The sequence below is a fragment of the Genypterus blacodes genome, unplaced genomic scaffold (genome assembly GCF_046128005.1).
Source record: "Genypterus blacodes isolate CSIRO-AG114 ecotype Tasmania unplaced genomic scaffold, CSIRO-AGI_Gbla_v1 ptg000005l_1, whole genome shotgun sequence".
Classification (NCBI taxonomy): domain Eukaryota; kingdom Metazoa; phylum Chordata; class Actinopteri; order Ophidiiformes; family Ophidiidae; genus Genypterus; species Genypterus blacodes.
The window spans coordinates 3774125-3840000 of record NW_027466819.1 but is presented as its reverse complement, the minus strand read 5'-3'; the positions used below and the strand labels follow the sequence as shown (position 1 = coordinate 3840000).

General features: G+C 45.5%; 10 protein-coding genes and 1 pseudogene across 13 annotated transcripts in view; all 11 read right to left on the bottom strand.

The window, feature by feature from the left end:
* The window catches only part of zmynd11 (zinc finger, MYND-type containing 11), a 21595-nt gene extending 19131 nt beyond the window's left edge, over positions 1-2464 (bottom strand). For 3 of the 4 annotated variants that reach the window (XM_076149281.1, XM_076149283.1, XM_076149284.1), the window contains exon 1: positions 2281-2464. The gene's annotated coding sequence lies outside the window, so the exon portion shown is untranslated. Of the gene's footprint in view, positions 1-1980; positions 2188-2280 lie in introns of those variants that run through there. The other variant, XM_076149282.1, reaches the window with a different exon arrangement.
* Positions 2465-7212: 4748 nt separating this feature from the next.
* LOC142999661 (tripartite motif-containing protein 16-like) lies at positions 7213-10433 on the bottom strand. The gene has a single exon (XM_076149279.1). It carries the CDS (start codon positions 9600-9602, stop codon positions 7824-7826), a length of 1779 nt encoding a protein of 592 aa, XP_076005394.1. The 5' UTR covers positions 9603-10433; the 3' UTR covers positions 7213-7823.
* A 244-nt stretch (positions 10434-10677) lies between these two features.
* LOC142999677 (E3 ubiquitin/ISG15 ligase TRIM25-like) lies at positions 10678-12992 on the bottom strand. The gene has a single exon (XM_076149280.1). The coding sequence runs from the start codon at positions 12956-12958 to the stop codon at positions 11300-11302; it is 1659 nt and encodes a 552-aa protein (XP_076005395.1). The 5' UTR covers positions 12959-12992; the 3' UTR covers positions 10678-11299.
* A 703-nt stretch (positions 12993-13695) lies between these two features.
* On the bottom strand, positions 13696-15167 carry LOC142996282 (general transcription factor II-I repeat domain-containing protein 2B-like; annotated as a pseudogene).
* Positions 15168-15745: 578 nt separating this feature from the next.
* Positions 15746-18580, bottom strand: LOC142999649 (tripartite motif-containing protein 16-like). The gene has a single exon (XM_076149274.1). It carries the CDS (start codon positions 18179-18181, stop codon positions 16145-16147), a length of 2037 nt encoding a protein of 678 aa, XP_076005389.1. The 5' UTR covers positions 18182-18580; the 3' UTR covers positions 15746-16144.
* Positions 18581-18755: 175 nt separating this feature from the next.
* On the bottom strand, positions 18756-26592 carry LOC142999640 (E3 ubiquitin/ISG15 ligase TRIM25-like). The gene is made up of 2 exons (XM_076149264.1): positions 25860-26592; positions 18756-21788 (listed from the first exon to the last, which is right to left on the bottom strand). The coding sequence occupies exon 2, from the start codon at positions 21716-21718 to the stop codon at positions 20057-20059; it is 1662 nt and encodes a 553-aa protein (XP_076005379.1). The 5' UTR covers positions 21719-21788; positions 25860-26592; the 3' UTR covers positions 18756-20056.
* Positions 23516-32011, bottom strand: LOC142996275 (E3 ubiquitin/ISG15 ligase TRIM25-like). Its single transcript, XM_076147216.1, has 2 exons — positions 30001-32011; positions 23516-25187 (listed from the first exon to the last, which is right to left on the bottom strand). The coding sequence occupies exons 1-2, from the start codon at positions 31776-31778 to the stop codon at positions 23912-23914; spliced, it is 3054 nt and encodes a 1017-aa protein (XP_076003331.1). The 5' UTR covers positions 31779-32011; the 3' UTR covers positions 23516-23911.
* Positions 32012-32762: 751 nt separating this feature from the next.
* On the bottom strand, positions 32763-35579 carry LOC142996508 (tripartite motif-containing protein 16-like). Its single transcript, XM_076147459.1, has one exon. The coding sequence runs from the start codon at positions 35479-35481 to the stop codon at positions 33823-33825; it is 1659 nt and encodes a 552-aa protein (XP_076003574.1). The 5' UTR covers positions 35482-35579; the 3' UTR covers positions 32763-33822.
* Positions 35580-37016: 1437 nt separating this feature from the next.
* LOC142996265 (uncharacterized) lies at positions 37017-44801 on the bottom strand. The gene is made up of 2 exons (XM_076147205.1): positions 42756-44801; positions 37017-40027 (listed from the first exon to the last, which is right to left on the bottom strand). Exons 1-2 carry the CDS (start codon positions 44530-44532, stop codon positions 38214-38216), a joined length of 3591 nt encoding a protein of 1196 aa, XP_076003320.1. The 5' UTR covers positions 44533-44801; the 3' UTR covers positions 37017-38213.
* Positions 44802-45964: 1163 nt separating this feature from the next.
* Positions 45965-49421, bottom strand: LOC142996459 (E3 ubiquitin/ISG15 ligase TRIM25-like). Its single transcript, XM_076147456.1, has one exon. It carries the CDS (start codon positions 48918-48920, stop codon positions 47238-47240), a length of 1683 nt encoding a protein of 560 aa, XP_076003571.1. The 5' UTR covers positions 48921-49421; the 3' UTR covers positions 45965-47237.
* A 6748-nt stretch (positions 49422-56169) lies between these two features.
* On the bottom strand, positions 56170-63140 carry vipr2 (vasoactive intestinal peptide receptor 2). Its single transcript, XM_076147265.1, has 11 exons — positions 62777-63140; positions 62025-62119; positions 59885-59982; positions 59525-59657; positions 59031-59181; positions 58866-58926; positions 58479-58548; positions 58221-58312; positions 57152-57281; positions 57011-57052; positions 56170-56654 (listed from the first exon to the last, which is right to left on the bottom strand). Exons 1-11 carry the CDS (start codon positions 62952-62954, stop codon positions 56484-56486), a joined length of 1221 nt encoding a protein of 406 aa, XP_076003380.1. The 5' UTR covers positions 62955-63140; the 3' UTR covers positions 56170-56483.
* Between the last annotated feature and the right edge of the window lie 2736 nt (positions 63141-65876).

Genomic DNA, 65876 nt, shown 5'->3' with positions numbered 1-65876 from the left:
TGCTCATTTATGTGCAGTGATGCGTTCAACCAGTGTGTTTACAAGCGTGACCCGCTCCGTTTTGGGGGATGAAGAGCAGTGGAGAGAGGAAACGGGGGTCAGCGGGTGCGACAGGTGGAGACCAAACACCCGGACTGAGCTGGGAGGTCACGTGACTCCTCTCTCTAACGCCTCGGACTCCATGAACGAGACAAACGCCTTCACAAGCTGCTGACATCGATTTCACAGATGAGCTGAATATTCCCGTCAAGAGAATTCACAAAATACACATGCGAGCCTAATCGGTTCAATGTAAGTCGTTTAAAGGACTTTGACACGTAAACACTCCATAGAAACTCAGTAAGGGCCGGATGGAATTTGACGAGGAAAGCTCTCAAAGATCTTCACGGGTCTGGACTCATCCCGGCCCGCCTCTCTGCTGTGGTCCAGACCAGGCTGAGGTCTTCTTCTTCTTCTTCTTCTTCACCGTCCATGTAACCCGAGGTGTCACTTGAATAAACTGCCGCCAAAAGCTGAGCATAGTGACGACGCCTGCATTCTTACAGTGTGGAAGAACGTTCGGCTTCAGCACATTTGTGGTTCAGAGACGATGGATGCTCACCTTCACTCTTCTTTCCAACAAGGTGGGTGAGAGACGGCCGAGGGTGAGGAGTGAGGAGTGAGCAGGGGAGATCAAAAGTGACACATCTGGGGTTGACTGCAAGTACGTTCATCGCTTCAAGTACAAACTGAATTAAAACAAACCCAAAACACGCAGCTATTCCCCGACTAGAGCCTAATCCTGCTATCTGGAAAAGCAGACGGTAGCACGGCTCATCATGGTCACACCTGCTGGTTTCTGACCTGTAGAGAAGGAGGACCACCAGTAAGCTAACCTCCTTAAAGCACAGATATGTTAGACTCTGTTCTGATGTAAACATTATCTTACATAGCCCATCCTCAGTCTGATCTGCACATTGTTGAAGCAGGAGCGTTTCATTCAAGAGCTTTCTTCACACAAGGCAATGATTTAACTTGTGCATGAGACAAATGTGTGTCATTACAAGACTGAAGGTGGGAATATTCTTCATCTGATCATGACTTTGATCAGCCCAAGGCTCTGACCTGAGAGAGAGTAACTCAGGCAGCTTCTCCACCTGAGACTGGAGTGAGGGGGAGAGGGAGAGGCAGCAGGGAGCCGCCTGGACTCACGGGGGCCTGCTGAGCTCTGCGGGCCCGGGAGGCGTGAACGCGGGCAACCTGGGCCACGATGCCACAGCAGCAGGGTCACACGACACACCGACCCCCTGTCTGTCTGTCTGTCTGCGGGGGGTCCACAGCCTCAGCGCGCCGCCGTGCCCCGCAATCAATTAGGCGACGTGCGCGGCTGGAGGCCAATTAGGACCTCCAACAAAGACAGGGACGGGGTCCGGAGGGTCCCAGGTAAACAAAGGCGGTGCGTGGTGGCGTCCCCTCCCTCTGATGCACCTTCACGCAGCGTCCCGACACGCGTTCACACGGATTGAACCCCGATTGACGCGTGGAGGAGGCTGCGGGGAAGATTCCGACACGACTTTGTGCCATTCAGCCCCAGCTAACTAACAGCGGCAAGACCGACACCGATGGCGCTAAACGAGCCAGCAGGGGACCGGGCGGCCGTGATGTCGCGCTGTAAACCCGCTGAGCAGTGAAACACGCACCGAACGGAACACAAATCACAACTCGTACATTTAGGCAACAAAGGGCGAGACTGTGAAGGCCACGGATGCAGCTGCCATGGAGGGAGCTTCACTTAGCAACCAGCTAACATCCAACATCAGCTTACAAACACAAAACCATTCTATTTACTTAGGAATATCTGTTATCAACACACGGGCGCTGTGAATACAACACCCGCCATCAAACACACAAACACGGACCTCACTGGAACACCGTGCTGCGGGCAAACTAGCGTAGCGACTTGGTTAGTTAGCGATGCTAAGTAGCTAAAGTGATACGTACCTTACGGTAGCTGGCAGACTGGCGAACCGAGCCAGGGTGCCAGTAAGCCCGGGTAGTCCTCACAAAGGGGACGGGAAAATGGTAATATGTCGAGTAAATATGAGGTCAATCCACACTCATAAAAGCGAAACAATGTCAGCTAGCGAGCGTTTGTTTTGGAGGGCGCCATGTTCGGTCCTCTGTCATGGGATAGGAGAGCCAGGCTCGGCTAAGCTAACTCCGATAGCGCCGATGCTAGCTGGCTAAGAGCTGCTGTGACTGAAGCGGAGCCATTTTCACTGAAACATTCTCCAAACTTACCTCTGCTTCAGTGTCGCTCACACACGGCGCTGCAGAAAATCCGCGAAGGGTTGAATGCGAAGCCGTTTACATTTGTATTTCCGGGCTGGTTGAAGCAGTGGATGGTGGTGTGAGTCCAGCTGGCCGCTGTACAGCAGCGCCGGGCTGGAGGTAAACACACACGGCGCCACGGAGAGCGGCTCAGAGGCGGACGAAGGGGGACCTCTAGTGGAGAGACGGGGTTACTGCAGAGGATTAAAGCGTCCACGTTGAAGAAGAGTTCAGTGTGCTGAGAGAAACCAAAGCTGCAGGAACAACGAACACTTCGATTATTCGATTATATATTCATAAATATCTGTCAGCTAAAGACCAACTAATAAGTTCAGCACTAAAATAATAACAAGCAAATAGTTTGAGGAATTTAATTCACATACACAAAAAAGATGACGATATGGAACTTTAGAGACAGGAATTTACTAAATAAAGCTAAGGGCTCATGCAAAGGCAGAGTGAAGTAATGACTGAAGTTCAACATTTGTCTAAAATGCAAAGTTTAGAGATAACAACAGAAAAGTCCTTTAACGTTTCATCTTCTCTTATATCTTCAGTTCATTCCCTTTTAAAGATGAGTTCCTCTCTTTATTCTGTATTTTCCCAATATTGACTGAACTCTGTGTAATGAGCATGGAAGTAAAACAGCGATCCGGCTTTGAAATAGTTTTTATTTTTATTGATTGATGCATTTCCTTGGTTCCATCCATTAGTTTGAGTCTGCTGAAGCATTCTCATTCAGTGTTTACATGTACAGAAGATATTCACCTCATCATGGGTTTGTCAGCATCCTGATTAGATTGACTGTTACATTTATATGGAACTCTTACTAAATATCTATGGTCATTATAACAAAAACATCTTATCAAGTATTCAGATCAAATAACAGAGAGCAGAAGTTTGTACAGCAGCAATAAAGGGGAATGGAAAATATACACACACTCCAAAATGTGCAACAAGACATTCAAATACTCATGTTTCCTTTTTTCTGGTCTCATTTTAAGGACAACAGCGTCTCTAAAGGCCCTCAAATACAAAACAACACTGACATTCCAGTTATTGGAGGACAAAGTGGATCAATCATGGAGATTTCCATTGCATTAAAGGAAAAGAGAAGAATACATTTGAATGTTCCTTATAGCTGATTATATAATAAAACAATGATTGAGTTCAGAACAACCAATCAGACGACTGATCAGCAACAAAGATGGAGACGTAAAGTAGCTGAGTTATCTTTAATCACTCCTGTCTACAAGTCTCATCTTTTCTAGAGGAAACATGTTGAGAGCAGCAGGAAGGGTTTGATTAGAGTCAGGTCCTCTCTGTGTGGAGGACATGTTCTCCCCGTGTGTGTGTGTGTGTGTGTGTGTGTGTGTGTGTACCCTGCCTCTTAACCAGTGAGCGCTGGGTCAGACTCCAGCACCCCTGTAACCCTACACAGCTATGGAGAATGAATGAAAAGCAATGTTCACTTCATCACCAGTAGAGACAGATGGAGAAAAGAGTGCCACCTACTGACAAAACAGAGAAACAGTAACACTCACACTGTTTAACTGAAAGGTGAACTAAGTGCAGAGCAGGAACAGCACAGTGCCGAGCACGGGGCAACAAAGACACACACTACATTCATTTAAGAAGGAAAACACACAATCTCACCCATTCACTCTGTGATGACTCCTGTCTACTGACTGAACTCAGCTGTGGCTCCATGATGATAAAGCCCAATTCCAGCATAGAGCGGCTGAGTGAATGTGGTCTGGACTCTGTGGAGGAGAGTCATGGTGTTAGAGACGCTGTAGAAGGACAGAAGACCTGCAGGCTGATCCAGGTACACTCCTACTCTGGAGGAGGGAGAGACTGAGAGAGGAGTGATGATTCTGTCATGTCTGAAAAAACAACTGTTGTTGGAATGATATAATGACCAAGACTTTTCATTCTTTCCAAATCCACTTCCACCCCCTCCTCTTTTAATATCCTTGTATGTCACTGCTACTACAAATCCTTCTCCGCTCCACTCCACCTCCCAGTAACAACGTCCAGTCAGACTCTCTGTACTCAGGACCTGAGGATAGCCAGTGAATCTGTCTGGATGAGCAGAATATGACTGAGGTTTATTCATATATGTTACTTTTCTGTTCCTCTCAGATAATAACAGATGTGTGTGTGCTGTGTTTGGAGCCATTGTGATTTCCTGTGAATATCTTAAGAATCCAGCTCTGGTCTTGGGCTCTGCTGGTGACAGTGAAACATCCAGATCAGTCAGTGTCAGTGAGATCTTGGTCCATCCCTCACTCAGCATGTTCTGTAGTTGATCTCTGACCTTTGACACAGCCGCCGTCACCTCCTCAAAGCGTCTCAGAGGACGGATATTGATGCTGGTTGAGTGTGTAGATTCACTGAGATGTGGCAGTGAGGGGTAATTGTGTAGAAACTGGATGTGATCCTCTGTGTGTGACAGCTGCTGCAGCTCAGCGTCTTTCCTCCTCAGCTCAGTGATCTCCTGCTCCAGCTTCTCCTGAAGCTCTTCAGCTCCACTCACTCCAGTTTTCTGCTGGGATCTGATCTGCTGCTTCACATCAGAGCTTCTTTTCTTCATGAGACGGATCAGCTGGCTGAAGATCTCCTCACTGTCCCTCACTGCTTTATCAGCAGACTGATTGATGTCCTTCACCTCCTGCTGAAGCACCTTCACGTCTTTCTGTCTGTCCTGGATTCTCTGCTGGACTTGTTGTCGACTCTCCCCGAGCTCTCTCTGCCTCTCCTTCCTCTCTGCTGCAGCTGAGACTGTGAGGTGACCTTTATGTTCATCCACAGAGCAGAGATAACAGATACACTGCTGATCAGTGCGGCAGAACATCTCCATCACCTCATCGTGAAGAGAGCAGATGTTCTCCTGAAGCTTGTTGGAGGGGTCGACCAGCTTGTGTTTCTTGAATGGAGCTACATCATAGTGAGGCTGGAGGTGTTGCTCACAGTAAGAGACCACACACTGCAGACAGGAGTTGATGGCTTTCCGTTTTCTCCCAGTGCAGAAATCACAACCAACATCTGCAGGTCCAGCATAGCAGTGATCAGCAGGAGCAGCTTGGAGTTCTGTCTTCTTCAGCTCCTCCACTAAATCTGCTAACATGGTGTTTCTCACCAGGACAGGCCTCGGTGTGAAGGTCTGCCTGCACTGAGGGCAGCTGGGGATTTTCTCCTCCTCCTCTTCATCCCAGCGGTTGTTAATACATCTCCTGCAGTAGCTGTGTCCACAGGGAATAGTCACCGGCTCCTTCAGCAGATCCAGACAGATTGAACAGGAAAACTTTTCTTGATCCATCTGAATTCCTTGCTGCGCCATTTCACCTCTCAGTGACAGTGAACAGGTGAGTTTCACTTCCTCTGAACTCAGAGCTGTTTGTTCTCTGATCCTAACCCAAACTCCTCCTTTCCTGTTTCCTCTCTCTGATCTACAGTGCATGTGGCTTATCAACTCCTGCTCAGCACTTGTTGGTCACACTCGTCTGTAGAGTGCAGATCTGTGAAGGGGAGGAACCAGGAAGTCTGAGCCCAGGGTGGAGCTGAGCAGGAGGAGGAGCGAGGACACGTCAGGCCTGTGACTCATTCCAGGAAGAGAAGCAGTTTCCTTGTTAGGTTGATGGCAGAATATTGAAGCAGATGTTGTTGTTTCATTCTTGTCTTCATTGTGTTTGATTGTTCTCAGGTTCATAAATGTACATTGTTCCAGTGGTTCTGTTGGTTGATGGTTGCTTTGATGGCTGCTTTTCTAAACAGTTGAAGCTCTTTTACAAATGAAATCCCCTCACTAAGGCCATACGTCTGATTGAAGGAGGGGAGGAGGGCCAAATGAAGTAAAAACAAAAGGAAGATAGAGAACATATTTAGATTGACATATTTCCTCTGGGTGCTCCGGTTCCTTAGGTTAGCGCAGGTGGTTGTGAGTGTGTGTGTGTGTGTGTGTATATGTGTGTGTGTGTGTGTGTGTGACTGAGTTTTCCATAAGTGTGTGTGACTGTGTGCGTGTGTGTGAGTGTGTGTGTGTGTGTGTGTGTGTGTGTGTGTGTGTGTGTGTGTGTGTGTTTTCATAAATATTTGGTTGCATCGGGGTTTTAAGCAGGAGTTCATATTTTCACCTGGTACATTACTTACAAGCACCAACCAGGAAATAGAATTCATCTTTATTCTGTCTGTCAGCTAAAGACCAACTAATAAGTTCAGCACTAAAATAATAACAAGCAAATAGTTTGAGGAATTTAATTCACATATACACAAAAAAGAAGACAATGTAGAACTTTAGAGACACAAATTTACTAAACAAAGCTAAGGGCTCATGCAAAGGCAGAGGGAAGTAATGACTGAAGTTCAACATTTGTCAAAAATGCAAAGTTTAAAGATGACAACAGAAATGTCCTTTAACGTTTCATCTTCTCTTAAATCTTCAGTTCATTCCCTTTTAAAGATGAGTTCCTCTCTTTGTTCTGTATTTTCCCAATATTGACTGAACTCTGTGTAATGAGCATGGAAGTAAAACAGCGATCTGGCTTTGAAACAGTTTGTTTTTTTATTGATTGATGCATTTCCTTGGTTCCATCCATGAGTTTGAGTCTGCTGAAGCATTCTCATTCAGTGTTTACATGTACAGAAGATATTCACCTCATCATGGGTTTGTAAGCATCCTGATTAGATTGACTGTTACATTTATATGGAACTCTTACTAAATATCTATGGTCATTATAACAAAAACATCTTATCAAGTATTCAGATCAAATAACAGAGAGCAGAAGTTTGTACAGCAGCAATAAAGGGGAATGGAAAATATACACACACTCCAAAATGTGCAACAAGACATTCAAATACTCATGTTTCCTTTTTACTGGTCTCATTTTAAGGACAACAGCGTCTCTAAAGGCCCTCAAATACAAAACAACACTGACATTCCAGTTATTGATTATTATAAAGGAAAAGAGAAGAATACATTTGAATGTTCCTTATAGCTGATTATATAATAAAACAATGATTGAGTTCAGAACAACCAATCAGACGACAGATCAGCAACAAAGATGGAGACGTAAAGTAGCTGAGTTATCTTTAATCACTCCTGTCTACAAGTCTCATCTTTTCTAGAGGAAACATGTTGAGAGCAGCAGGAAGGGTTTGATTAGAGTCAGGTCCTCTCTGTGTGGAGGAGTGTGTGTGTGTGTGTGTGTGTACCCTGCCTCTTAACCAGTGAGCGCTGGGTCAGACTCCAGCACCCCTGTAACCCTACACAACTATGGAGAATGAATAAAAAGCAATGTTCACTTCATCACCAGTAGAGAGAGACGGAGAGAAGAGCGCCACCTACTGACAAAACAGAGAAACAGTAACACTCACACTGTTTGACTGAAAGGTGAACTAAGTGCAGAGCAGGAACAGCACAGTGACGAGCACGGAGCAACAAAGACACACACTACATTCATTTAAGAAGGAAAACGCACAATCTCACCCATTCACTCTGTGATGACTCCTGTCTACTGACTGAACTCAGCTGTGGCTCCGGGAAAACAAAGCCTAATTCCAGCATAGAGCGGCAGAGTGAATGTGGTCTGGACTCTGTGGAGGAGAGTCATGGTGTCAGAGACGCTGTAGAAGGACAGAAGACCTGCAGGCTGATCCAGGTACACTCCTACTCTGGAGGAGGGAGGGACTGAGAGAGGAGTGTCGATACTGTTATGTCTGAAAGAACAACTGTTGTTGTAATGATATAATGACCAAGACTTTTCATTGAATCCAAATCTACTTTCAGCCCCTCCTCTTTTAATATGCTTGTATGTCACTGCTACTCCAACTCCTCCTCCGCTCCACTCCACCTCCCAGTAACAACGTCCAGTCAGACTCTCTGTACTCAGGACCTGAGACCTGTCAGTGAATCTGTCTGGATGATCAGAATATGACTGAGGTTTATTCATCTTTGTTACTTTTCTGTTCCCCTCAGATAATAACAGATGTGTGTGTGCTATGTTTGGATCCATTGTGATTTCCTGTGAATATCTTAAGAATCCAGCTCTGGTCTTGGGCTCTGCTGGTGACAGTGAAACATCCAGATCAGTCAGTGTCAGTGAGATCTTGGTCCATCCCTCACTCAGCATATTCTGTAGTTGATCTCTGACCTTTGACACAGCCGCCGTCACCTCCTCAAAGTGCCTCAGAGGACGGATATTGATGCTGGCTGAGTGTGTAGATTCACTGAGATGTGGCAGTGAGGGGTAATTGTGTAGAAACTGGATGTGATCCTCTGTGTGTGACAGCTGCTGCAGCTCAGCGTCTTTCCTCCTCAGCTCAGTGATCTCCTGCTCCAGCTTCCCCTGAAGCTCTTCAGCTCCACTCACTTCAGTTTTCTGCTGGGATCTGATCTGCTGCTTCACATCAGAGCTTCTTTTCTCCATGAGACGGATCAGCTGGCTGAAGATCTCCTCACTGTCCCTCACTGCTTTATCAGCAGACTGATTGATGTCCTTCACCTCCTGCTGCAGCACCTTCACGTCTTTCTGTCTGTCCTGGATTCTCTGCTGGACTTGTTGTCGACTCTCCCCGAGCTCTCTCTGCCTCTCCTTCCTCTCTGCTGCAGCTGAGACTGTGTGGTGACCTTTATGTTCATCCATAGAGCAGAGATAACAGATACACTGCTGATCAGTGCGGCAGAACATCTTCATCAACTCATCGTGAAGAGAGCAGATGTTCTCCTGAAGCTTGTTGGAGGGCTCCACCAGCTTGTGTTTCTTGAATGGAGCTACATCATAGTGAGGCTGGAGGTGTTGCTCACAGTAAGAGGCCACACACTGCAGACAGGAGTTGATGGCTTTCCGTTTTCTCCCAGTGCAGAAATCACAACCAACATCTGCAGGTCCAGCATAGCAGTGATCAGCAGGAGCAGCTTTGAGTTCTGTCTTCTTCAGCTCCTCCACTAAATCTGCTAACATGGTGTTTCTCACCAGGACAGGCCTCGGTATGAAGGTCTGTCTGCACTGAGGGCAGCTGGGGATTTTCTCCTTCTCCTCTCCATCCCAGTAGTTGTTAATACATGTCCTGCAGTAGCTGTGTCCACAGGGAATAGTCACCGGCTCCTTCAGCAGATCCAGACAGATTGAACAGGAAAACTTTTCTTGATCCATCTGAATTCCTTGCTGCGCCATTTCACCTCTCAGTTCAGTGAACAGGTGAGTTTCACTTCCTCTGAAATCAGCTGTTTGTTCTCTGATCCTAAACCAAACTCCTCCTTTCCTGTTTCCTCTCTCTGATCTACAGTGCATGTGGCTTATCAACTCTTGCTCAGCACTTGTTGGTCACACTTGTCTGTAGAGTGCAGATCTGTGAAGGGGAGGAACCAGGAAGTCTGAGCCCAGGGTGGAGCTGAGCAGGAGGAGGAGCGAGGACACGTCAGGCCTGTGACTCATTCCAGGAAGAGAAGCAGTTTCCTTGTGAGGTTGATGGCAGAATACTGAAGCAGATATTGTTGTTATGAAAGGAGCCTGTATTTCTGTGATCTCTGTGCTTATTTAACTCACTTTCTAAACGTCTTTTGCGGGCATGTAGCTGATAATGGTTTAAAATATACTCCACAATATGGCCTTTGCAGTTACACAGCTGAATACTTCGGTCCTGTATCCGTTCTCTCTAGCTGTCATAAGTCAGCTTTGTCTGGTCGGTTGTCTGTTTACCAACGTCTCCGCCAGTTCAGAGCTCGTCTGTCTCCCACCTTCCCTGCTCCATCTTCTGCTCCTGACACAGCCTGTCACCTGATCTGCTTGATGGAAACCTAGAAGCTCAGAGGCTCTCACAGAAGAGAACATCACCTGTGGAATACATATTTGTATAAAACATCTTGACCCCTACTGATCCCAGCCTGGATCCATGGGACACTATGGCCTTGAACCCGACTCCTGATCTTTGATGGAGCATCTTCGTCGCCTTTATGATCGACGAGAATCATCTATTAAAGCATAACGTGCTGTTGCTGCTGTCGCCCCTTTCTTTGATCAGAATACCATCTACACTTCTGCTGACATGAGCTAAAGCTAATTTAGGATCGGATGAGTCTTAAAACTCAAACTTATCAGGATTACACTCTGCATATTCCTAGTGCAGACATGTTTTGTGTCATTAGAAAGCTTAATAGTCTATTTACCTGTCAACCTGGAAATGGAAGCGGTAGAATCAGGCATCACAGGCAGCTTATGGATCAAAAAGATACATTCTACCAATTTAAACAAGCAAGTAAACACTTTTTGAGGCAAGGTGTGTGTGTGTGTGTTTGTGTGTGTGTGTGTGTGTGTCACCTTATCAGATTCAGATTCCAAAGGGTCTCAGAAATGAAGATTATTACTGTCACAATATCAAAAACTTTATTCAGTGATTGAGTTTAGTTGGTTTGTACACATTGACTTTGTTCCTCATCAATCATTAAACCAGAGTGTTTATGTTTATATCTTTATAATCATTCACTCCTACAATCAGCCTGATCACCTGAGCATCAACAATGTAAAGGAACATAAAGAATCTTCTCCTCATGTTTCACCACAATCATAATAACATTTATACAGTGAAGAGAAGAAATGAATCATATTCATATGTTTGAACAGAATGAAGGAAAGTTTCCTGCTTTCTCCATGAAGCTCTTGGAATGGAAGAGAAACTCAATCACATTACAGGACAACAATACAGATATTTAACAAAGATTTCAACTGTACAAAGCAAACAACTGTTTATATTTTCATGTGGAAAAATGTGGATTTCCTCATCAGCAGTGACAGACACTGAAAAGAGCGCCACCTACTGACAAAACAAACTAAAGTCCTCACAGTAACACTCACACTGTTTGACTGAAAGGTGAACTAAGTGCAGAGCAGGAACAGCACAGTGACGAGCACGGAGCAACAAAGACACACACTACATTCATTTAAGAAGGAAAACACACAATCTCACCCATTCACTCTGTGATGACTCCTGTCTACTGACTGAACTCAGCTGTGTCTCCATGATAACAAAGCCTAATTCCAGCATAGAGCGGCTGAGTGAATGTGGTCTGGACTCTGTGGAGGAGAGTCATGGTGTCAGAGACGCTGTAGAAGGACAGAAGACCTGCAGGCTCATCCAGGTACACTCCTACTCTGGAGGGGGGAGAGACTGAGAGAGGAGTGATGATACTGTTATGTCTAAAAGAACAACTGTTGTTCAAATGATATGATGACCAAGACTTTTCATTGAATCCAAATCCACTTTCAGCCCCTCCTCTTTTAATATCCTTGTATGTCACTGCTACTCTTACTCCTCTGCTCCTCTCCACCTCCCAGTAACAACGTCCAGTCAGACTCTCTGTACTCAGGACCTGAGACCAGAGAGTGAATCTGTCTGGATGAGCAGAATATGACTGAGGTTTATTCATCTTTGTTACTTTTCTGTTCCCCTCAGATAATAACAGACGTGTGTGTGCTGTGTTTGGATCCATTGTGATTTCCTGTGAATATCTTAAGAATCCAGCTCTGGTCTTGGGCTCTGCTGGTGACAGTGAAACATCCAGATCAGTAAGTGTCAGTGAGATCTTGGTCCATCCCTCACTCAGCATGTCCTGTAGTTGATCTCTGACCTTTGACACAGCCGCCGTCACCTCCTCAAAGTGCCTCAGAGGACGGATATTGATGCTGGCTGAGTGTGTAGATTCACTGAGATGTGGCAGTGAGGGGTAATTGTGTAGAAACTGGATGTGATCCTCTGTGTGTGACAGCTGCTGCAGCTCAGCGTCTTTCCTCCTCAGCTCAGTGATCTCCTGCTCCAGCTTCTCCTGAAGCTCTTCAGCTCCACTCACTTCAGTTTTCTGCTGGGATCTGATCTGCTGCTTCACATCAGAGCTTCTTTTCTCCATGAGACGGATCAGCTGGCTGAAGATCTCCTCACTGTCCCTCACTGCTTTATCAGCAGACTGATTGATGTCCTTCACCTCCTGCTGAAGCACCTTCACGTCTTTCTGTCTGTCCTGGATTCTCTGCTGGACTTGTTGTCGACTCTCCCCGAGCTCTCTCTGCCTCTCCTTCCTCTCTGCTGCAGCTGAGACTGTGTGGTGACCTTTATGTTCATCCATAGAGCAGAGATAACAGATACACTGCTGATCAGTGCAGCAGAACATCTCCATCACCTCATCGTGAAGAGAGCAGATGTTCTCCTGAAGCTTGTTGGAGGGCTCCACCAGCTTGTGTTTCTTGAATGGAGCTACATCATAGTGAGGCTGGAGGTGTTGCTCACAGTAAGAGGCCACACACTGCAGACAGGACTTCATGGCTTTCCGTTTTCTCCCAGTGCAGAAATCACAACCAACATCTGCAGGTCCAGCATAGCAGTGATCAGCAGGAGCAGCTTGGAGTTCTGTCTTCTTCAGCTGCTCCACTAAATCTGCTAACATGGTGTTTCTCACCAGGACAGGCCTCGGTGTGAAGGTCTGTCTGCACTGAGGGCAGCTGGGGATTTTCTCCTCCTCCTCTTCATCCCAGCGGTTGTTAATACATCTCCTGCAGTAGCTGTGTCCACAGGGAATAGTCACCGGCTCCTTTAGCAGATCCAGACAGATTGAACAGGAAAACTTTTCTTGATCCATCAGAATTCCTTGCTGCGCCATTTCACCTCTCAGTGACAGTGAACAGGTGAGTTTCACTTCCTCTGAAATCAGAGCTGTTTGTTCAGAGCTTCATCTCAGTCCATTCAACATTTTGAGTCAAGCTGTCGTCAAACCCACACACACACACACACACACACACACACACACACACACACACACACACAGGAGAGAAGGAGTGTGGAGATACTGTGAGTGTTTAGTAAACTACAGGGACGATCTCTGTGATGCATTATGGGAGAGGAACAAGTCAGAGTGACAGAGTGGTGTGTGAGCCAGCCTGTGTTTGTGTGTGCAGCTACATGTATGTACAATATGTGTGTGTGTGTGTGTCATTTATACTGAATACACTATGATTTGAATTTGTGTACTTGTGGGTTTCTGTGTGGAGCTGAAGCAGTGATTGACAGGCAACCGGGTCATGAGAACATATTGTGTGTGTGTGTGTGTGTGTGTGTGTGTGTGTGTGTCAATTCAGTGCCATCTACAACTACTTTATTTGTAACTAGTTCACTTTCACAAACACTGTAAAGGTGCTTTGCAGTTTGTTAAAGGAATGCAATTGATCAACTTTATACAAAAAGCAATACATGTTCTTTTTCAGTTCATTTGACTTCTGTTCAGTGAGAGAAATCCAGTCTGGCTTGGGCTTGAACAAGTGCATTGAAATGTGGCTGAATGTGTGAGGTGGATATGTGAAGGCCAGCTGAGAGGGGATCATCAGTGATAGAGGATCTGTATCAGGATTGGTTGAACTTCATCACTGAGAGTGTCTGTTCCCGTACGTAGGTAGATCCAAAGAGGACTAGAATCTTCTGAGCGCGCCTCCTCAGGTCTGGAACCTTCTCCTCTTTGAGAGAAGAGTACAAGTCCAACAGTGAGACGGACTTCAAGTGCTCTGCCAGAAGTGTGTCAGACTGCAGGTCAGTGAGTTCCATCTGAACATCACTGGGTGCATTATCCACTCTGCAGGTGAAGGGAGAGGAAACCATGTGCATTTCACTCTCAACTGTTTGAAGGTCTTGAAATGGCCTCGAAAACTCACCATGCAGTGCTGCTAACATAGCTGAGTACCTGTGGAGGTGATCAGCTGATGGTGCCACTTCCTTCAGTGTTGGCAAGTGTGTGAGAATGCTGTCCTTCGTTTGGCTTGAGAGAAGCTGCAACTTTCTCATAAAAGCCTTCACTGCGCTGTACATTTCATGCACAAAAAAGGCCCTCGCACTGCAGTTTGACATTGAGTTCATTCATTAGTGCAGTCACAACATCGACAGCAAAACCAAGGTCTGCCAGCCAATCTGTGTGTGAAAGCTGTGGGACGTCATTTCCTTTCTTCACACAGAACTCCTGATTCTCCTCTCTCAGGTCCCAGACGTTTTTTCAGCACTTTGCCCAGGCTGAGCCACCTGACAGCTGTGTGGTATCTTATGTCACCATGTTCAGTCTCATTCTCCTCCAAAAGTGCAACAAGCTGTCTGTGATTCATTCACTCTTGCCCTGATGAAGTGAACTATTTTAGTGACAACATCAACAACATGGTTCATTTTTAACACTGACTTACACAAAACCTCCTGCTGTGTAATACAATGCAAACATGTCCATTTCTGCCCAGGGTTCATTTCTGTCACTTAATCTTGCATTCTCTTCAAAAGTCCAACATTTCCCCCCGTCACATCTGGACAACCATCCGTTGTCACACCAGCCAGCTTTTCCCTTTTGAGTCCCAACTTGTCCAAACATGCATTTACCTCGGTGAACAAATCAATCCCAGTTGTTGTCCCTTTCATTGACTGTATGGCTGCCGGCTCCTCTGTGATTTTGAAGTCTGCAGTTATCCCACGGAAGAAGATGAGTAGCTGGGCAGTGTCACGTACATCGCAGCTCTCATCCAAAGCCAAGGGGAAATAGTCAAAGTTGACCGCTGTGTTCTTCAGCTGAAGCTCCAGATTTCCCTGGATGTCCTCTCCCCTCCTCGTTACAGTGCGTCGGGAGAGGGGCGCGTCCCCAAAAGCGCCCTTTTTCTCCGGGCATATTAGTGCTGCAGAGTCCAGCAAACACTCCTTGATAATCTCTCCGTCAGGAAACGGCTTACTTCTTCTGGCGATTTTGTGGGATATGACATAACTTGTCTTGACAGCCGCTTCTCTGTGAGTGCAAAGTTTTGTGAAAAAAATCCTTGTTGGTTTTGCAGTTTAGCTAGCAAAGCACTGGACTCCCTCGCACGCTCTTCATCAGACACGTTCTTGTATTTCTCCTGGTGATTGGTGACGTAGTGGCGATTCAAGTTGTAATCTTTCAACACAGCGTCCTGTGTACCACAAACTAAGCACACCGCTTTACTTTTGACTTCTATAAATAAGTACCAGAGAGGTGTTTTCTCCCTTCTGATTGGTCAGGTCGGCGTGATTGTTCTGTTGTGTGTCTGACGTGTGATTCAACCCAATGTGCTGCATGTTGATGTCAACAGCTTACAGACGTTAAGGGCCCACATCAAGAACAAAAGCTTTCAGGTTAGTTCAGATTCAGAACTAAGAGTGTTTCTACTGACAGAGTCCAACACACACTCACTGCTATTACACAAGAAGAGAAGAGGACACAAGGACACGTTGTCTTTAACAGAGCATCACATCCACATTTTATTATTTCACATCATTTCAATGAGTTCAAGATGGTAAAGTCATCACATTGGGAAGTTTTTCTTAGGAAGGCCCGTTTATCAATCAACATGAGATTCATTGATGGCAAAAGCTACAAATGATTCTGAACCTGAGGCTTTGAGCTTTCAAGCCCTCTGTGATAAGTGTTCAGTCACTACAACTGCAGGGAGAGTATTGACTGTCACTGTCACACGGTGGTTCAGTTCTCTCACCATGCTTCTGAATAATCCAAACTACATTCTTTACTGGAATATTGATCCAGATATCAGTGTCTCACACTTGTGTTCTGTGTTTCCATCACATCATCAATCACAGGAAGCAAAATCACATTCAGCTATCAAAAGTCCGGCTTTCTAATGTTGGCAAAGCAAATCATCATACTCATAATCATACATCATCATGTCATGTTCTCATTGCTATAAAATGCATATTCTACTATCACCTAGCAACCACTTCCTGTAGCAAATCAATGACAAAGAAAAAAACATCCACAGAAACCAAAACACTCCCGTTGTGCTTTTGCATATTTAGGCTACTTAAGTTTAGACAAGGTGGCGTTGTCTCCTACAGAAGGATAAAGCCAAATTCCAGCATAGAGCGGCTGAGTGAATGTGGTCTGGACTCTGTGGAGGAGAGTCATGGTGTCAGAGACTCTGTAGAAGGACAGAAGACCTGCAGGCTGATCCAGGTACACTCCTACTCTGGAGGAGGGAGAGACTGAGAGAGGAGTGTTGATACTGTTATGTATGAAAAAACAACTGTTGTTGTGATGAAATAATGTCCAAGACTTTTCATTGTTTCCAAATAGACTTTCACCCCCTCCTCTTTTAATATCCTTGTATGTCACTGCTACTACAACTCCTCCGCTCCACTCCACCTCCCAGTAACAACGTCCAGTCAGACTCTCTGTACTCATGACCTGAGGATAGCCAGTGAATCTGTCTGGATGATCAGAATATGACTGAGGTTCAGTCATACGTGTTACTTTTCTGTTCCCCTCAGATAATAACAGAAGTGTGTGTGCTGTGTTTGGATCCATTGTGATTTCCTGTGAATATCTTAAGAATCCAGCTCTGGTCTTGGGCTCTGCTGGTGACAGTGAAACATCCAGATCAGTCAGTGTCAGTGAGATCTTGGTCCATCCCTCACTCAGCATGTTCTGTAGTTGATCTCTGACCTTTGACACAGCCGCCGTCACCTCCTCAAAGTGCCTCAGAGGACGGATATTGATGCTGGCTGAGTGAGTAGATTGACTGAGATGTGGCAGTGAGGGGTAATTGTGTAGAAACTGGATGTGATCCTCTGTGTGTGACAGCTGCTGCAGCTCAGCGTCTTTCCTCCTCAGCTCAGTGATCTCCTGCTCCAGCTTCTCCTGAAGCTCTTCAGCTCCACTCACTTCAGTTTTCTGCTGGGATCTGATCTGCTGCTTCACATCAGAGCTTCTTTTCTCCATGAGACGGATCAGCTGGCTGAAGATCTCCTCACTGTCCCTCACTGCTTTATCAGCAGACTGATTGATGTCCTTCACCTCCTGCTGAAGCACCTTCACGTCTTTCTGTCTGTCCTGGATTCTCTGCTGGACTTGTTGTCGACTCTCCCCGAGCTCTCTCTGCCTCTCCTTCCTCTCTGCTGCAGCTGAGACTGTGTGGTGACCTTTATGTTCATCCATAGAGCAGAGATAACAGATACACTGCTGATCAGTGCAGCAGAACATCTCCATCACCTCATCGTGAAGAGAGCAGATGTTCTCCTGAAGCTTGTTGGAGGGCTCCACCAGCTTGTGTTTCTTGAATGGAGCTACATCATAGTGAGGCTGGAGGTGTTGCTCACAGTAAGAGGCCAGACACTGCAGACAGGACTTCATGGCTTTCCGTTTTCTCCCAGTGCAGAAATCACAACCAACATCTGCAGGTCCAGCATAGCAGCGATCAGCAGGAGCAGCTTGGAGTTCTGTCTTCTTCAGCTGCTCCACTAAATCTGCTAACATGGTGTTTCTCACCAGGACAGGCCTCGGTGTGAAGGTCTGTCTGCACTGAGGGCAGCTGGGGATTTTCTCCTCCTCCTCTTCATCCCAGCGGTTGTTAATACATCTCCTGCAGTAGCTGTGTCCACAGGGAATAGTCACCGGCTCCTTTAGCAGATCCAGACAGATTGAACAGGAAAACTTTTCTTGATCCATCTGAATTCCTTGCTGCGCCATTTCACCTCTCAGTGACAGTGAACAGGTGAGTTTCACTTCCTCTGAAATCAGAGCCGTTTGTTCTCTGATCCTAACCCAAACTCCTCCTTTCCTGTTTCCTCTCTCTGATCTACAGTGCATGTGGCTTATCAACTCTTGCTCAGCACTTGTTGGTAACACTCGTCTGTAGAGTGCAGATCTGTGAAGGGGAGGAACCAGGAAGTCTGAGCCCAGGGTGGAGCTGAGCAGGAGGAGGAGCGAGGACACGTCAGGCCTGTGACTCATTCCAGGAAGAGAAGCAGTTTCCTTGTTAGGTTGATGGCAGAATATTGAAGCAGATGTTGTTGTTTCATTCTTGTCTTCATTGTGTTTGATTGTTCTCAGGTTCATAAATGTACATTGTTCCAGTGGTTCTGTTGGTTGATGGTTGCTTTGATGGCTGCTTTTCTAAACAGTTGAAGCTCTTTTACAAATGAAATCCCCTCACTGAGGCCATACGTCTGATTGAAGGAGGAGAGGAGGGCCGAATGAAGTAAAAACAAAAGGAAGATAGAGAACATATTTAGAATGACACATTTCCTCTGGGTGCTCCTGTTCCTTAGGTTAGCTCAGGTGTGTGTGTGTGTGTGTGTGTGTGTGTGTGTGTGTGTGTGTGTGTGTGTGTGTGTGTGTGTGTGTGACTGAGTTTTCCATAAGTGTGTGTGAGTGTTTGTGTGTGTGTGTGTGTGTGTGTGTGTGTGTGTGTGTGTGTGTGTGTGTGTGTGTGTGTGTGTGTGTGTGTGTTCATAAATATTTGGTTGCATCTTGGTTTTTTGCAGGAGCTCATATTTTCACCTGGTACATTACTTACAAGCACCAACCAGGAAATAGAATTCATCTTTATTCTGTCTGTCAGCTAAAGACCAACTAATATGTTCAGCACTAAAACAATAACATGCAAATAGTTTGAGGAATTTAATCCACATATACACAAAAAAGATGACAATGTAGAACTTTAGGGACACAAATTTACTAAACAAAGCTAAGGGCTCATGCAAAGGCAGAGGGAAGTAATGACTGAAGTTCAACATTTGTCTAAAATGCAAAGTTCAAAAATAACAACTGAAATCTACTTAAACGTCTCATCTTCTCTTATATCTTCAGTTCATTCCCTTTTAAAGATGAGTTCCTCTGTTTATTCTGTATTTTCCAAATATTGACTGAACTCTGTGTAATGAGCATGGAAGTAAAACAGCGATCCGGCTTTAAAACAGTTTGTTTTTTTATTGATTGATGCATTCCCTTGGTTCCATCCATTAGTTTGAGTCTGCTGAAGCATTCTCATTCAGTGTTTACATGTACAGAAGATATTCACCTCATCATGGGTTTGTAAGCATCCTGATTAGATTGACTGTTACATTTATATGGAACTCTTACTAAATATCTATGGTCATTATAACAAAAACATCTTATCAAGTATTCAGATCAAATAACAGAGAGCAGAAGTTTGTACAGCAGCAATAAAGGGGAATGGAAAATATACACACACTCCAAAATGTGCAACGAGACATTCAAGTACTCATGTTTCCTTTTTTCTGGTCTCATTTTAAGGACAACAGCGTCTCTAAAGGCCCTCAAATACAAAACAACACTGACATTCCAGTTATTGGAGGACAAAGTGGATCAATCATGGAGATTTCCATTGCATTAAAGGAAAAGAGAAGAATACATTTGAATGTTCCTTATAGCTGATTATATAATAAAACAATGATTGAGTTCAGAACAACCAATCAGACGACAGATCAGCAACAAAGATGGAGACGTAAAGTAGCTGAGTTATCTTTAATCACTCCTGTCTACAAGTCTCATCTTTTCTAGAGGAAACATGTTGAGAGCAGCAGGAAGGGTTTGATTAGAGTCAGGTCCTCTCTGTGTGGAGGAGTGTGTGTGTGTGTGTGTGTGTGTGTGTGTGTGTGTGTGTGTGTACCCTGCCTCTTAACCAGTGATCGCTGGGTCAGACTCCAGCACCCCTGTAACCCTACACAGCTATGGAGAATGAATGAAAAGCAATGTTCACTTCATCACCAGTAGAGAGAGACGGAGAAATGAGCGCCACCTACTGACAATACAAAGAAACAGTAACACTCACACTCTTTGACCGAAAGGTGAACTAAGTGCAGAGCAGGAACAGCACAGTGACGAGCACCGAGCAACAAAGACACACACTACATTCATTTAAGAAGGAAAACACACAATCTCACCCATTCACTCTGTGATGACTCCTGTCTACTGACTGAACTCAGCTGTGGCTCCAGGAAAACAAAGCCTAATTCCAGCATAGAGCGGCTGAGTGAATGTGGTCTGGACTCTGTGGAGGAGAGTCATGGTGTCAGAGACGCTGTAGAAGGACAGAAGACCTGCAGGCTGATCCAGGTACACTCCTACTCTGGAGGAGGGAGGGACTGAGAGAAGAGTGATGATACTGTTATGTGTGAAAGAACAACTGTTGTTAAAATGATATAATGACCAAGACTTTTCATTCTTTCCAAATCCACTTTCAGCCCCTCCTCTTTTAAAATCCTTGTATGTCACTGCTACTACAAATCCTTCTCCGCTCCACTCCACCTCCCAGTAACAACGTCCAGTCAGACTCTCTGTACTCAGGACCTGAGACCAGTCAGTGAATCTGTCTGGATGATCAGAATATGACTGAGGTTCATTCATATATGTTACTTTTCTGTTCTCCTCAGATAATAACAGACGTGTGTATGCTGTGTTTGGATCCATTGTGATTTCCTCTGAATATCTTAAGAATCCAGCTCTGGTCTTGGGCTCTGCTGGTGACAGTGAAACATCCAGATCAGTCAGTGTCAGTGAGATCTTGGTCCATCCCTCACTCAGCATGTCCTGTAGTTGATCTCTGACCTTTGACACAGCCGCCGTCACCTCCTCAAAGTGCCTCAGAGGACGGATATTGATGCTGGTTGAGTGTGTAGATTCACTGAGATGTGGCAGTGAGGGGTAATTGTGTAAAAACTGGATGTGATCCTCTGTGTGTGACAGCTGCTGCAGCTCAGCGTCTTTCCTCCTCAGCTCAGTGATCTCCTGCTCCAGCTTCTCCTGAAGCTCTTCAGCTCCACTCACTTCAGTTTTCTGCTGGGATCTGATCTGCTGCTTCACATCAGAGCTTCTTTTCTCCATGAGACGGATCAGCTGGCTGAAGATCTCCTCACTGTCCCTCACTGCTTTATCAGCGGACTGATTGATGTCCTTCACCTCCTGCTGAAGCACCTTCACGTCTTTCTGTCTGTCCTGGATTCTCTGCTGGACTTGTTGTCGACTCTCCCCGAGCTCTCTCTGCCTCTCCTTCCTCTCTGCTGCAGCTGAGACTGTGTGGTGACCTTTATGTTCATCCATAGAGCAGAGATAACAGATACACTGCTGATCAGTGCGGCAGAACATCTCCATCCCCTCATCGTGAAGAGAGCAGATGTTCTCCTGAAGCTTGTTGGAGGGCTCCACCAGCTTGTGTTTCTTGAATGGAGCTACATCAAAGTGAGGCTGGAGGTGTTGCTCACAGTAAGAGGCCAGACACTGCAGACAGGAGTTGATGGCTTTCCGTTTTCTCCCAGTGCAGAAATCACAACCAACATCTGCAGGTCCAGCATAGCAGTGATCAGCAGGAGCAGGTTGGAGTTTTGTCTTCTTCAGCTGCTCCACTAAATCTGCTAACATGGTGTTTCTCACCAGGACAGGCCTCGGTGTGAAGGTCTGTCTGCACTGAGGGCAGCTGGGGATTTTCTCCTCCTCTTTTTCATCCCAGCGGTTGTTAATACATCTCCTGCAGTAGCTGTGTCCACAGGGAATAGTCACCGGCTCCTTTAGCAGATCCAGACAGATTGAACAGGAAAACTTTTCTTGATCCATCTGAATTCCTTGCTGCGCCATTTCACCTCTCAGTGACAGTGAACAGGTGAGTTTCACTTCCTCTGAAATCAGAGCCGTTTGTTCTCTGATCCTAACCCAAACTCCTCCTTTCCTGTTTCCTCTCTCTGATCTACAGTGCATGTGGCTTATCAACTCTTGCTCAGCACTTGTTGGTCACACTCGTCTGTAGAGTGCAGATCTGTGAAGGGGAGGAACCAGGAAGTCTGAGCCCAGGGTGGAGCTGAGCAGGAGGAGGAGCGAGGACACGTCAGGCCTGTGACTCATTCCAGGAAGAGAAGCAGTTTCCTTGTGAGGTTGATGGCAGAATATTGAAGCAGATGTTGTTGTTTCATTCTTGTCTTCATTGTGTTTGATTGTTCTCAGGTTCATAAATGTACATTGTTCCAGTGGTTCTGTTGGTTGATGGTTGCTTTGATGGCTGCTTTTCTAAACAGTTGAAGCTCTTTTACAAATGAAATCCCCTCACTAAGGCCATACGTCTGATTGAAGGAGGGGAGGACGGCCGAATGAAGTAAAAACAAAAGGAAGATAGAGAACATATTTAGAATGACACATTTCCTCTGGGTGCTCCCGTTCCTTAGGTTAGCGCAGGTGTGTGTGTCTGTGTGTGTGTGTGTGTGTGTGTGTGTGTGTGTGACTGAGTTTTCCATAAGTGTGTGTGAGTGTGTGTGTGTGTGTGTGTGTGTGTGTGTGTGTGTGTGTGTGTGTGTATGTGTTTTCATAAATATTTGGTTGCATCGGGGTTTTAAGCAGGAGTTCATATTTTCACCTGGTACATTACTTACAAGCACCGACCAGGAAATAGAATTCATCTTCATTCTGTCTTTCAGCTAAAGACCAACTAATAAGTTCAGCACTAAAATAATAACAAGCAAATAGTTTGACGAATTTAATTCACATATACACAAAAAAGATGACAATGTAGAACTTTAGAGACACAAATTTACTAAACAAAGCTAAGGGCTCATGCAAAGGCAGAGTGAAGTAATGACTGAAGTTCAACATTTGTCAAAAATGCAAAGTTTAAAGATGACAACAGAAATGTCCTTTAACGTTTCATCTTCTCTTATATCTTCAGTTCATTCCCTTTTAAAGATGAGTTCCTCTCTTTATTCTGTATTTTCCCAATATTGACTGAACTCTGTGTAATGAGCATGGAAGTAAAACAGCGATCCGGCCTTGAAACAGTTTGTTTTTTCATTGATTGATGCATTTCCTTGGTTCCATCCATTAGTTTGAGTCTGCTGAAGCATTCTCATTCAGTGTTTACATGTACAGAAGATATTCACCTCATCATGGGTTTGTAAGCATCCTGATTAGATTGACTGTTACATTTATATGGAACTCTTACTAAATATCTATGGTCATTATAACAAAAACATCTTATCAAGTATTCAGATCAAATAACAGAGAGCAGAAGTTTGTACAGCAGCAATAAAGGGGAATGGAAAATATACACACACTCCAAAATGTGCAACGAGGCATTCAAGTACTCGTGTTTCCTTTTTTCTGGTCTCATTTTAAGGACAACAGCGTCTCTAAAGGCCCTCAAATACAAAACAACACTGACATTCCAGTTATTGGAGGACAAAGTGGATCAATCATGGAGATTTCCATTGCATTAAAGGAAAAGAGAAGAATACATTTGAATTTTCCTTATAGCTGATTATATAATAAAACAATGATTGAGTTCAGAACAACCAATCAGACGACGGATCAGCAACAAAGATGGAGACGTAAAGCAGCTGAGTTATCTTTAATCACTCCTGTCTACAAGTCTCATCTTTTCTAGAGGAAACATGTTGAGAGCAGCAGGAAGGGTTTGATTAGAGTCAGGTCCTCTCTGTGTGGAGGACATGTTCTCCCTGTGTGTGTGTGTGTGTGTGCGTGTGTGTGTGTGTGTGTGTGTGTGTGTACCCTGCCTCTTAACCAGTGAGCGCTGGGTCAGACTCCAGCACCCCTGTAACCCTACACAGCTATGGAGAATGAATGAAAAGCAATGTTCACTTCATCACCAGTAGAGAGAGACGGAGAAAAGAGCCCCACCTACTGACAAAACAAAGAAACAGTAACACTCACACTTTGACTGAAAGGTGAACTAAGTGCAGAGCAGGAACAGCACAGTGACGAGCACGGAGCAACAAAGACACACACTACATTCATTTAAGAAGGAAAACACACAATCTCACCCATTCACTCTGTGATGACTCCTGTCTCCTGACTGAACTCAGCTGTGGCTCCAGGAAAACAAAGCCTAATTCCAGCATAGAGCGGCTGAGTGAATGTGGTCTGGACTCTGTGGAGGAGAGTCATGGTGTCAGAGACGCTGTAGAAGGACAGAAGACCTGCAGGCTGATCCAGGTACACTCCTACTCTGGAGGAGGGAGAGACTGAGAGAGGAGTGAAGATACTGTTATGTCTGAAAGAACACTTGTTTTTCAAATGATATAATGACCAAGACTTTTCATTGAATCCAAATCTACTTTCAGCCCCTCCTCTTTTAATATCCTTGTATGTCACTGCTACTCCAACTCCTCCTCCTCTCCACTCCACCTCCCAGTAACAACGTCCAGTCAGACTCTCTGTACTCAGGACCTGAGACCTGTCAGTGAATCTGTCTGGATGAGCAGAATATGACTGAGGTTTATTCATCCTTGTTACTTTTCTGTTCCCCTCAGATAATAACAGACGTGTGTGTGCTGTGTTTGGATCCATTGTGATTTCCTGTGAATATCTTAAGAATCCAGCTCTGGTCTTGGGCTCTGGTGGTGACAGTGAAACGTCCAGATCAGTCGGTGTTAGTGAGATCTTGGTCCATCCCTCACTCAGCATGTTCTGTAGTTGATCTCTGACCTTTGACACAGCCGCCGTCACCTCCTCAAAGTGCCTCAGAGGACGGATATTGATGCTGGCTGAGTGTGTAGATTCACTGAGATGTGGTAGTGAGGGGTAATTGTGTAGAAACTGGATGTGATCCTCTGTGTGTGACAGCTGCTGCAGCTCAGCGTCTTTCCTCCTCAGCTCAGTGATCTCCTGCTCCAGCTTCTCCTGAAGCTCTTCAGCTCCACTCACTTCAGTTTTCTGCTGGGATCTGATCTGCTGCTTCACATCAGAGCTTCTTTTCTCCATGAGACGGATCAGCTGGCTGAAGATCTCCTCACTGTCCCTCACTGCTTCATCAGCAGACTGATTGATGTCCTTCACCTCCTGCTGAAGCACCTTCACGTCTTTCTGTCTGTCCTGGATTCTCTGCTGGACTTGTTGTCGACTCTCCCCGAGCTCTCTCTGCCTCTCCTTCCTCTCTGTTGCAGCTGAGACTGTGTGGTGACCTTTATGTTCATCCATAGAGCAGAGATAACAGATACACTGCTGATCAGTGCGGCAGAAGATCTTCTTCACCTCATGGTGAAGAGAGCAGATGTTCTCCTGAGGCTTGTTGGAGGGCTTGTGTTGCCACCAGCTTGTGTTGCTTTAATGGAGCTTACATTACATTACATTACATTACGATCATTTGGCGGACGCTTTTATCCAAAGCGACTTACATTACATTATATTACCACCCTTCACAGAGGGTTCGGTGCCTTGCTCAGGGGCACCTCGGCAGGGACTCGAACCGGCAACCCTCCGGTTCTTAAGCGGAAGCTCTACCCACTCGACTACTGCCTACTACGTCATAGTGAGGCTGGAGGTGTTGCTCACAGTAAGAGGCCAGACACTGCAGACAGGACTTGATGGCTTTCAGTTTTCTCCCAGTGCAGAAATCACAACCAACATCTGCAGGTCCAGCATAGCAGTGATCAGCAGGAGCAGCTTTGAGTTCTGTCTTCTTCAGCTCCTCCACTAAATCTGCTAACACGGTGCTTTTCACCAGGACAGGCCTCGGTGTGAAGGTCTGTCTGCACTGAGGGCAGCTGGGTGTTTTCTCCTCCTCCTCCTCTCCATCCCAGTAGTTGTTAATACATCTCCTGCAGTAGCTGTGTCCACAGGGAATAGTCACCGGCTCCTTCAGCAGATCCAGACAGATCGAACAGGAGATTCTTTCTCGATCCATCTGAATTCCTTGCTGCGCCATTTCACCTCTCAGTTCAGTGAGCGTCTGAGTTTCCCTTCCTCTGAAATCAGAGCAGTTTGTGCTCCAAACGCCTCCTTTCCTGTTTCCTCTCTCTGATCTACAGTGAATGTGGCTCGTCAGCTCTGAACTTCAGCACTTGTTAGTTACTCTCACCTTTAGATTGCAGATCTGTGAAGGGGAGGATCAGGAAGTCAGTGTGTTATAGAGGAGGAGGAGGAGGAAGAAGAGGGTGAGGTTGATCAGGTTCTGCAACATTCCAGGAAGAGGAGCAGTCTGACAGAGTGAGTTTAAGTTATGTTCAGCTGCATGAGATCTGTGGGGAAAGTTTATCAGAACCTGAGTTGTGCGTCAGTTTCTGGGCTGCAAACCTCACAGGTTGTCTGCACCATCGCGTGTTCATCTTTCAGGAAAAGAGGTTTCTCAGTGAGTCCAGTCCCTCCCTTTAAAACAAACACCTGCATCACAAAGTGTCCCAACACAACACAGGAGACACGCAACACTGTCATACTGTGTAATACACTGAGCCAACATACAGTATGATGGTGATGTAAGGGCAGAGCAGTGAGCGTGAGAGAGAGAGGGAGAGAGAGAAAGAGAACGAGAGAAAGAGAGAGAGAGAGTTTCATTAGATTTCATGAATATTTCAAAGGCAAACTGAATTGTTGATTAAATCTTGACTTGTGTGGGATCTTACCACACCTGCTAACTTCCTCACTGTACACCAGCAGCTCTGCTTTGTCTCCAGGTTACATCACAGACCTGCAGTCTGATCAAGCATCCTTTTCTGCTGAGACGGCGCTTATGGTTAGTTCCTTAAACTGAATACAAACAAATCAACTCAAATACTCTACTTTGGGGGCCAAAACAGCGCCACCATCAGGCCGTCCAGACAAGCAAACACATCAGAACACATAACCTCCATGGCCGAGGTCACAACAGCCAGACAAAAGCCAGACCATGTATTTCAAAATAACAACATACGAGCTTTACTCTGATGGAATGATTGTTGTTAAACCTTTCAGTGGTGGCTTGGTTGGTTTGTGAGCGATCAGCTGGATCTCTGTGCTGAACCTCAGTGACTGCTGCTTTATACACTCAGCTTTACAATCCATAACTGAAATACATTTGTTCCCATCACACCCTTGCAGACATTTTGATAAGATGTCTTCCAAAGAGCAACTGGTGCAAAGAACTAAGCAGATAAAATGATCCTAATGACAGGAGACGGCTGAAAGTTGCTGTATTTCTATTTTCACCTTATGTGAGATATCTTCTAGGCTTCCTATCACTTCTTACAAACCTCATACACACCTGCTACATTCTGTGCAGATGCCATTTCTACCTCCATGAAAAACGTTTGTCTTAGATGAAGACAGCCGCCAGATGTCCATACATTTAATTTGTTTGTAATTTAAACCTCCCAGTCCACAGTCACAGTCCCAATGTGTGTATGTGTGTGTGTGTGTGTGTACAATCAGCTCACATGACAGACTTGATATTATATTTACGGTTCAGTTCAACCAAGTACAGAGAGGGACAATTCAACGGAGGAGGTCTTGTACTGACAGCACCAGCGTGCCCCCTGCTGGTGATCTGGTGTCACGCTGCAGATTGTGTCATCCTTGTGCCATTTTTAAAAACACTCCAGAAACACTAGGATGTGGTGAAATTCTCAAAAAATCCGGAGAGGATTCATGACCTGAGTGCTCTGTGAAAAATAGTACGTCTCTGCAGCGCCTCCTACTGGTGAGATCAACTTTGACAAAAAGATTTGAGACCCGATTCTGCTGTATTGTCAAACTAACTTCATATTTCTGTTCACGCACACAACTTCACAACCACACAAAAAAGAACTCTTGAGAAAATTGATTTTTTAAATTAAATTATGCTGTCTCGACTCTGCAAACTTTCACTCGATTAACACATCTAAACATTTCAAACTGTTGTGTTTTCTCATCTCCATATTCATCCATTCCAACATTTAGTCTGATAAAAGTGAGTCAGCAATGTACAAAAGGAACATACCGAATGGATGTCCGCATTTCTGATCCATAATACACGAATTAATACTGTTCTGTGGGGAAAACAACAACAACAACAACAACAAAACGAAATGACCCAGAAACGGCGCACACAGCGGTTTTACGCGCTTGTTCGTCACAAACAGCGATACTTTTCCTTAACGAGCAATATTGCCATTGCGATGTGGCGTTAGCGTTAAACTACTCCTTATTATATATTCATTCCAGGTGTGTGTGTGTGTGTGTGTGTGTGTGTGTGTGTGTGTCTGTTCGGTACTGCACTTCTGTGGCTCGTTGCCGCTATATTATTCTCACTTTTGGTGGATGGGTTGTAAACATTGGCCGTCTTTTTATTATGGCGGAAATACGTTTTGCTTTACGGCATTACCCATCAAATGCACATAGCTCCCTGCATACAGAGTCAAGTATGCAGTGATGTCACTCCACGTTACCTTATCTGTTGCCATGGATACTCCTCTGGGATGATTATGGAATATAGTATCCGACACGAACGTATTGACAAGTTTGGGATTTACGCCAGTCACGTGAATGTAAACAACGACACAATAGCACAGCGCCGGAGCCGTCAAAGGCAACGTAGCGCTGCTTTAACGACACTGTCACTCTAATAGCAGCGTAATGACTGAAGTTCAACATTTGCCTAAAATGCAAAGTTTAAAGATAACAACAGAAAAGTCCTTTAACGTTTCATCTTCTCTTAAATCTTCAGTTCATTCCCTTTTAAAGATGAGTTCCTCTCTTTATTCTGTATTTTCCCAATATTGACTGAACTGTGTAATGAGCATGGAAGTAAAACAGCGATCCATCTTTGAAATAGTTTTTATTTTTATTGATTGATGCATTTCCTTGGTTCCATCCATTAGTTTGAGTCTGCTGAAGCATTCTCATTCAGTGTTTACATGTACAGAAGATATTCACCTCATCATGGGTTTGTAAGTATCCTGATTAGATTGAATGTTACATTTATATGGAGCTCTTACTAAATATCTATGGTCATTATAACAAAAACATCTTATCAAGTATTCAGATCAAATAACAGAGAGCAGAAGTTTGTACAGCAGCAATAAAGGGGAATGGAAAATATACACACACTCCAAAATGTGTAACGAGGCATTCAAGTACTCATGTTTCCTTTTTTCTGGTCTCATTTTAAGGACAACAGCGTCTCTAAAGGCCCTCAAATACAAAACAACACTGATATTCCAGTTATTGGAGGACAAAGTGGATCAATCATGGAGATTTCCATTGCATTAAAGGAAAAGAGAAGAACACATTTGAATGATCCTTATAGCTGATTATATAATAAAACAATGGTTGAGTTCAGAACAACCAATCAGACGACAGATCAGCAACAAAGATGGAGACGTAAAGTAGCTGAGTTATCTTTAATCACTCCTGTCTACAAGTCTCATCTTTTCTAGAGGAAACATGTTGAGAGCAGCAGGAAGGGTTTGATAAGGGTCAGGTCCTCTCTGTGTGGAGGACATGTTCTCCCCATGTGTGTGTGTGTGTGTGTGTGTGTGTGTGTGTGTGTGTGTGTGTGTGTGTGTACCCTGCCTCTTAACCAGTGAGCGCTGGGTCAGACTCCAGCACCCCTGTAACCCTACACAGCTATGGAGAATGAATGAAAAGCAATGTTCACTTCATCACCAGTAGAGAGAGAGACAGAGAAAAGAGCGCCACCTACTGCCGCAGGCTGAAAACCCATCTCTTCAAGAGACACTAACCGGATCAGCCCTCTTAGGGCATCACCTATGTTGTCCTAGCTCTTCTGATGCACTTATTTGTTTTCTAATTCCTTTTTTCTCATTCATCTTGGTACCTAACTAATGGCACTTCTACTCTAGCTCTAGTTAGGCTCTTACCTGTTGGTTTTGGAAGGAAATGCACGATTTGTAGTGACCTGAAGTTTTTTTATCTACCTATGTTGAACGCATTTATTGGAAGTCGCTTTGGATAAAAGCGTCTGCTAAATGACCGTAATGTAATGTAATGTACTGACAAAACAAAGAAACAGTAACACTCACACTGTTTGACTGAAAGGTGAACTAAGTGCAGAGCAGGAACAGCACAGTGACGAGCACGGAGCAACAAAGACACACACTACATTCATTTAAGAAGGAAAACACACAATCTCACCCATTCACTCTGTGATGACTCCTGTCTACTGACTGAACTCAGCTGTGTCTCCAGGAAAACAAAGCCTATTTCCAGCATAGAGTGGCTGAGTGAATGTGGTCTGGACTCTGTGGAGGAGAGTCATGGTGTCAGAGACGCTGTAGAAGGACAGAAGACCTGCAGGCTGATCCAGGTACACTCCTACTCTGGAGGAGGGAGAGACTGAGAGAGGAGTGGGGATACTGTTATGTCTGAAATAACAACTGTTTTTGAAATAATATAATGACCAAGACTTTTCATTCTTTCCAAATCCACTTCCACTCCCTCCTCTTTTAGTATCCTTGTATGTCACTGCTACTCCAAATCCTTCTCCGCTCCACTCCACCTCCCAGTAACAACGTCCAGTCAGACTCTCTGTACTCTGGACCTGAGGATAGTAAGTGAATCTGTCTGGATGAGCAGAATATGACTGAGGTTTATTCATCTTTGTTACTTTTCTGTTCCCCTCAGATAATAACAGATGTGTGTGTGCTGTGTTTGGATCCATTGTGATTTCCTGTGAATATCTTAAGAATCCAGCTCTGGTCTTGGGCTCTGCTGGTGACAGTGAAACATCCAGATCAGTCAATGTCAGTGAGATCTTGGTCCATCCCTCACTCAGCATGTTCTGTAGTTGATCTCTGACCTTTGACACAGCCGCCGTCACCTTCTCAAAGTGCCTCAGAGGACGGATATTGATGCTGGCTGAGTGTGTAGATTCACTGAGATGTGGCAGTGAGGGGTAATTGTGTAGAAACTGGATGTGATCCTCTGTGTGTGACAGCTGCTGCAGCTCAGCGTCTTTCCTCCTCAGCTCAGTGATCTCCTGCTCCAGCTTCTCCTGAAGCTCTTCAGCTCCACTCACTTCAGTTTTCTGCTGGGATCTGATCTGCTGCTTCACATCAGAGCTTCTTTTCTTCATGAGACGGATCAGCTGGCTGAAGATCTCCTCACTGTCCCTCACTGCTTTATCAGCAGACTGATTGATGACCTTCACCTCCTGCTGAAGCACCTTCACGTCTTTCTGTCTGTCCTGGAGTCTCTGCTGGACTTGTTGTCGACTCTCCCCGAGCTCTCTCTGCCTCTCCTTCCTCTCTGCTGCAGCTGAGACTGTGTGGTGACCTTTATGTTCATCCACAGAGCAGAGATAACAGATACACTGCTGATCAGTGCGGCAGAACATCTCCATCACCTCATGGTGAAGAGAGCAGATGTTCTCCTGAAGCTTGTTGGAGGGTTCCACCAGCTTGTGTTTCTTGAATGGAGCTACATCATAGTGAGGCTGGAGGTGTTGCTCACAGTAAGAGACCACACACTGCAGACAGGACTTGATGGCTTTCCGTTTTCTCCCAGTGCAGAAATCACAACCAACATCTGCAGGTCCAGCATAGCAGTGATCAGCAGGAGCAGCTTGGAGTTCTGTCTTCTTCAGCTCCTCCACTAAATCTGCTAACATGGTGTTTCTCACCAGGACAGGCCTCGGTGTGAAGGTCTGTCTGCACTGAGGGCAGCTGGGGATTTTCTCCTCCTCCTCTTCATCCCAGCGGTTGTTAATACATCTCCTGCAGTAGCTGTGTCCACAGGGAATAGTCACCGGCTCCTTCAGCAGATCCAGACAGATTGAACAGGAAAACTTTTCTTGATCCATCTGAATTCCCTGCTGCGCCATTTCACCTCTCAGTGACAGTGAACAGGTGAGTTTCACTTCCTCTGAAATCAGAGCCGTTTGTTCTCTGATCCTAAACCAAACTCCTCCTTTCCTGTTTCCTCTCTCTGATCTACAGTGCATGTGGCTTATCAACTCTTGCTCAGCACTTGTTGGTCACACTCGTCTGTAGAGTGCAGATCTGTGAAGGGGAGGAACCAGGAAGTCTGAGCCCAGGGTGGAGCTGAGCAGGAGGAGGAGCGAGGACACGTCAGGCCTGTGACTCATTCCAGGAAGAGAAGCAGTTTCCTTGTTAGGTTGATGGCAGAATATTGAAGCAGATGTTGTTGTTTCATTCTTGTCTTCATTGTGTTTGATTGTTCTCAGGTTCATAAATGTACATTGTTCCAGTGGTTCTGTGGGTTGATGGTTGCTTTGATGGCTGCTTTTCTAAACAGTTTAAGCTCTTTTACAAATGAAATCCCCTACTGTGTGTGTGTGACTGAGTTTTCCATAAGTGTGTGTGAGTGTGTGTGTGTGTGTGTGTGTGTGTGTGTGTGTGTGTGTGTGTGTGTGTGTGTGTGTGAGTTTGTGTGTGTGTGTGTGTGTGTGTGTGTGTGTGTGTGTGTGTGTGTGCGTGTGTGTGTGTGTGTTTGTGTGTGTGTGTGTTCATAAATATTTGGTTGCGTTGGGGTTTTTAGAAGGAGTTCATATTTTCACCTGGTACATTACTTACAAGCACCAACCAGGAAAGAGAATTCATCTTTATTCTGTCTGTCAGCTGAAGACCAACTAAAAAGTTCAGCACTAAAATAATAACAAGCAAATAGTTTGAGGAATTTAATCCACATATACACAAAAAAGATGACAATGTAGAACTTTAGAGACACAAATTTACTAAACAAGCTAAGGGCTCATGCAAAGGCAGAGTGAAGTAATGACTGAAGTTCAACATTTGTCAAAAATGCAAAGTTTAAAGATGACAACAGAAATGTCCTTTAACGTTTCATCTTCTCTTATATCTTCAGTTCATTCTCTTTTAAAGATGAGTTCCTCTGTTTATTCTGAATTTTCCCAATACTGACTGAACTCTGTGTAATGAGCATGGAAGTAAAACAGCGATTCGGCTTTGAAATAGTTTTTATTTTTATTGATTGATGCATTTCCTTGGTTCCATCCATTAGTTTGAGTCTGCTGAAGCATTCTCATTCAGTGTTTACATGTACAGAAGATATTCACCTCATCATGGGTTTGTCAGCATCCTGATTAGATTGACTGTTACATTTATTTGGAACTCTTACTAAATATCTATGGTCATTATAACAAAAACATCTTATCAAGTATTCAGATCAAATAACAGAGAGCAGAAGTTTGTACAGCAGCAATAAAGGGGAATGGAAAATATACACACACTCCAAAATGTGCAACAAGACATTCAAATACTCATGTTTCCTTTTTTCTGGTCTCATTTTAAGGACAACAGCGTCTCTAAAGGCCCTCAAATACAAAACAACACTGACATTCCAGTTATTGGAGGACAAAGTGGATCAATCATGGAGATTACCATTGCATTAAAGAAAAAGAGAAGAACACATTTGAATGTTCCTTATAGCTGATTATATAATAAAACAATGTTTGAGTTCAGAACAACCAATCAGACGACAGATCAGCAACAAAGATGGAGACGTAAAGTAGCTGAGTTATCTTTAATCACTCCTGTCTACAAGTCTCATCTTTTCTAGAGGAAACATGTTGAGAGCAGCAGGAAGGGTTTGATTAGAGTCAGGTCCTCTCTGTGTGGAGGACATGTTCTCCCCGTGTGTGTGTGTGTGTGTGTGTGTGTGTGTGTGTGTGTGTGTGTGTGTGTGTGTGTGTGTGTGTGTGTGTACCCTGCCTCTTAACCAGTGAGCGCTGGGTCAGACTCCAGCACCCCTGTAACCCTACACAGCTACGGAGAATGAATGAAAAGCAATGTTCACTTCATCACCAGTAGAGACAGATGGAGAAAAGAGCGCCGCCTACTGACAAAACAGAGAAACAGTAACACTCACACTGTTTGACTGAAAGGTGAACTAAGTGCAGAGCAGGAACAGCACAGTGACGAGCACGGAGCAACAAAGACACACACTACATTCATTGAAGAAGGAAAACACACAATCTCACCCATTCACTCTGTGATGACTCCTGTCTACTGACTGAACTCAGCTGTGCCTCCATCATCCCAGAGCCAAAGTCCAGCATAGAGCGGCTGAGTGAATGTGGTCTGGACTCTGTGGAGGAGAGTCATGGTGTCAGAGACGCTGTAGAAGGACAGAAGACCTGCAGGCTGATCCAGGTACACTCCTACTATGGAGGAGGGAGGGACTGAGAGAGGAGTGAAGATACTATTATGTCTGAAATAACAACTGTTGTTGGAATGATTTAATGACCAAGACTTTTCATTGTTTCCAAATATACTTTCACGCCCTCCTCTTCTAATATCCTTGTATGTCACTGCTACTACAACTCCTCCTCCGCTCCACTCCACCTCCCAGTAACAACGTCCAGTCAGACTCTCTGTACTCAGGACCTGAGACCTGTAAGTGAATCTGTCTGGATGAGCAGAATATGACTGAGGTTTCTTCATATATGTTAATTTTCTCTTCCCCTCAGATAATAACAGACGTATGTTTGCTGTGTTTGGATCCATTGTGATTTCCTGTGAATATCTTAAGAATCCAGCTCTGGTCTTGGGCTCTGGTGACAGTAAAACATCCAGATCAGTCAGTGTCAGTGAGATCTTGGTCCATCCCTCACTCAGCATGTTCTGTATTTGATCTCTGACCTTTGACACAGCCGCCGTCACCTCCTCAAAGTGCCTCAGAGGACGGATATTGATGCTGGCTGAGTGTGTAGATTCACTGAGATGTGGCAGTGAGGGGTAATTGTGTAGAAACTGGATGTGATCCTCTGTGTGTGACAGCTGCTGCAGCTCAGCGTCTTTCCTCCTCAGCTCAGTGATCTCCTGCTCCAGCTTCTCCTGAAGCTCTTCAGCTCCACTCACTTCCGTTTTCTGCTGGGATCTGATCTGCTGCTTCACATCAGAGCTTCTTTTCTCCATGAGACGGATCAGCTGGCTGAAGATCTCCTCACTGTCTCTCACTGCTTTATCAGCAGACTGATTGATGTCCTTCACCTCCTGCTGAAGCACCTTCACGTCTTTCTGTCTGTCCTGGATTCTCTGCTGGACTTGTTGTCGACTCTCCCCGAGCTCTCTCTGCCTCTCCTTCTTTTCTGCTGCAGCTGAGACTGTGTGGTGACCTTTATGTCCATCCATAGAGCAGAGATAACAGATACACTGCTGATCAGTGCGGCAGAACATCTTCATCACCTCATCGTGAAGAGAGCAGATGTTCTCCTGAAGCTTGTTGGAGGGCTCCACCAGCTTGTGTTTCTTTAATGGAGCTACATCATAGTGAGGCTGGAGGTGTTGCTCACAGTAAGAGACCACACACTGCAGACAGGACTTGATGGCTTTCCGTTTTCTCCCAGTGCAGAAATCACAACCAACATCTGCAGGTCCAGCATAGCAGCGATCAGCAGGAGCAGCTTGGAGTTCTGTCTTCTTCAGCTCCTCCACTAAATCTGCTAACATGGTGTTTCTCACCAGGACAGGCCTCGGTGTGAAGGTCTGTCTGCACTGAGGGCAGCTGGGGATTTTCTCCTCCTCCTCTTCATCCCAGTAGTTGTTAATACATCTCCTGCAGTAGCTGTGTCCACAGGGAATAGTCACCGGCTCCTTCAGCAGATCCAGACAGATTGAACAGGAAAACTTTTCTTGATCCATCTGAATTCCTTGCTGCGCCATTTCACCTCTCAGTGACAGTGAACAGGTGAGTTTCACTTCCTCTGAACTCAGAGCCGTTTGTTCTCTGATCCCAACCCAAACTCCTCCTTTCCTGTTTCCTCTCTGATCTACAGTGCATGTGGCTTATCAACTCTTGCTCAGCACTTGTTGGTCACACTCGTCTGTAGAGTGCAGATCTGTGAAGGGGAGGAACCAGGAAGTCTGAGCCCAGGGTGGAGCTGAGCAGGAGGAGGAGCGAGGACACGTCAGGCCTGTGACTCATTCCAGGAAGAGAAGCAGTTTCCTTGTTAGGTTGATGGCAGAATACTGAAGCAGATATTGTTGTTTCATTCTTGTCTTCATTGTGTTTGATTGTTCTCAGGTTCATAAATGTACATTGTTCCAGTGGTTCTGTTGGTTGATGGTTGCTTTGATGGCTGCTTTTCTAAACAGTTTAAGCTCTTTTACAAATGAAATCCCCTCACTGAGGCCATACGTCTGATTGAAGGAGGGGAGGAGGGCCGAATGAAGTAAAAACAAAAGGAAGGTAGAGAACATATTTCTAATGACACATTTCCTCTGGGTGCTCCTGTTCCTTAGGTTAGCTCAGGTGTGTGTACGTGTGTTTGGTGTGTGTGTATGTGTGTGTATGTGTGTGTATGTGTGTGTGTGTGTGTGTGTGTGTGTGTATGTGTGTGTGTATGTGTGTGTGTGTGTGTGTGTGTGTATGTGTGTGTGTGTGTGTGTGTGTGTGTGTGTGTGTGTGTGTTTGTGTGTGTGTGACTGAGTTTTTCGTGTGTGTGTGTGTGTGTGTGTGTGTGTGTGTGTGTGTGTGTGTGACTGAGTTTTCAATGTGTGTGTGTGTGTGTGTGTGTGTGTGTGTGTGTGTGCGTGTGCGTGTGTGTGTTACTGAGTTTTCCATGTGTGGGTGTGTGTGTGTGTGTATGTGTGTATGTGCGTGTGTGTGTGACTGAGTTTTCCATGTCTGTGTGTGTGTGTGTGTGTGTGTGTTTGTGTGTGTGGGTGTGGGTGTGTGTGTGTGTGACTGAGTTTTCCATGTCTGTGTGTGTGTGTGTGTGTGTGTGTGTGTGTGTGTGTTTGTGTGTGTGTGGGTGTGTATGACTGAGTTTTCCATGTGTGTGTGTGTGTGTTTGTGTGTGTGTGTGTTCATAAATATTTGGTTGCATCGGGGTTTTAAGCAGGAGTTCATATTTTCACCTGGTACATTACTTACAAGCACCAACCAGGAAATAGAATTCATCTTTATTCTGTCCGTCAGTTTAAGGCCAACTAATAAGTTCAGCACTAAAATAATAACAAGCAAATAGTTTGAGGAATTTAATCCACATATACACAAAAAAGATGACGATGTAGAACTTTAGAGAAACAAATTTACTAAACAAAGCTAAGGGCTCATGCAAAGGCAGAGTGAAGTAATACATTACATACATACATTACGGTCATTTAGCAGACGCTTTTATCCAAAGCGACTTACAATAAGTGTGTTCAACAAAGGTAGATAAAAGAACTTCAGGTCACAAGAAATCGTAAGAAATCGTAATGACTGAAGTTCAACATTTGTCAAAAATGCAAAGTTTAAAGATGACAACAGAAATGTCCTTTAACGTTTCATCTTCTCTTATATCTTCAGTTCATTCCCTTTTAAAGATGAGTTCCTCTGTTTATTCTGTATTTTCCCAATATTGACTGAACTCTGTGTAATGAGCATGGAAGTAAAACAGCAATCCGGCTTTGAAATAGTTTTTATTTTTATTGATTGATGCATTTCCTTGGTTCCATCCATTAGTTTGAGTCTGTTGAAGCATTCTCATTCAGTGTTGACATGTACAGAAGATATTCACCTCATCATGGGTTTGTAAGCATCCTGATTAGATTGACTGTTACATTTATATGGAACTCTTACTAAATATCTATGGTCATTATAACAAAAACATCTTATCAAGTATTTAGATAAAATAACAGAGAGCAGAAGTTTGTACAGCAGCAATAAAGGGGAATGGAAAATATACACACACTCCAAAATGTGCAACAAGACATTCAAGTACTCATGTTTCCTTTTTTCTGGTCTCATTTTAAGGACAACAGCGTCTCTAAAGGCCCTCAAATACAAAACAACACTGACATTCCAGTTATTGGAGGACAAAGTAAATCAATCATGGAGATTTCCATTGCATTAAAGGAAAAGAGAAGAATACATTTAGCTGATTATAAAATAAAACAATGATTGAGTTCAGAACAACCAATCAGACGACAGATCAGCAACAAAGATGGAGACGTAAAGTAGCTGAGTTATCTTTAATCACTCCTGTCTACAAGTCTCATCTTTTTTAGAGGAAACATGTTGAGAGCAGCAGGAAGGGTTTGATTAGAGTCAGGTCCTCTCTGTGTGGAGAAGTGTGTGTGTGTGTGTGTGTGTGTGTGTGTGTGTGTGTGTGTACCCTGCCTCTTAACCAGTGATCGCTGGGTCAGACTCCAGCACCCCTGTAACCCTACACAGCTATGGAGAATGAAAGCAATGTTCACTTCATCACCAGTAGAGAGAGACGGAGAAAAGAGCGCCACCTACTGACAAAACAAAGAAACAGTAACACTCACACTGTTTGACGGAAAGGTGAACTAAGTGCAGAGCAGGAACAGCACAGTGACGAGCACGGAGCAACAAAGACACACACTACATTCATTTAAGAAGGAAAACACACAATCTCACCCATTCACTCTGTGATGACTCCTGTCTACTGACTGAACTCAGCTGTGGCTCCAGGAAAACAAAGCCTAATTCCAGCATAGAGCGGCTGAGTGAATGTGGTCTGGGCTCTGTGGAGGAGAGTCATGGTGTCAGAGACGCTGTAGAAGGACAGAAGACCTGCAGGCTGATCCAGGTACACTCCTACTCTGGAGGGGGGAGGGACTGAGAGAGGAGTGATGATACTGTTATGTCTGAAAAAACAACTGTTTTTGAAATAATATAATGACCAAGACTTTTCATTCTTTCCAAATCCACTTTCATCCCCTCCTCTTTTAATATCCTTGTATGTCACTGCTACTCCAACTCCTCCTCCGCTCCACTCCACCTCCCAGTAACAACGTCCAGTCAGACTCTCTGTACACAGGACCTGAGCATAGTCAGTGAATCTGTCTGGATGATCAGAATATGACTGAGGTTCATTCATCCATGTCACTTTTCTGTTCCCCTCAGATAATAACAGATGTGTGTGTGCTGTGTTTGGAGCCATTGTGATATCCTGTGAATATCTTAAGAATCCAGCTCTGGTCTTGGGCTCTGCTGGTGACAGTGAAACATCCAGATCAGTCAGTGTCAGTGAGATCTTGGTCCATCCCTCACTCAGCATGTTCTGTAGTTGATCTCTGACCTTTGACACAGCCGCCGTCACCTCCTCAAAGCGTCTCAGAGGACGGATATTGATGCTGGTTGAGTGTGTAGATTCACTGAGATGTGGCAGTGAGGGGTAATTGTGTAGAAACTGGATGTGATCCTCTGTGTGTGACAGCTGCTGCAGCTCAGCGTCTTTCCTCCTCAGCTCAGTGATCTCCTGCTCCAGCTTCTCCTGAAGCTCTTCAGCTCCACTCACTCCAGTTTTCTGCTGGGATCTGATCTGCTGCTTCACATCAGAGCTTCTTTTCTTCATGAGACGGATCAGCTGGCTGAAGATCTCCTCACTGTCCCTCACTGCTTTATCAGCAGACTGATTGATGTCCTTCACCTCCTGCTGAAGCACCTTCACGTCTTTCTGTCTGTCCTGGATTCTCTGCTGGACCTGTTGTCGACTCTCCCTGAGCTCTCTCTGCCTCTTCTTCCTCTCTGCTGCAGCTGAGACTGTGTGGTGACCTTTATGTTCATCCACAGAGCAGAGATAACAGATACACTGCTGATCAGTGCGGCAGAACATCTCCATCACCTCATCGTGAAGAGAGCAGATGTTCTCCTGAAGCTTGTTGGAGGGCTCCACCAGCTTGTGTTTCTTAAATGGAGCTACATCATAGTGAGGCTGGAGGTGTTGCTCACAGTAAGAGGCCAGACACTGCAGACAGGAGTTGATGGCTTTCCGTTTTCTCCCAGTGCAGAAATCACAACCAACATCTGCAGGTCCAGCATAGCAGCGATCAGCAGGAGCAGCTTGGAGTTCTGTCTTCTTCAGCTGCTCCACTAAATCTGCTAACATGGTGTTTCTCACCAGGACAGGCCTCGGTGTGAAGGGCTGTCTGCACTGAGGGCAGCTGGGGATTTTCTCCTCCTCTTTTTCATCCCAGCGGTTGTTAATACATCTCCTGCAGTAGCTGTGTCCACAGGGAATAGTCACCGGCTCCTTCAGCAGATCCAGACAGATTGAACAGGAAAACTTTTCTTGATCCATCTGAATTCCTTGCTGCGCCATTTCACCTCTCAGTGACAGTGAACAGGTGAGTTTCACTTCCTCTGAAATCAGAGCCGTTTGTTCTCTGATCCTAACCCAAACTCCTCCTTTCCTGTTTCCTCTCTCTGATCTACAGTGCATGTGGCTTATCAACTCTTGCTCAGCACTTGTTGGTCACACTCGTCTGTAGAGTGCAGATCTGTGAAGGGGAGGAACCAGGAAGTCTGAGCCCAGGGTGGAGCTGAGCAGGAGGAGGAGCGAGGACACGTCAGGCCTGTGACTCATTCCAGGAAGAGAAGCAGTTTCCTTGTTAGGTTGATGGCAGAATATTGAAGCAGATGTTGTTGTTTCATTCTTGACTTCATTGTGTTTGATTGTTCTCAGGTTCATAAATGTACATTGTTCCAGTGGTTCTGTGGGTTGATGGTTGCTTTGATGGCTGCTTTTCTAAACAGTTGAAGCTCTTTTACAAATGAAATCCCCTCACTGAGGCCATACGTCTGATTGAAGGAGGGGAGGAGGGCCAAATGAAGTACCGTAATTTTCGGACTATAAGACGCACCTGACTATAAGCCGCAGAAGCTAAATTGAATGATGTGTACATATATAAGCCGCACTGGACTATAACCCGCCGTTTTTTTTAATGTTTAATTACCATATGTAAGGGTTCGTGTACAGAGGGGATTGTCGGGAAAGAGGCGGCTGTTTGAGGAAGCTCCCATTTATTAACATTTCAACAAACAAGTTGCATATTTGCATAACGTTTTCAAGTGTTACCATTTAGTGCAATAGTAGCTACAGAACATGTACTATGCTGTGTAAACTGTACTGTATCACATAGCGTTTCAGACACACAAACTTTTCAACTTTCAAACTTAAACGGTGCGCTCCCAGCGCACGTACCGGCAGTGATCTACAGCAGTGGTCCTTGGCATGAAAAAGATTGAAAACCACTGATCTACATTATAGCCTGCAGCAGTACCCTAACAAAAAACAAAGCTCACAGCGCTTGACGAGGCAATATCAATTTCCATAATGAGGGTGTCTCACAAACTGTCTCGCTCTCGTAATGTCCGTCTGTCTCGCTGTCGTTCTGTCTCTCGTACCACTCGCGGTTCCACTTTTACTTTTGCGCGCTCTTTTCCGGGCTGTAACCTGTAAAATCCATAGATTTAGGAATTGTCCTAGTGGCCGTTAGCTGTAAAAATCCATAGATTAGCCGCACCGTTATATAAGCCGCAGGGTCGAAAAATGGGGAAAAAGCCGCGGCTTATAGTCCGAAAATTACGGTAAAAACAAAAGGAAGATAGAGAACATATTTAGAATGACACATTTCCTCTGGGTGCTCCGGTTCCTTAGGTTAGCTCAGGTGTGTGTGTGTGTGTGTGTGTGTGTGTGTGTGTGTGTGTGTGTGTGTGTGTATGTGTTTTCATAAATATTTGGTTGCATCGGGGTTTTAAGCAGGAGTTCATATTTTCACCTGGTACATTACTTACAAGCACCAACCAGGAGTTCTGTCTGTCAGCTAAAGACCAACTAATAAGTTCAGCACTAAAATAATAACAAGCAAATAGTTTGAGGAATTTAATCCACATATACACAAAAAAGATGACAATGTAGAACTTTAGAGACACAAATTTACTAAACGAAGCTAAGGGCTCATGCAAAGGCAGAGTGAAGTAATGACTGAAGTTCAACATTTGTCAAAAATGCAAAGTTTAAAGATGACAACAGAAATGTCCTTTAACGTTTCATCTTCTCTTATATCTTCAATTCATTCCCTTTTAAAGATGAGTTCCTCTGTTTATTCTGTATTTTCCCAATATTGACTGAACTCTGTGTAATGAGCATGGAAGTAAAACAGTGATCCGGCTTTGAAATAGTTTGTTTTTTTATTGATTGATGCATTTCCTTGGTTCCATCCATTAGTTTGAGTCTGCTGAAGCATTCTCATTCAGTGTTGACATGTACAGAAGATATTCACCTCATCATGGGTTTGTAAGCATCCTGATTAGATTGACTGTTACATTTATATGGAACTCTTACTAAATATCTATGGTCATTATAACAAAAACATCTTATCAAGAATTCAGATCAAATAACAGAGAGCAGAAGTTTGTACAGCAGCAATAAAGGGGAATGGAAAATATACACACACTCCAAAATGTGCAACAAGACCTTCAAGTACTCATGTTTCCTTTTTTCTGGTCTCATTTTAAGGACAACAGCGTCTCTAAAGGCCCTCAAATACAAAACAACACTGACATTCCAGTTATTGGAGGACAAAGTGGATCAATCATGGAGATTTCCATTGCATTAAAGGAAAAGAGAAGAATACTTTTGAATGTTCCTTATAGCTGATTATATAATAAAACAATGATTGAGTTCAGAACAACCAATCAGACGACAGATCAGCAACAAAGATGGAGACGTAAAGTAGCTGAGTTATCTTTAATCACTCCTGTCTACAAGTCTCATCTTTTCTAGAGGAAACATGTTGAGAGCAGCAGGAAGGGTTTGATTAGAGTCAGGTCCTCTCTGTGTGGAGGAGTGTGTGTGTGTGTGTGTGTGTGTGTGTGTGTGTGTGTGTGTACCCTGCCTCTTAACCAGTGATCGCTGGGTCAGACTCCAGCACCCCTGTAACCCTACACAGCTATGGAGAATGAATGAAAAGCAATGTTCACTTCATCACCAGTAGAGAGAGACGGAGAAATGAGCGCCACCTACTGACAATACAAAGAAACAGTAACACTCACACTCTTTGACCGAAAGGTGAACTAAGTGCAGAGCAGGAACAGCACAGTGACGAGCACGGAGCAACAAAGACACACACTACATTCATTTAAGGAGGAAAACACACAATCTCACCCATTCACTCTGTGATGACTCCTGTCTATTGACTGAACTCAGCTGTGGCTCCAGGAATATAAAGTCTAATTCCAGCATAGAGCGGCTGAGTGAATGTGGTCTGGACTCTGTGGAGGAGAGTCATGGTGTCAGAGACGCTGTAGAAGGACAGAAGACCTGCAGGCTGATCCAGGTACACTCCTACTCTGGAGGGGGGAGGGACTGAGAGAAGAGTGATGATACTGTTATGTCTGAAAGAACTACTGTTGTTCATATAATATAATGACCAAGACTTTTCATTGTATCCAAATCCACTTTCATCCCCTCCTCTTTTAATATCCTTGTATGTCACTGCTACTATAACTCCTTTCCTGCTCCACTCCACCTCCCAGTAACAACGTCCAGTCAGACTCTCTGTACTCAGGACCTGAGAGCAGTGAGTGAATCTGTCTGGATGATCAGAATATGACTGAGGTTTATTCATCTTTGTTACTTTTCTGTTCCCCTCAGATAATAACAGACGTGTGTGTGCTGTGTTTGGATCCATTGTGATTTCCTGTGAATATCTTAAGAATCCAGCTCTGGTCTTGGGCTCTGCTGGTGACAGAGAAACATCCAGATCAGTCGGTGTCAGTGAGATCTTGGTCCATCCCTCACTCAGCATGTCCTGTAGTTGATCTCTGACCTTTGACACAGCCGCCGTCACCTCCTCAAAGTGCCTCAGAGGACGGATATTGATGCTGGCTGAGTGTGTAGATTCACTGAGATGTGGCAGTGAGGGGTAATTGTGTAGAAACTGGATGTGATCCTCTGTGTGTGACAGCTGCTGCAGCTCAGCGTCTTTCCTCCTCAGCTCAGTGATCTCCTGCTCCAGCTTCTCCTGAAGCTCTTCAGCTCCACTCACTTCAGTTTTCTGCTGGGATCTGATCTGCTGCTTCACATCAGAGCTTCTTTTCTCCATGAGACGGATCAGCTGGCTGAAGATCTCCTCACTGTCCCTCACTGCTTTATCAGCAGACTGATTGATGTCCTTCACCTCCTGCTGAAGCACCTTCACGTCTTTCTGTCTGTCCTGGATTCTCTGCTGGACTTGTTGTCGACTCTCCCCGAGCTCTCTCTGCCTCTCCTTCCTCTCTGCTGCAGCTGAGACTGTGTGGTGACCTTTATGTTCATCCACAGAGCAGAGATAACAGATACACTGCTGATCAGTGCGACAGAACATCTTCATCACCTCATGGTGAAGAGAGCAGATGTTCTCCTGAAGCTTGTTGGAGGGCTCCACCAGCTTGTGTTTCTTGAATGGAGCTACATCATAGTGAGGCTGGAGGTGTTGCTCACAGTAAGAGGCCACACACTGCAGACATGAGTTGATGGCTTTCCGTTTTCTCCCAGTGCAGAAATCACAACCGACATCTGCAGGTCCAGCATAGCAGTGATCAGCAGGAGCAGCTTGGAGTCCTGTCTTCTTCAGCTGCTCCACTAAATCTGCTAACATGGTGTTTCTCACCAGGACAGGCCTCGGTATGAAGGTCTGTCTGCACTGAGGGCAGCTGGGGATTTTCTCCTCCTCCTCCTCTCCATCCCAGTAGTTGTTAATACATCTCCTGCAGTAGCTGTGTCCACAGGGAATAGTCACCGGCTCCTTCAGCAGATCCAGACAGATTGAACAGGAAAACTTTTCTTGATCCATCTGAATTCCTTGCTGCGCCATTTCACCTCTCAGTGACAGTGAACAGGTGAGTTTCACTTCCTCTGAAATCAGAGCCGTTTGTTCTCTGATCCTAACCCAAACTCCTCCTTTCCTGTTTCCTCTCTCTGATCTACAGTGCATGTGGCTTATCAACTCTTGCTCAGCACTTGTTGGTCACACTCGTCTGTAGAGTGCAGATCTGTGAAGGGGAGGAACCAGGAAGTCTGAGCCCAGGGTGGAGCTGAGCAGGAGGAGGAGCGAGGACACGTCAGGCCTGTGACTCATTCCAGGAAGAGAAGCAGTTTCCTTGTTAGGTTGATGGCAGAATATTGAAGCAGATGTTGTTGTTTCATTCTTGTCTTCATTGTGTTTGATTGTTCTCAGGTTCATAAATGTACATTGTTCCAGTGGTTCTGTGGGTTGATGGTTGCTTTGATGGCTGCTTTTCTAAACAGTTGAAGCTCTTTTACAAATGAAATCCCCTCACTAAGGCCATACGTCTGATTGAAGGAGGGGAGGAGGGCCAAATGAAGTACCGTAATTTTCGGACTATAAGACGCACCTGACTATAAGCCGCAGAAGCTAAATTGAATGATGTGTACATATATAAGCCGCACTGGACTATAAACCGCCGTTTTTTTAAATCTTTAATTACCATATGTAAGGGTTCGTGCACAGAGGGGATTGTCGGGAAAGAGGCGGCTGTTTGAGGAAGCTCCCATTTATTAACATTTCAACAAACAAGTTGCATATTTGCATAACGTTTTCAAGTGTTACCATTTAGTGCAATAGTAGCTACAGAACATGTACTATGCTGTGTAAACTGTACTGTATCACATAGCGTTTCAGACACACAAACTTTTCAACTTTCAAACTTAGACGGTGCGCTCCCAGCGCACGTACCGGCAGTGATCTACAGCAGTGGTCCTTGGCATGAAAAAGATTGAAAACCACTGATCTACATTATAGCCTGCAGCAGTACCCTAACAAAAAACAAAGCTTACAGCGCTTGACGAGGCAATATCAATTTCCATAATGAGGGTGTCTCACAAACTGTCTCGCTCTCGAAATGTCCGTCTGTCTCGCTGTCGTTCTGTCTCTCGTACCACTCGCGGTTCCACTTTTACTTTTGCGCGCTCTTTTCCGGACTGTAACCTGTAAAATCCATAGATTTAGGAATTCCCCTAGTGGCCGTTAGCTGTAAAAATCCATAGATTAGCCGCACCGTTATATAAGCCGCAGGGTCGAAAAATGGGGGAAAAGCCGCGGCTTATAGTCCGAAAATTACGGTAAAAACAAAAGGAAGATAGAGAACATATTTAGAATGACACATTTCCTCTGGGTGCTCCGGTTCCTTAGGTTGGCTCAGGTGTGTGTGTGTGTGTGTGTGTGTGTGTGTGTGTGTGTGTGTGTGTGTGTGTTCATAAATATTTGGTTGCATCGGGGTTTTAAGCAGGAGTTCATATTTTCACCTGGTACATTACTTACAAGCACCAACCAGGAGTTCTGTCTGTCAGCTAAAGACCAACTAATAAGTTCAGCACTAAAATAATAACAAGCAAATAGTTTGAGGAATTTAATCCACATATACACAAAAAAGATGACAATGTAGAACTTTAGAGACACAAATTTACTAAACAAAGCTAAGGGCTCATGCAAAGGCAGAGTGAAGTAATGACTGAAGTTCAACATTTGTCAAAAATGCAAAGTTTAAAGATGACAACAGAAATGTCCTTTTAACGTTTCATCTTCTCTTATATCTTCAATTCATTCCCTTTTAAAGATGAGTTCCTCTGTTTATTCTGTATTTTCCCAATATTGACTGAACTCTGTGTAATGAGCATGGAAGTAAAACAGTGATCCGCCTTTGAAATAGTTTGTTTTTTTAATTGATTGATGCATTCCCTTGGTTCCATCCATTAGTTTGAGTCTGCTGAAGCATTCTCATTCAGTGTTTACATGTACAGAAGATATTCACCTCATCATGGGTTTGTCAGCATCCTGATTAGATTGACTGTTACATTTATATGGAGCTCTTACTAAATATCTATGGTCATTATAACAAAAACATCTTATCAAGTATTCAGATCAAATAACAGAGAGCAGAAGTTTGTACAGCAGCAATAAAGGGGAATGGAAAATATACACACACTCCAAAATGTGCAACAAGACCTTCAAGTACTCATGTTTCCTTTTTTCTGGTCTCATTTTAAGGACAACAGCGTCTCTAAAGGCCCTCAAATACAAAACAACACTGACATTCCAGTTATTGGAGGACAAAGTGGATCAATCATGGAGATTTCCATTGCATAAAGGAAAAGAGAAGAACACATTTGAATGTTCCTTACAGCTGATTATATAATAAAACAATGATTGAGTTCAGAACAACAAATCAGACGACAGATCAGCAACAAAGATGGAGACGTAAAGTAGCTGAGTTATCTTTAATCACTCCTGTCTACAAGTCTCATCTTTTCTAGAGGAAACATGTTGAGAGCAGCAGGAAGGGTTTGATTAGAGTCAGGGCCTCTCTGTGTGGAGGACATGTTCTCCCCGTGTGTGTGTGTGTGTGTGTGTGTGTGTGTGTGTGTGTGTGTGTGTGTGTGTACCCTGCCTCTTAATCAGTGAGCGCTGGGTCAGACTCCAGCACCCCTGTATCCCTACACAGCTATGGAGAATGAATGAAAAGAGCGCCACCTACTGACAAAACAAAGAAACACTAACACTCACACTGTTTGACTGAAAGGTGAACTAAGTGCAGAGCAGGAACAGCACAGTGACGAGCACGGAGCAACAAAGACACACACTACATTCATTTAAGAAGGAAAACACACAATCTCACCCATTCACTCTGTGATGACTCCTGTCTGCTGACTGAACTCAGCTGTGTCTCCAGGAAAACAAAGCCTAATTCCAGCATAGAGCGGCTGAGTGAATGTGGTCTGGACTCTGTGGAGGAGAGTCATGGTGTCAGAGACGCTGTAGAAGGACAGAAGACCTGCAGGCTGATCCAGGTACACTCCTACTCTGGAGGGGGGAGGGACTGAGAGAAGAGTGATGATACTGTTATGTCTAAAAGAACAACTGTTGTTGAAATGATATGATGACCAAGACTTTTCATTGAATCCAAATCCACTTTCAGCCCCTCCTCTTTTAATATCCTTGTATGTCACTGCTACTACAACTCCTCTGCTCCTCTCCACCTCCCAGTAACAACGTCCAGTCAGACTCTCTGTACTCAGGACCTGAGACCAGAGTGTGAATCTGTCTGGATGATCAGAATATGACTGAGGTTTCTTCATATGTGTTACTTTTCTGTTCCCCTCAGATAATAACAGACGTGTGTGTGCTGTGTTTGGATCCATTGTGATTTCCTTTGAATATCTTAAGAATCCAGCTCTGGTCTTGGTCTCTGCTGGTGACAGTGAAACATCCAGATCAGTCAGTGTCAGTGAGATGTTGGTCCATCCCTCACTCAGCATGTCCTGTAGTTGATCTCTGACCTTTGACACAGCCGCCGTCACCTCCTCAAAGTGACCTAGAGGACGGATATTGATGCTGGCTGAGTGTGTAGATTCACTGAGATGCGGCAGTGAGGGGTAATTGTGTAGAAACTGGATGTGATCCTCTGTGTGTGACAGCTGCTGCAGCTCAGCGTCTTTCCTCCTCAGCTCAGTGATCTCCTGCTCCAGCTTCTCCTGAAGCTCTTCAGCTCCACTCACTTCAGTTTTCTGCTGGGATCTGATCTGCTGCTTCACATCAGAGCTTCTTTTCTCCATGAGACGGATCAGCTGGCTGAAGATCTCCTCACTGTCCCTCACTGCTTTATCAGCAGACTGATTGATGTCCTTCACCTCCTGCTGCAGCACCTTCACGTCTTTCTGTCTGTCCTGGATTCTCTGCTGGACTTGTTGTCGACTCTCCCCGAGCTCTCTCTGCCTCTCCTTCCTCTCTGCTGCAGCTGAGACTGTGTGGTGACCTTTATGTTCATCCACAGAGCAGAGATAACAGATACACTGCTGATCAGTGCGGCAGAACATCTTCATCACCTCATGGTGAAGAGAGCAGATGTTCTCCTGAAGCTTGTTGGAGGGCTCCACCAGCTTGTGTTTCTTGAATGGAGCTACATCATAGTGAGGCTGGAGGTGTTGCTTACAGTAAGAGGCCAGACACTGCAGACAGGAGTTGATGGCTTTCCGTTTTCTCCCAGTGCAGAAATCACAACCAACATCTGCAGGTCCAGCATAGCAGTGATCAGCAGGAGCAGCTTGGAGTTCTGTCTTCTTCAGCTCCTCCACTAAATCTGCTAACATGGTGTTTCTCACCAGGACAGGCCTCGGTGTGAAGGTCTGCCTGCACTGAGGGCAGCTGGGGATTTTCTCCTCCTCCTCCTCTCCATCCCAGTAGTTGTTAATACATCTCCTGCAGTAGCTGTGTCCACAGGGAATAGTCACCGGCTCCTTCAGCAGATCCAGACAGATTGAACAGGAAAACTTTTCTTGATCCATCTGAATTTCTTGCTGCGCCATTTCACCTCTCAGTGACAGTGAACAGGTGAGTTTCACTTCCTCTGAAATCTGAGCCTTTTGTTATCTGATCCTAACCCAAACTCCTCCTTTCCTGTTTCCTCTCTCTGATCTACAGTGCATGTGGCTTATCAACTCTTGCTCAGCACTTGTTGGTCACACTCGTCTGTAGAGTGCAGATCTGTGAAGGGGAGGAACCAGGAAGTCTGAGCCCAGGGTGGAGCTGAGCAGGAGGAGGAGCGAGGACACGTCAGGCCTGTGACTCATTCCAGGAAGAGAAGCAGTTTCCTTGTTAGGTTGATGGCAGAATATTGAAGCAGATGTTGTTGTTTCATTCTTGTCTTCATTGTGTTTGATTGTTCACAGGTTCATAAATGTACATTGTTCCAGTGGTTCTGTTGGTTGATGGTTGCTTTGATGGCTGCTTTTCTAAACAGTTGAAGCTCTTTTACAAATGAAATCCCCTCACTGAGGCCATACGTCTGATTGAAGGAGGGGAGGAGGGCCGAATGAAGTAAAAACAAAAGGAAGATAGAGAACATATTTAGATTGGCAGTCTAACAGGATTGTTAGTTCCTTGTTGCTTGTTGTTATGATTTCTTCATTCACATTAGTTTAGTTAACAGACTTAGTCTTTATTTGCCAATACCAAGTAGGGGCGAGACAAACATCTGTTACTGTATTGTCACACATTATTAAGGATTAAGAGCGACACACGTGACGAATGGAAATGGGGCTTCCCTATACCCTCCTTTCCTCCTTTCTTCATACTTCTTCTCCTGCTCTTGCTGTATACTCACTTGTCCTCACTGCAAGCTGATAGTTCAAACAATTATCTTCATATAGACTTATGGCTGAAATAGGAACATACATACAGTGATTATATGAAGAAAAAAAACTTGACATTTTCCTTTCTCCACTTTATATTGAGGAGAGAGAGAGAGAGAGAGAGAGAGAGAGAGAGAGAGAGAGAGAGAGAGAGAGAGAGAGAGAGAGAGAGAGAGAGAGAGAGAGAGAGAGATGTTTATTTTGATTGATACATCTGCTTTTGCCTTATCACACCATGTCATACACGCACTCACCGCTAGATGGCAATGGAGCTCCACCCCGACGTCACCAGTGGGGCAAAGCGTGTTTGAAGGCTCTGACCTCTGTTAGTCCACGAGATGATATCAATGTCGTGTCATGTGAAGTATGAGGATTTTATTCACGAAGTCTTCTATCAAGTGAGGAAGACTGTTGGAGAACTTTCCTCAATCTTTTGTTGAGCAATGTTCCAGAGAATAGAGGAAAGAAAGAGAAAGTAAATAGTTGAATTCTAAATAAACAAATTCCTTGGTAGCATGTAAATAAAAAGGTCAGGATGAAGGGAAGCTCTTCCTCCTTCATCTGAGGTTACACAACATTCATTCCGTCCTGTAACTGGCAGCCTCAGATAGCTGTTAACAATAAACCACCACTTGGCACGACAGCGCTCCTGTGTTATATCCAAACTGCAGACAGCTCAGCTTGTGCCCATGCATGGAGAAGGTGCCGGATCATTCAGAGTGGCGTGTCCTGCAGTCTGTTCTGTGTTTCCTGCTCCCCCTGGGTTCAGTCACCACGTCATAACAGGGAAGTGGGACCGGAACCCAGCCGATCCTGCATTTGATCCGAGAGGAGTTCATTGAGCCCTGTAGTGATGACAACATGGGAGAGGAATCCAGAAGAGGGCGGTGTTATTGTTGCTATTAAACTGATTTATTCTAAACAGATAAACAGGCGGTAGAATAAGATGGTAAAAGTCTATTTTGGCTTTTAGAACCCACAGATAAGAAACTCCCATCACCATGACACTGACGATTCCTCCAATGGAGTCTGGAGGTGGACGGATGAGAGGTATTAAGGTCAGCAAAGGAGGAGGAAGGGGGCACCAGGGAAAAGGAGGAAGGAAAGAAACATGAAAAGAGGGAAAGGAGGAGGAGAGAGAGGAGGAAAGGACATGAAAAAAAGGAAGGAGAGGACAAAGTGAAGGCAGTAAAGAATGAGGAATGGAGAGATATGCAGCTCACACACACACACACACACACACACACACACACACACACACACACACACACACACACACACACACACACACACACACACACACACACACACACACACACACACGTGTTCGTCTCTAACCACAAGCTGCCTGTGACGCAGGACCTTCCTCCTGAGTCTTCCTCCTGAACCAGCTGGCTTCAGACAGCCACCCTCCTTCACAGAAACGCTCTGATGGACTGAATCACATCTAATTGTATCTGTAGGCACTCACTCTTCCTCATCTTCCTCATCTGAGGCTCTGTCTACCCTGATTATTGGGGCAAAACGTCCTTTGTTCTTCATCATTCCATGAGACAAATGACAAGTGCGGAGTGAGAGTAAGGCCACTGAGTGTGTGTTGTTGTTGTAGTTTAGCAAAGTTTCCCAAAAAGTTCACAACCTGCAGCTTAACTCTAAAATGCCAACAGATACATTTAAATCAGTGTGTGTGTGTGTGTGTGTGTGTGTGTGTGTGTGTGTGTGTGTGTGTGTGTGTGTGTGTGTGTGTGTGTGTGTGTGTGTGTGTGTGTGTGTGTTCTTACTGTCAAACTTTTTCTTGGAGCTTGACAAAGTCACGTTAAGGAGACATCGACAGGCGTCACAACTTTTTATCCACAACCCGGCAAGATAATCTTTGTTTACTCTCCTGTATGATTTACCTGAATGCATCCGGACACAGGGACGCTTATCTCCAACTCACTCTCTTACACACTCTCTTACACACACACACACACACACTCTCCTCCTTCATCCTTGTCAGACAGATTGACCAAAGAAGCAGCGGCAGCGTTTGGCCTCTGCTGCTTCTAATTACATGGATTCACAAGTAAATGAATCCACACCAACATTCCTCTTCCTGGGTCTGAGGTGTGTGTTCAGACGTGGCTGCTGGCTGGCCGGCAATGGCAGCTGCATCTAATTATCAATCAAACACTCATCTGTTTATTTGCTGTTGCAGACGTGTTCGCTCACAGAGACCAATGGGAATCATCCCTGTGTGTGTGTGTGTGTGTGTGTGTGTGTGTGTGTGTGTGTGTGTGTGTGTGTGTGTGTGTGTGTGTGTGTGTGTTCCAGTTCAATACGACACGCAGGGAAAGTGCACATTTCTTCAAAAGATGATGTGGCGCAGCACTCAGACGGCTGAACTGGAGACTGGAGCACATAATGAGAGTGGGATGTAGGACTTGGTTGATTAAGAGCATCCATAAGCGTCAGGTGATGTGAGGATCCGTAGAATAAATTTAGGCTCAGTGGAAAAGTGCCCATGAAAGACTTTCTTCAAAGTAGTGACAGCGAAGGAAAAGTAATCAGGTCCCTGCAGAGGCGAGAGAGCCGACAAATGAAAGAAATGGGAACTTTAGAATGAAGGGGGAGGGGGGGAGTCAATTACAGCGTCTCCCCCATTATGGGAATGTTGGCTTGCTTGCACATAAAACCTTCCCCTGAGAGATAAACCAGGAAGTCTGTGTGTGTTTCATTTTCTCAATTATGATCAATTATTCAGCTGCCCTGAAAAGTCAAACAGTGGAAGAAGGAGTGAGCGAGCGGAGGTGCAGAGGCGGCAGGGATGTGAACCCATCCACGCCTCCCATGGACCAGCTGAAACCATTCGATGCACATTTCTGACAAATATCTAAGAATCTGCGAGTCTGTCTGTCTGCTTTTTCATTCACGTTTTAATCTAAATCTGCAGGAGAACATTTGTCATGAACGACTCATTTCTCTTCTTTTACACTCTATGTTCCTCCTCATCTTCGTGGTGTCGCATCCCTTTGTACCTTCCGTCCCTGTGAGTGTGTGTTTCTCACGTTATCTATCTACGACCCGCGTCTAACAAAGCAGCGACATCATCTGATGGAGACCCCGGAGGATCTTCAGGGCTTCACTCTTAGCACTTTAAATACAAATGAATTCATAATCTTGCTTTGGGAGACAGGACCCTCTTCTGCTCCTCGCTCTTTTAAAAGTACAGCCCTGAAAAACACACTTTCATCTGCATCGGGGGACTTCTCCTGTGAAACCACCCTGTCTGCTTCAGTCTTCTTCTCTCCTACTGCTCTTCCTCTTCCTCGCTGGGAGTCGGACGCGATTGATACCTTGGAAAACGGACGAGTTGTGTTAAAGCTCAGTTGTTTATGTTTTGATAGAAGAGGAGGAGTGTTCTTCTTCTTCTTCTTCTTCTTCTACTACTCAACTTCTCAGCTCATAATTGAGTCATTTGACATTTTGTCCACAAAGTAAACAAACCAAACCTGGCACAGGACTGAGCCTCTTAATTTAAATGGAAAAAGAGGAGCATCTACTAATTAGTTTATAGATCAGAAACACAAGAAAGATGAGGAAAAATTCCAACGACACCAAAGCGAACAAGTTCAATCAGTGAAGTGGGAATCAAGAGACTTCCATAGAGAACAGTGTGTCTTCTCCAGGCAGTCCTCAGACAGCGACAGTGACTGGTGATGTCATCCTGAGGTGACCAGCCAGGCGTGTGTTTGTGTGTGTGTCTGTGTGTGTGTGTGTGTGTGTGTGTGTGTGTGTGTGTGAAGCATCTGTAGACATCTTGACTTTAACACAGACTGACACAGAAAGTCCAGCAGGTCTCGGCGTTCCGTGAATTCATGCACGGATGGAGCGCTGCAAACCACGACAAGCAGCGTGACTCTGCAACCTTTGCAGGCTTCACACGGTGGAGTCACAGCTCTGAACCTTTCACAGTAGACAACACTATACACTAACTAATACTAGTATGGTAGAAAGGACTTTATACTGTATTAGTCAGGCAACGTCCCACATAGTTGCCTCTCCCTGTCCCGTCTCTTTGCAGGTTCTGGACAGCGGTTGTTGGACCAGATGTTGGTGCGGAAGGAGGTCAAAGATTAGCGTTCCACTCTAAGCAGTAAGTAGCACTAAGAGCTTGTAGGTTGGCTGAGTTCATAGCTCTCATTAACATCCGTCCTGGCTGTACGGAGATCACGAAGAAGACGAAGCAAGTCCCGGTCTCAAGGGAACAAGTCCGGCTGTATCTCCTCATTCTTTTAGCGAGTCAGTGACAGATGTTTGATGCTGACAGACGGAGGAACCAGATGGCTGAAGGCCTCACGATCTTCGCTCGAGCTTGCTGAACTGTTTCGCACAAGTTCTCTGCTCATTAAAAACTGTTGTGTGTGGCGTGTTCAGTGAGCAAATGGAATGGGAAAGTGATGTAATGCTTAGAATGACATGCCTGACCTGGCACATATATGTTATTTGTTGACAAACCATTGCATTGCAAACAAGCATTTAGGTTTTTTTCAGTGCTGTGTGTGCAGAATAAGTGCTTTATAGAGTGATCTCCCATTTAAATAATGAGACAAAGCTGTCCGAGTGTGTAATGACGAGGTTGTCGGCTGGAGTCAGAAGAGGAACAGAGTTCTAAGCGTGATCTTTCAGGGCTGTTACCACACTTCACTGATTCGCCTCCAGCTTTAGTCTCTGCTCGCCCTGTATTATGTTCGTATCTGGGGGTGAGAATCAGAGCGGGCTGACAACTAAGCCGCAGTAAGCCATCAGCACCGCTGGAGAATTGGGATTTCCGTGTACAACAACCAAAGAGACGTGTAGCCAAGTTCTCAGACAGCAGTCCAACATGGATCAACGTTAAGCTGCCTCCCTACCAATTTGCAGCGTGTTTGCCTCGGGTAGCTCTGCCAGAGAAAGAGAGAGAGAGAGAGAGAGAGAGAGAGAGGAGGAAAGAGGAGGAGGAAGAAAAGGCACGAGAGGAGAAATAATCATAAGACAACATTTCCTCCAGCTTCTTACAGCCACACACTCAGAGGTGCTGCACCCGCGCTGCAGGGTCTCACTTTATTATGGCAGCTTCACAACTTACTGACAAACTTCTACTGTCTACTCCGTTTTGTCATTTTTGCATAACAAGTGAGTGCAGATGTGCCCAAAAATGTGCTTCCACTAGACTCACTCCTTCATGAGATACAGCAGTTTCTACAGAATGAGCCACTCCTCCTCAAACAGGGCCGCACGTTGTAGCAAAACAGTAAGAAATATTGAACTTCTTCAAATCTAACTTTCACCAGACTGAGCTCAGACATTCTTCATGCTTAAGTGTGAGAGTGTCGGAGGAGAGGATCTGTTTAGACCCAAATGTCCGGGTCTGAATGGATGCAGACGGACTGATGTGAGTGTCGTCGTGACCTTGGTGACCTTGGTGACTGTGTGATCTGTGCTATCTGGTGCTTTGAGTGGTGACCTTGGCGATGCGAGTGAAGGGGCGCAGACACCAAGTCCATTTGAAAAAGATGATTTATTCCATTAATCGTTGTCTAATCCAAACACACTCATACAGAAAACCATCTCTGTTAATAAATATTAAACTTTGTGCAGAGCATCATTCAAGAACAAGATGCAGAATGTGAACATTTGAAATACAAACCAAATACAAAAAGCCGTACAACAAAAGTACAGCTGGCTGACGTTACAGGCTGGGGGAAGTTTTTTTTTTTTTTTTTTTTCAAACCAACACCAGCAAACAGACGCACAAAGCAAGCAGGAGCCACCAAAATATACAGGATTTACATTACCACAGGTTTGATATCCGTCACCATGGACACCGAGGCTGAAGGACTTTGTTACATAGAAACCACTAATCACTGAACTGTCACCGTAAGCTGCTACAAACGTCTCTAATACAGAATCACCGCACAGTTTGATAAAGTTACATTCATACAGTGAGAGGCTGACGGACGGCTCGGACTTCATCCTTCACGTTTGGCACAAAACATTCATGGAGCCTCAACGCAACATTAAAGTCAGTGAATATTAAATAAGACGGCAGCAAGCAGGCCGACACTCTGGGAAGACTCTTCTTCTTCTTTCATCCGGGAAACAACACCAACAACCGACAACCACGAGTAGAAACGCCAATAAAAAGGTTGAAAAGGTTGAAAGATTTCATGCAACTGCTGCAAAAGCAAAGGATTCTGGGTAAAGTGGGGCTGAGCGGAGACGACTGCTCTTTTTCGTACACGGTTGTCCAACAGCTGAAGCACTGTGGCTTGTAATTGAGTACGAACTTCTCTTTTTTTTGCAATTTTACAAAATATTGTGTGTTTGGGGGGAGTGACGCCTGACGAGCCTCTGACGGGAACAGAACCCTGCGCTGTCATGACGGCTTCCTCTTGTAAAGGCGAATTTCTTTGGCTACTAATTTGACTTTCAATGCCCTGCAGGTGCATCTCCTCCAGTAGCAAAATGACCAGGAAGTGACGATAGGAGAGCGACCCCTGACCCGAGTACAGAGGCTGAAGGTTAAATCTCATTGAGTGACTCTGGGTGCTTTGATCGGCTGTATTGATGATCAGTTTAAAAGCATAAATTTGGCTCCATTTCCCCGTCAGATTGTCAGGCGAACCTCCCGTGATGCACGTCATTCATATTCTAAGCCACATGGTCCAACATCTAATTGGACCATGTGACCAGGACTCTTTTACAAAGCTCCGTCTGTCACCACGAGGTCTCGGACTGCAGGATGGACTGCGTTCGGGAGTTGCGGTGAAACTGCACGGCGTTCTCCGATCCGTTCCTGGAGCTGATGGTGCCGTTGAAGTGGCGGCCTCTGCTCAGGCGATAGTTGAGACACATGCTCCGCCACTTTCTCCTCAGCTCACTCTGAACCTGAAAACACAGTTTGTTCTCATTTCATTTGTGGCTTGAGCTGCAAATGTCATCTTATCTGATGAACTTGAGGCTGAATCTGGAGGGTTTCTGTTCCCGCCTGGTGTTTGTTTGTAGCTTGTTATCTGCTGCTGAGGCCCAACATGACTTCAGGTTGTTTCAGTTGTCATATTTATTGTTTTTCTGCTGATAAAGTCATTTTAATTAAATTATGAACAGCATAATTAACTTCTTATCAACTGGTTGCTGATAATACGAAAGGTTAATTAGCAACAACAGCTTAAAAAAGAAAAGAAAGCCTTTACTTTGTGCCTCCCTCAGTGAATATGAAGGAGAGTCCCACTCTTCAGACTTACCTCGCTGTTTAGGAAACAATACAGAATGGCCACAACCAGACCCTGCAGGAGAACACACAGTGGGGCCCGTGAACAAAACACTCACACACATTTAGAACTTCATTCAATGACGACGCCGCTTGAGGACTTTGTGAGAATCACCTGAAAGGATCCGATGGCCAGGTCAAAGAAGATCTTGTAGACTTCTGCTATGGATTCGCTAGGAGAGACGAAGATGACGTAATGGATCCCAAACAGAGGGATGAGCAGGAGGGTGGATTTGGCCAAACGCCTGAGGTGAGAAGAGAGTTTACACGTTACATGGGTGTGGCACTGAAACTGATCCCTCATCGTCTTCTTCTTCTTCTTGGCGTCTTTAATTCCAGCAAGAAGAAGCTCAGTCATACCTGGCTGAGGATGGCTGCATTCCAAACTATGCATGTCTAAATGCTGCATTTAAACGAATAAATACACACATTTGCGCTGAAAAGGCAGGATTGAGATGAAGTCGTATGTGTGGAGTCGCAGAATAAGGCGAGTTGATCCGATAACAACCGGAACAATGACGTCATCCAGGCCTGTTACATGCATTTGAACGTTTGAAAGAAAAGGATGTGTTGCCTGAATCGTTGTATAAAGGAGGCTTTAATGTGTGTGTAAGTACCGCCTTAGCCGCTCTGCCTCTGTAAACAGGTGACTTATCCCTCCTCATCGCCCCCCCCCCCCCCACCCCCCCACCCCGCCCCCACCACCACCACCATCAGGGAGGGCCCAGCTGTGCGGCTGCAGACTGTGGCCTTTAGAGAGGCGCCTCTGCAGGGGCGTAAGCAGGCTTCACCTCCCGCCTGTGAATGTCAAACACCCAAAGCTGGAGGAGGCGGCGGCCGTGAGCTGAACGCCCCTGAGCAGCTCCGACCTCGCGGGGGGGGGGGGGGGGGCTGAGATAACCTGGAGATTACCCAGTCGTCATTAGGAGCTATCTGAACGAGTGTGAGCGTTACTCTGATCTCTTCTGACAGCGAGCGGCGAGGGGATTAGAGACGTTCAGAGCCTCTCAGCTGACTCACACACACATCGCTACTAAGATCAACTGCAGGAGCAACAGCATCTTTCCCAACAATCCCCCCCCTCCCCTCCCCTCCCCTCCCTCCTCTCTCTCCCCACAATCGGTATTCTCTGGCTCTCTGCAATGCTCTGATTGGTCAAGAGACAGGGGCGAGCGAGCCGTCACCTGTACTGTGATTGGTCGTTGCCGCCCACGTCAGGACACCTCAGCTTCTGAACCAGGATCCTTATGATGCTAATGAACAGGAGGAAGTTCACCTTGGACACAGGGAGGACAAATTCAATTCACGTCAACATTTAAATCAGAATGACACAAGGTGGAATCATCCGACTGTCCTTTAGTTTTCCATAAACAGTCCTGAAGAGAATGAGCGAGCCTGGTGGCGTTCTTCACACATCTCCTCTCAGCGGATACGCGACCTACCATGATGGAGAATCCGATGGGTCCGTTTATCACCCAGTAAGGTACGGAGTGGTCGTCTCTCTCCCAGCATCTGAGGGGAACAGAACCCACAGCCCCAGTATGAACGACATGGATCAAAGCTTTACACAGGAGAAGCAGCAGGGGAAGCAGGTTGGAGGTCACGTGCTGGCGTTTCCTATCACGTCTCCGCTACGTCTGCTTGGCTAATGAAGGAATACGCCCGCTTAGTGTACCTTCACATAGAAGGTGACATAATGAGCTGCGGTGTCGTGGTGGGAGTGACGGCCATTAGAGAGGATACAAACTGTACACAATCCACATACGGTGCAACAAAAATCTGTGTGTGTGTGTGTGTGTGTTGTGAGTACGTGTACGAGTGTCGCTCACCCGGAGTCTTCCAGATAAATCCTGGTCACCACCCACGCAGACACAAACACAGTGGGGATTCCTGCAGGACGACACGAGGACATCATCACGGCCAACTCACACTCACACACACACACACACACACACACACACACACACACACACACACACACAGGAGGGTCGTACCCCAGCCCATGAGCATGTAGGCCACAAAGTGTCTGCTCTTGGAGAAGATGGCGATGAGCAGCGTGTGGAGGTACAGACCCTCCGCCAGCAGCCAGAAGAAGTTAGCCATGATGAAGTACTGGAGAAGCACCAGGCTGGCTTTGCAACCCACCTGCAAACACACACACACACACACGGCAGGGACAAACACACGACGTGGACAAACACAGGCACACACGTCAAATCATCAGCTGCTGCAGGATTTTCAAGACCTAAACATTTCTGTGAGTCCAGTGAGGATATTTGACATTTTAGCTGATTTGTTACTGGTCAATCAACACACACACACACACACACACACACACTCACACACTCACACACTCACACACTCACAAACACACACACACACACACACACACACACACACACACACTCACACACACACACACACACACACACACACACACACACACACACACACACACACACACACACACACACACACACACACTCACCAGAGACGGCTGGTTGGAGCACTGTGTGTCTCTGGAGAAGAGGATGTGGTCTTTCACCAGCACAGCCACGGCCCTCAGGATGAAGGAGAAGAAGAGGTTGAGGTGGATGTAATTCCTGGTGCAGTGGAGCTTCCTGGAACACACACAGACACACACACAGACACACACACACACACATTTAAGGTCACGAAACACTATAGAGCTATAAAATCCACACAGACTTGTTTTCAACAGAACAGCCACAAAACCCCCGACCCTCAGTGATCTGATGCGGTTGGTTGGTGGTTTGTGTTTGAGGTGGGATTTAAATGGTTAAACACGTTGTGGAACCTTGGATCTTTGTGCTGATATTCATCTGACCTGAACAGACAGAGGACGGCGCTCCCGGTGGTGAGAGCGATCAACGACAGACTGTGACCCAGAGTGTACAACGTCTGGACGACCGTGTAGAAGATCAGCTGCAGAGACAGAGAGAGAGAGAGAGAGAGAGAGAGAGAGAGAGAGAGAGAGAGAGGGAGAGAGAGAGAGAGAGAGAGAGAGAGAGAGACGGAGGGAGAGAGAGAGAGAGGGAGGGAGAGAGAAAGAGAAAGAGTCTCTTAGGGTCAGTCTGTCCTCAGGTGGCTTTCGGGTCGAGTCTCTTTTTCTCTCTCTTCCAGAAAGAGAAATAGCTGCTGCTGTTAAATTGATTGACAGGTCCTTTCATATACAGACTAATGCTGTTTACATTCGCACAGTGCAGCCATGACTTCACGCCAAACTAAACCACAGAGCGACGGCTCTTTTCCCTCCACTTAGACACACAAACACACAAACAAACCACTCAATGGACGCACGGAACATTAGCCAGCGTCTGGACACTAACAGCTTCTTCTTTTTTGTATTTTTAAACATAATGGTTGTTTGTTCTAAGCTTGCTTTACCTACTGAGAGTCCTGATGTTTCTAATGAGGACAGAGAGGAAGCAGCAGAGTCCAGCAGAGTGACTATGGACACGGCAGAACCTTTAACTATTACGCCTCAAATGTACCAAAGACTTCCCTTCATGTCACTAATTATTGTTTAAACACAAGGGTTTATTTCTCTAAGCCAGGCTCATTTAATTCCACCGCATCATTCAGACACAAAGGCAATGCAAAGTGCTTTGGGAGGGCATAAAGACTTTCAGATAACAGATCAAAGACGCCTCAAAGGGACGCACGGAACTCAGGGAGAGTCAAAAGCATAAACGTGTGAAGAGTCGGAGCGTCGGAGCGTCGGAGCGTCGGAGCTTCGGAGCGTCGGGGCCGATCTCAGACCCTCCAGCATGGGAACTAAACGCTCCACCAGGTTTACGTCTCCTGCTCGAGTTAAACTTCTAACAATCAGATGTTCGTTCCGCAATTCCGACCAGTTTCTTTGATGGCAGTGTGAAGAGTTTCCTCGCGTCCCTTTGCCCTTCAAACTCCCTCACCTATTCACTGGTTGATCAGACAAAGTTCATTACAGCAACAAAATTTCGACCCGGCTGCTGCCCCCGGATGAAAGTTGGCGTCTCTTTCTTTCTTTCTCTCTTTCTTTCTTTCTTCCGTTTAATCCCCAGCGAACAAGCGGAGGAAAGCGAAAAGGCGACATTTCAATTCCTTGACGAGATGAAGCTCCTTTGATTCCAGCTCCGGCAATTTGCTTCTGGGAGACGCAGGTGGCACAGCGGCTTTGTGTCTGCTGCCTTTACTTCCAGCCCCAGCTGCCAACTGTGTTATTGGCTGGCTGAGGTTCAGTGTGTTTCTCATCTTCCTGCTTGAATGGAAAGTGACGTCGTGTATGTTTGTGAATTATTCCAGAAAATAGGCGAGAGTTTTTACTTTCCTGTTCCGTTGAAGGCAGCAGATGCCTGCAATGGCTTTGATCAGGATGAGACCGAGACAAGTGAGTGAGACAGAGAGGGAGGGCGGTGGAGTGAGACACACAGGGAGACGGGAGGCCAGAGCGCTCGTGACCCTGGCGTGAATCAGGCCAGAGACGCAGTAATGACCCCCAAGGTCAAACCAGGCATTTACATGGATATCAGACATATTGATGCTTTACTTCAGCCAATTAACCGCTGTTAATGAGACTTTGACACTGAACCCAGGCAGTTAAAGCCTCTCAGGGTGTGTGTCGTGTTACAGCTACTGTTTCTCCTGCACAAACAAAACGCAGCCATAAGCATAACTGTGATATAATGGAAATAGTTTATCTGAGCGCCTGTGTTTCTATGCAGACTCAGCTGGGCAGACTCAGCTGAGCAGACTGAGCTGAGCAGACTGAGCTGGGCAGACTCAGCTGGGCAGACTCAGCTGGGCAGACTCAGCTGGGCAGACTCAGCTGGGCAGACTGAGCTGAGCAGACTGAGCTGGGCAGACTCAGCTGGGCAGACTCAGCTGAGCAGACTCAGCTGGGCAGACTCAGCTTGGCAGACTGAGCTGAGCAGACTCAGCTGAGCAGACTGAGCTGGGCAGACTCAGCAGGGCAGATGCTTTACCTTATCCTGGGTCGTCTCGCCGGGGTCGCACACGCTGGTGATGTTGGGGAAAACCGGGGACCATCCTGCTGAGGTGCAGTTCCTGCTGATGTTCCCTATGAGAAAGGAAGAAGAAGAAGAAAAAGAAGAAGCAAGGACAGCAAAGAGATTTCCCGCCGGTGTTGTGGTCGTTTTTTGTCCGACGGGCACTCGACCGCGACATCATCTATCAACTTCATTTGGGAGCAGAACAACACAGCTTCCAACAAAGGGGTCTTTGTGCGGTCAGTGTGTGGGTGTGTGTTCAGACCCACCTATTGTAGTGAAAACACAAATAATTATAACACACTAGATTTGAATACGCTCTTTTCATAGTCATTAACGTTTTACATAATAAGAGTAAATGAGGTCATGTTTGGTGAATATCAGCTGCTGAGAGCGGCCGTGCAAAGGTCGGTTTGGAGTTCTTATCTGAATGTGCAGAGTCTAAGCTACTTAATGAGGGCTGTGAACCCATGAAGGAGCACAGACAGCACAGACAAAGCCTCTGGTGACACCTTAGCACAGATTCTGACCCAATGTGGCGACCCGGCAGCTTGCGTCGGCGTCTGAAGTCTGAATCCAGTCCAGGTGTATTTGACAAAGACAAACACTGAGGTAATACTGTGACGTGTGTGTGTGTATCAGTCAGTCAAACTCTGTATGAGGGAAATATTGCAGTAACCTGTGGATACTTGCACAAAAACCTAGGCAGGTGTGAATAAAGAGCGTACCATTTCTGCCAAATACAGATCGGAGGAATCGAGGACAGGGGATGGTGATGGTTTCTCCGACCTCAGCACGCTCCCAGCAGGCGGCGTTGTCCCATGATCCTCTGCACCCGGGTTCTGTCCAAACCACAACAGGAGCAAATTCTAAGCGTGGCTGTTTTGACGGACGTTTCTGTCTCATCTCAGACACGTTGACGAGCTTTCACATGAGCTGACAGCTGCTACGTTATCAGGGGCACACAGACGGTAGATTCCAGGCGTAGGGGTCGTGTAGAGGTCGTGCGTTTCAACTCCAGGCAGAGAAGATAGCAAACAGTCAGGGGAGTTTCAGGGAGCGAAGCCCGTTTGTTCCCCCGCCGCCTCCCACACGCAGGGACAAAGAGTCAGAGCTCCCGTTTCCCAGAATAAACTGTGTGCCTGAATACAACGTGTGGTTCTCTCACCCTTTGTTCAAAACTCCAGAAATGAAATGATAATGTTGCTCTGCAGCCCCGAATGATCCAGAGTCTGTAGTTATCAAGAGGTTTGGTTTAAAAATGTGCAGATTATTTATTTTACATTACTAAGATCATTGAGTTTTGTCTTTGGTTGACCACAGGGGGAAAATATTATATTATACATTTATGCATTCATTTTGTTTACACTTAGGCACAAGTAAAGAAGGTAAGGGAGTCAAATAAATACAAAAAGGAAAGGGGGGAAAAGGAAAGAGGGAAGGAAGGAAGGAAGGAAGGAAGGAAGGAAGGAAGGAAGGAAGGATGGATGGAAAAAAGGAAGAATAGGGGGGAGGGAAGGAAGGAAGAAAGTAAGGAAAGAATGGAGGAAGGAAAGAAGGAAAGAAGGAAGGAAGGAAGGAGGGAAGGAAGGAAGGAAGGAAGGAAGGAAGGAAGGAAAGAAGGAAGGAAGGAAGGAAGGAAGGAAGGAAGGAGGGAAGGAAGGAAGGAAGAAAGGAATGAAGGGAGGAAAGAAAGAAAGGAGGGGAGGAAGAAAGGAAGGAAGGGATAATAGATGATGAGATAATATTCACCTTATTTTCTGAGTTTAAACAGAATAACTGGATTGTAATCTGAAAGGTAACTGTAGTGTAATATACAGTAAGGATGTGGTGGAGGAAAGAGCAGAGGAAGGAGGAAGAAGGAAAGGAAGGAAGGAAGGAAGGAAAGTGAGCATGGAATCTTGAACATCTGACATATTTTCCTATAGAGTAAGAAAAGTCATTTTCCTAAATAAAGTTATATTCTGTAGATGGGTCCTGTACTTTAACACCGAATATGATAAAGGGAACCCGGTCCTTGTTAAAATCCACAAATGCAGACGAGTGTGTGTGTGTGTGTGTGTGTGTGTGTGTGTGTGTGTGTGTGTGTGTGTGTGTGTGTGTGTGTGTGTGTGTGTGTGTGTGTGTATGTGTGTGTGTGTGTGAGGGGTGGCGGCGGCACTGACACCAAAACCATTAAAGAACAAAACAAACAAAATGGCTCTTCAGCACAAACCTTAATGGGTGTAAAAGCCATGCTGCTAATGGAAAAGTAAACGCTCAGAAAGGCTTTTTAGCCAGACATGAATACCTCACACACACGCACACACACACACAGAGAGGGAAAACTACCCAGTGGAGTATCCGACCGTACACAAAACAAACCTATTAGTGTCCCGTTTGAACAATGACACACACCTGCAGGAGGTGAGAGGCCAAACAAACGTTTTTCCTTAAATTTGATCTTCTGGGACGGCAGCTCGGTTTCAGCCCGAGCGTCGCTTTGCGGCGTCAGACCTCAAACGAGACGACGACTGTGTAAGGCCTCGGCTGGGAACTTTTGACGTATTTCTGGATCGATCCTAATGAGAGCGCAGACGGGGCGCCGCAGCAGCCACACAAGTCAGGAGGAAAGACAGAAGAAGAAGAGCTAGCAAGATTCATTGTGATATCTAATGTGACAGACGCAGCCCGCCCTGCTCGCCTCTATGCAGATGACAAACTACTCTTCCCTGTTTCATACATAAATGAAGCTATCTGAAGTCGACGGCGTGGATCGTCTTCTCCGTATTCATCATCTTTGGCTCGGCTTCACGCAAACTTGACCTCCTCATCGTTCAGTTTCCTGTCACAGCTGCAGGCGATCCCACACTCATTATAAATGGCTGCAGGCCTGGAACATTGAAGTGGGATGGTTATTACTGTCGGAGTTCATCGGAACACTGAGAAATCTTCTTTGCATCTGATCAAAGGGAGTTTTTCCCGCCCCATTAATATTCCGCGCTTGTTTGAGGATGTGGTTTAAACTCATGAATCCACATTAGTCCTCAAGCATTCATTGGCCTGTTATAATGAAATTGAGTAAAATTCTGTAAATACAGGGGAGGAAAGAGACGCAGAGGGAGGGAGGTGAAGGAGAAGCGTAATAAGAAAGGACATCTGAGAAAAAGGGCTGCGAAAAGAGAGGAAGAGGAGATCGCTAATGAGGAAAGATGGCGAAACAAGCGGGGAAGTAAGGGAGGAGGAGAGAAGGAGGGAGAGAAGGAGGGAGAGAGTTTGGCGGCAGAGAGGAAGATCGAAAGAAATGAAACAAGAGAGAGGGGGGGAGGGGGGGAGTTAGAGGGAAAGGGGAGGAAGAGGAGGAACAGGGTGAGAAGAGATGGACAGTGATGAGGACTGAGGGGAAGAGAGGAGAGAGGACAGAGAGAGATAAGGGAGGAAAGGAAGTGGGCGAGAAAGAGAGAGAGGCAGATTAGATGACAGCAAGGTGGACAAGGGAAGACCAAGGACAGAATAAAGGAGGAGGGAGGGAGGGAGGGATGAAGATGAAACTGAGAGGTGAGATCGAGATTAAGCAAGCGAGGAAACAAACGAGACCAGATGAGAAAGCAAACGTCCACGCAATTAGTTACTTATTTAGTTACTTAACGCTTAAGGAAACAGAAAGAGGGAGATGAAGAGGGAGAGAGAGGAGGAAGAGGAGGAAGACAGTGAGGGGACAGATGTCTGTGGGGATGAGACAGAGCTCTCTCTCTCTCTCTCTCCCTCCTGGTCGCCCCGCTTTTAATTTCATGCTGTTTCTTAAGCAAATCGCCTCTCTTTATTCTCTTAATTAACCCCTTCATCCCT

Excerpts from the sequence above, each read along its gene's own strand:
- LOC142999661 (XM_076149279.1), bottom strand. The coding sequence starts at position 9,602 with ATGCACTGTAGATCAGAGAGAGGAAACAGGAAAGGAGGAGTTTGGTTT.
- LOC142999677 (XM_076149280.1), bottom strand. The coding sequence starts at position 12,958 with ATGGCGCAGCAAGGAATTCTGATGGATCAAGAAAAGTTTTCCTGTTCA.
- LOC142999649 (XM_076149274.1), bottom strand. The coding sequence starts at position 18,181 with ATGAACCTGAGAACAATCAAACACAATGAAGACAAGAATGAAACAACA.
- LOC142999640 (XM_076149264.1), bottom strand. The coding sequence starts at position 21,718 with ATGGCGCAGCAAGGAATTCAGATGGATCAAGAAAAGTTTTCCTGTTCA.
- LOC142996275 (XM_076147216.1), bottom strand. The coding sequence starts at position 31,778 with ATGCACTGTAGATCAGAGAGAGGAAACAGGAAAGGAGGAGTTTGGTTT. Across the intron at positions 25,188-30,000 it reads GACACAGCTGAGTTCAGTCA|CAACACAAGCTGGTGGCAAC; the intron begins GTAGACAGGAGT and ends GCTCCATTAAAG.
- LOC142996508 (XM_076147459.1), bottom strand. The coding sequence starts at position 35,481 with ATGGCGCAGCAAGGAATTCAGATGGATCAAGAAAAGTTTTCCTGTTCA.
- LOC142996265 (XM_076147205.1), bottom strand. The coding sequence starts at position 44,532 with ATGCACTGTAGATCAGAGAGAGGAAACAGGAAAGGAGGAGTTTGGGTT. Across the intron at positions 40,028-42,755 it reads TGGAGCCACAGCTGAGTTCA|CAACAAGTGCTGAGCAAGAG; the intron begins GTCAATAGACAG and ends GACGAGTGTGAC.
- LOC142996459 (XM_076147456.1), bottom strand. The coding sequence starts at position 48,920 with ATGGCGCAGCAAGAAATTCAGATGGATCAAGAAAAGTTTTCCTGTTCA.
- vipr2 (XM_076147265.1), bottom strand. The coding sequence starts at position 62,954 with ATGAGACAGAAACGTCCGTCAAAACAGCCACGCTTAGAATTTGCTCCT. Across the intron at positions 58,313-58,478 it reads CCATCGGATTCTCCATCATG|GTGAACTTCCTCCTGTTCAT; the intron begins GTAGGTCGCGTA and ends CCTGTGTCCAAG. Across the intron at positions 56,655-57,010 it reads ATTGTTTCCTAAACAGCGAG|GTTCAGAGTGAGCTGAGGAG; the intron begins GTAAGTCTGAAG and ends CTGTGTTTTCAG.